The 58,945-nt window shown below is 41.8% G+C and overlaps 2 protein-coding genes across 4 annotated transcripts; one reads left to right on the plus strand and one right to left on the minus strand.

Annotated features, from left to right (window-relative positions):
• Window positions 1-7,962: 7,962 nt before the first annotated feature.
• On the plus strand, window positions 7,963-34,778 carry NUCB2 (nucleobindin 2). 2 transcript variants are annotated; one of them, XM_038138522.1, is made up of 13 exons: window positions 7,963-8,135; window positions 18,263-18,406; window positions 19,359-19,466; window positions 20,143-20,269; window positions 22,662-22,765; window positions 24,372-24,557; window positions 25,173-25,263; window positions 26,835-26,893; window positions 28,030-28,122; window positions 29,130-29,219; window positions 29,756-29,926; window positions 30,225-30,306; window positions 32,007-34,778. In XM_038138522.1, the coding sequence occupies exons 2-13, from the start codon at window positions 18,263-18,265 to the stop codon at window positions 32,108-32,110; spliced, it is 1,359 nt and encodes a 452-aa protein (XP_037994450.1). In that variant the 5' UTR covers window positions 7,963-8,135; the 3' UTR covers window positions 32,111-34,778. The 2 variants fall into 2 exon arrangements, with proteins under 2 accessions (XP_037994450.1, XP_037994449.1); XM_038138521.1 differs by lacking the exon at window positions 7,963-8,135 and having other exon boundaries at window positions 18,224-18,406.
• A 17,098-nt stretch (window positions 34,779-51,876) lies between these two features.
• On the minus strand, window positions 51,877-54,336 carry KCNJ11 (potassium inwardly rectifying channel subfamily J member 11). 2 transcript variants are annotated; one of them, XM_038137771.1, is made up of 2 exons: window positions 54,105-54,336; window positions 51,877-53,500 (listed from the first exon to the last, which is right to left on the minus strand). In XM_038137771.1, exon 2 carries the CDS (start codon window positions 53,482-53,484, stop codon window positions 52,546-52,548), a length of 939 nt encoding a protein of 312 aa, XP_037993699.1. In that variant the 5' UTR covers window positions 53,485-53,500; window positions 54,105-54,336; the 3' UTR covers window positions 51,877-52,545. The 2 variants fall into 2 exon arrangements, with proteins under 2 accessions (XP_037993699.1, XP_037993698.1); XM_038137770.1 differs by lacking the exon at window positions 54,105-54,336 and having other exon boundaries at window positions 51,877-53,897.
• Between the last annotated feature and the right edge of the window lie 4,609 nt (window positions 54,337-58,945).

Genomic DNA, 58,945 nt, shown 5'->3' on the forward strand with positions numbered 1-58,945 from the left:
CTGGCACCATTGCAAACACAGGACTTCAAAGAGAAATACACTGCCTACTAATGGCAAAAGGCAGACAGATGTGTGATGACAGAGGTAAAGCTTGTATTGAAAGCTTTTTTTTTTTAACCCATGTTTAAACTGGATATCCCTCTGTGATCATTAGCACTGGAAATGAATGTTTCAGACTGTTGTAGTAATGGAGGATTTAAAAGAATCTGACAATGATATCTTCACTTGCTTTGAAAATGCTGAAATCATTAAATAACTTGACTGCTGTCTACGACTCTCCAATAGTGGTACACAAATCAGAATATTTTGATGCAAGACATAAGTTCTGGCCCCAAATTTGAGTCCTATGAGGGACCCAGTGCCTGCGGTCATTAATGTGAAGGGAGTTTTGACTTGACCAGATGATAAAACCTTAAGACTGTGAATATCTGAGAAAAATTTGTGCAGTCATTTCAGTGGGTAAAGTTCCTTAAAAGCTCAGAAAATGGTATCAATTTTAAAATAACATGGGAAGCAGTATTTGTTTTCATCTGTGCAAGTAAAGCAATCCAGTCAGCATGCAGACCACATGATTTGTTGGGTAGGCTAGGAAAGAATGACTCTGCAGGAGGACTTGGAGGGTGTCCCTGTGTTCCTTTGGACAAGAAGTTTTGGGAAGAGGCTTAGATGAAGAGATGAAAAGGGACTGTTGTGAGACAGGTCTTCCGGTTCCCTTGTAATGAGACAACTGAGTCTGCCCTATTTCTAAAATGCAATTATACACCTGTAGCCTGTAGAGTCTGATAACACTTCTACAAGGAACAATTGCAGAGCACTTTCAGATAGCCTGATAAAAGCTTTTACTTCATATCTTACACTTTTATTGGAGGAAGATATAAAATATGGAAGGATGTGGGAATCAGGCCAGGAGATGACATCAGCAAAGAAAATAAGGTCCAGAAGAACTGTTAGGAACAGAAGAACAAGGAACAGAAGAACTGTTGTTGTCCTGATCTATTTTATAGCTCAGTCTGTCCCTCATTTCCATCTCCACTATGTTCCACCACTGCAAACACTGCAGCAATTGCAACAAATACCATAAAGAAAGGCAGCATTCGCTACCTTTAATCCAACATCAACACCAGAAAAGTAGGCAGCAATGGCTAACCAGTTCTAGGAAGTTCTTAGCTGCTGGTTCACAGGGCAGCTTTTTCACTTCTAAGTTGTATCACTGAGTTGAAATGTGACTGGCTTTTTATTTCCAGTGTTGTTGCTGCTCCACAATCTGGAAGAATTTCTCTGCTTCACAATCTATGGAAACCTTGGTTTAGTATTTCCCTGTTTCACAGAATAAGTATGAACACTAACCACCATAAAATATTTCATATCAAAACTGCCTTTAAGAAAGAGTGACTGAATAATTACAGAGTGATGATAATTTAGTTGCACAATTGATTTGATGCTGGGCTTCCAAAATTATTTCAAAGGTATTACTTTGCCTTTCATATTTCATTCCTACTTCTGCAAAAACATATTCTTGAAAATAATTAGTCATAGGATTATGTGGCAATCTTGGTCTTCTTCCTCCACAAGGTTTTCTGTTCCCTTTGGTTCAAACTGTCCTTTTCCTGCTTCCCCTCCACTGACCCATGAATTGATCAGGTCAACCACATAACTTTTCATCCAAATTAGATACATTCAGTAAAATAACTAGTTAAGATACAAAAGCAAGTGTCTATATAGAGTCCATCTTTTGAAATAAAACTCAAGCTATGCAACAAGATGTTTTCCTGATCTGAGATATTCCAGGATACATAATGTCTTATGAAAGAGTTTGCATTATGATTTATTTCCATTCCTCTGCAGCACAGAGAAGCCTGTGTTTCCACTTTCTAGACACACAGCTGTGCAGAGACAAGAAAATTACAGACAAAGCTCTTTTAAATATTCTCACCCAGCCTTATTTTTATGAATACTTTAGGACATGAAGAAAAATATTTGCAATGTTGCATTAAACATATATGAATTAACAAAGAATAAAGATCAGTGGTTGATAAAGTACAAAGGGTGACAGAAGCAGAGTAAAACTTTTAATCTGCTTTTATGTTCAACTAGGGTTTATGTAGGTCAATGCAAACCTTGCAAATTCCCCTCTGGCACATCATTTGTAGAAATCTCTCTTTAAAATTTCATCAAAGAAAGGAAAAATTGGGATGATGTCCCTTTCTGTAACAAAGTCGCTGCTTGCCACACATCTTGCTCATAATACTACTTCTGAAGAGAAAGTGTTTCATGTCTGAGATACACTAAAAGTTTCCTGATGGCCAGGGTCCAAAACTACACAGGATGGAGCAGAGTTTACAACCATATCCTCCCATTCTTGTAACATTCAAATTTCCTCAGCAAGTTTTTCAGGAATAAGATAATGTTAGGGTCCACCAGGGACACCAACAATACTTTTTACTAAATATTGCTTTTTTTTTTTTTCAGAGTGAGAAACATAAATATATCCAGTCTATAACTCATTGTTCCAGTGAGCACATAGATATATTTTGGGTGTTTTGTTTTCAATTTCCCAAAACTGTCAATATTGTCAGCTCTGGTCTACAGATGTCCACAAACATGCATGTTTCATTTCAGCACGATGGGATGAAACAGTGGACATAAGGGTGCTACACGCTGGGGACAGTCTAGAAAGGCTGGGGAAATGGCTTCCAGACCAAAATACTCTTACTACCCTCTGACTCAAAGATTCAGTCTTCAGCACTTCATTCCCCATGGAAGTGCAGCAGGGGAAAGTGACTCAGATAGGGAGGGGACTGGGGAGTGAGAGCCACTTTTCCTCAAACAACTCTGTGGGGCAGAAAAATGAAAGGCCATGAATCCTGGTTTGAATCCTCCATTTTCTTATTTTACAGAGGGTATATGTTTAAAAACCTAAAGGCAAAGGCAGACTTTTGACTTGTACAATTCATGACAACATAAAGCAATGGCAGTTTTCATCCACAGCGCTTAAAGAGCAGAACTGTACCTTTCACAACACACAGAGGAAAGGGAAAAGTGCGCCCTGAACTTTAATCTCTTAAAGATACATCAGATTCCATCTCATCTTTCCTCACAAAGCAGTTAATAAGCTTATATTTTAACTCTGATTTGCAATCCAGCCCAAGAGGGGGGATAACTCTTCACAGAGCAGAAGAGAGTTGAGAAATTTCAACATGCAATACCAAGGAAAGACAGGCACCAATGTTCAGCACGTACCACTGAATCTGCCACAGGATTTCACTGCTTGTTCCTTGTTGTGACAAATAGTGACCATTTCTCTTTTCTTCCAGCATGCCACTCTTCATGGGAATAGACCTGCATGTCAAACTTACCTTACAGATGTACAATGGATTTATGCTGCAATGTAACAATTCCTTTCATGACATTCTATTGCTTCCCTAGCAATTCCATTATTCCTAGCACTTGCTGTCTTGATCTCCACTAAGCATTGCACTAAGGATACCTCAGAACCTTGTTACTACACATCCACAATCTGAGCAAAAAGAGGAATAGATTAAAAAAGCCAAGGCTGCCTTTTCTTCAAGGCAGGTCAGTTTACATTACTGACATATCATTTACTGCTTCACCGCCCAGCTACTGAATAGCATGAGATACTCTGCAGATATGGAGCAAAATGTTTTCTTTCTGTGTCACTCCTCTAAGTAATTCCTTAATTCTAAGTCATCAGCAAACTTTCTCACATCATTTTGTACCCCCATTTGGGAATTTTATGATAACATTGAAGCACAGAGGCCAGGTATAAATTCCCAGGAAATACCACTGCTGACTCCTCCTGCCGTTAGTCCAAGGTTTGTAAAAATAATAGTAAATAAACTCACCCAAACCCCTAAACATCACAAGAATAAGCCCCTCATGCTGACTGCCCCTTTTTTCCCATCAATAACTGGATGATAATCACATGCATATAGATATGACTAGAAAGAAGCTGGTATAATTTTAAAAGACAGATATTTTTAAAAATTACTACCACAATCTCATAAATATCTGGTGGATGCTTAGCCTCTGCCAAATATTTAGATGCTACTTGTCTACTTTTTGATGACAGAGGCACTTATAAACTGTAGATAAGTTGAAAAAAAAAAAGTAATAAAATATTGACTGGCATGAGAAATCAAATAAAAACTGCATCAGGAATCAAGTGCTACATTCTCCTTTAATGAGACACCTATATTATTTCCTGTTGCATGTGTGATTTGTGTGATATACAGGCGCTGTACGTCTGTTACCACAAGCCTTTTTGTTCTACTTCTAAAAAATGTTTCCATTACTTGAAATGAGAAGCCAAAAAATGGTTGTGATACACTTCCTGCTGCAACCACAGCAGGAAGTGTACCTACCTCTTACTTCCTGCTTTCTTGCTCTTTGTTATCTCATTTTCAATGCGCCCTCTCTTCAGTTTAAAGTACTAAAACGGATCATAACAACTTAGATGTCTTACCTCCTTCTTACACAAGGTATCACTCCTCTTCTGCCTTCTTTTTGTGACTTTTTCATGTGGCTTCAAGTCTGAAATTATCCTTGTGTCCTGTATCAGTATTAATACTGTCCTCAGCCTTCAGAACAGTTCTCCCTCAATATTACTCTTTACTTCCAAATATATTATGGGTCCTACCTCAGTTCTAAGTATAACTCTCAGTTCCCTTTTATTTTGGTGGGAACACCATGCCTGTTTCTCTGGACACATGTCCTTCTGTGTTTCTAGAGCAAATTTTTCAGGCATGATTTGCTCTGGCGAAGCCAGGTTTGGCCATCACCAATCACCTCCATATTTTCCATGTGCCTTAGCATAAGTTTAAGAATTCCCATTGTCAGAGGGGTCATTGACACAGCCCCAGAAAGGTGGGGATGCACTCACCCAGAGGTTTTCCACCCTTCACTTAAAAGGAGTTTCCAGTCTGACATGAAAAAACCATGTAAGTATTTGGAGAGAGAAAAATAAGTAGCGCAACTAACTAGGCTATGGTACTTATCAGCTTGTGACTGAGAGAGGGTCAAAACAACCCTGAAACAGTCAAAGCTATGATGGAAATCTGCTCCAGTCCAAGCAGCAGGCTTGACAACAGCATGGGGCCTGAGAGAAGAAAAAGAGAAATTATCATCTTCCAGCTGTTGTCTATTTGTTTCTAAAGCTACAAAATCATAGAATAAAAAAAAAAAAACACACACAAACAAAAAACCCAACAAAAACCCCTTACACATTCTTTCAAATCCAAATTGACTCTCCTCCAGCTTAAAACAAATATCCCTTGTCCTGTGACTACCTGCACTTGTAAAAAGTGTCTCTCCAGACTTCCTGTAGGCCCTTTAGGTACTGGAAGCTGCTCTAATGGAGCCTTCTCTTCTCCAGGCTTAACAATCCCAGCCATTTTAGGGGAGACAGCTAGCTGGAAAACAGCTGCAGCTCCAGGAAAACCAACTCACAGCTGCCCTGATCCTCACCGCACCCATCCTCTGCCTGGACATGAACACATGTGCATCACACCAACCCTTTGCACACCTGCACTGCAGTGGCCATGTGTGCTTGTTGAAAATGACATAAATTTTCTAAGCAGTTTTTAATTCATTTTTAAAATCAATTATAATCAGTATATTAGTTATGAGCAGCGTGCTAGTCTTAAATCACTTTTAGCCAGCATGTGACCCTGATATGCCTCATTGAACAATGCCTGGGAGAGAGTGAAAGATTGTTGAAATTGGATACAATCACAGAACCACAAAATAAGCTGAGTTGGAAGGGAACCACAAGGATCACGGAGTCCAACTGCTGGCCCTGCACAGCACCATCCCTAGGAGTCACACCTGTGACTGAGAGCATTGTCCAAATGCTTCTTGAACTCTGCCAGGCTCAGTGCTGTGACCAGAAGAACAGAATTTATAGACTACACAGATGTTTTGCAGAAATCAGAGCATAAAAAAAAAAATCTAACAAAGACTTTCCATATGTGTTGGAAAGTTCCTAATGGAGGAAAAATATACGAAAAAGACTAAAAATATGGACTAATTAGCATGAGCAGTGAGAAATCAATACCCAATAGAGGACAAAATACTAATGAAGGATTTGTCCTGCTGAGCACAAGGCCCATTGCACAGGAGTCTCATTCTCCTGTCCATGCCAAACTCACCTGGATACAGTGGGGGGCTGTGTCACAGGCCTTGCTAAAATTACAGTAAATGGCTCTCACTGCTCTTGCCTTGTCCCACGAGGATGCTCTCCTCCTCCAGGCAAGGCTCATGTTAGTCCCACCACAGCTTGTCCTCGCAGATGATGTCACCTTGTCCTTCTGTGCCTTCAAGCCACCTTCTGGCAGTTGTCTGAGAAGGGCAGGCTCTCCCTGGAAACTTGTGGGAAGGCTCCCGTGCAGGCGCTGCCTCTGGCTCTTCCTGCAAAGCAGGAAGGGGTAAACAGGAGGCCATGAAAGCAGAGAGCAGCTTTGTTCTTCATACGAGCAGAGAGTGAGGGCATGCTTGGTGTGTTGTTGAGAGGACCCCACAGGATGAGGAGGCTCCTGAGGGAAGGTGGGGACAGTCCCTGTGCCCAAGGGACAGCTTTCATGCAAACAGTGAGCCCCAGGAGAGGGGCCCTCAGCCCCCACCAGCCTCCCCCTGCTCCCACACCTGGGCACAAATTAGGAAAGAATGCTAAGTCACCACAAAACTCTGTTTCTACAGTGAACTTCAGTGTAGGAAAACGGGTTTCTAATCTGGAGCAGTATCTCTGTGAGAGAAAGGGAAAGCTCCGGGTAGTGTCACCCCTATTGCTTTAGCAGCTTTGTAACCACAGATGTCACCATAGACAGCTCACATCCCCATTTTATTCTCACCTGCAGAAGCTGCAGTTTCAACCACCACTTTGCCCTCATTATAATTAACCCTCAACCCCGTGGCAGTTTTGAGTTTCTTCCCTTGGCTGAGCAAATCCCTCAATAATTTATCTTTGATTTGTATAGACTATTGCAATAGTTTCTTAAAAAAACAAAACCAAACCTTACCTTGTACATACTTGTCTTGTAAATCAGAATAACAGATATACAATGCACAGTGACAAAAGTTTTGCAATGATTTGTACATGTCAGTACATCTCTTTAAATAGGAGCACAGGCTTACAGTCTTGATATAGCATAAGAGGTTACAAGTAGAATGCTTATTCCAGAAATCACTATTTTACGGGAAGTGCAGTGCATTTGCTGTAACAGCTAGTGCTTATGTGTTCACTAAAAAAAAAAATAAAAAATCTATTTTTGGAGTGCATTTAGTGCTGAATAAATGCTCAATGCCCACAGAAAATAATAGCCAAAAACCCGCCAAGTACCGCACGTCTAAACTGGTGGGAATGGAAATCCACAAATCAAACCCCAGCCTTATACCAAGCATTAACAAATGAGAAGGTCGAATGCGACTTCCTAAACTGTTAAATCCACACGGAGGGGCAAGACTTTTGTCCTTTAAGAGCAAGCAGAAAGCAGGTCTGCACACAGCTAAAGCTCAAATGAGCGAAAAGAATTAGGAACAGGAAGGAGCGGTCCTGGGGTAGGATGCGTGGGAACACATTTTCGAATTCCCACACGGCAGCTCACGACTGGACACGGGGCACTGCCCGGCGCAGCGACCAGCTTTGCAGAGGACGCTGCTAGAGACAAGGAGCGAGCTGTCACCGACGCCCAGGGGCACGGGGCACGGAGTGCAAAGGAGCCCAGAAGAGCCCCAGCAGCCGCCCTCACGGGGGCTGCCGCCCTCACGCCGCTCCCCGCCCCGCCAGTGACGCCAGCGGCGCGCGCGGACCCCGCCCCGCGGCGGCCGCCACGTTCCCCGCTCCGCCGCGCGCGCGTCACGGCGGGGCGGGGCCCGCGCCGCCCAATCGGAGCGCTCCGCGACGGCCGCCGCGGGTCGGCGCCGGCCAATGGGCGCGCGCCGGGGGGCGGGCGCTGTGCCCATGGCAACGGGCGCGGGGCCGCGGCGGGGCTGTCGCACCGAGCCCGGCCGGAGCCGCAGCCGCAGCGCGCCCGCCGGAGCCCCCGCCGTGTGCCCGCCGCCAGCCCGCACCTCGCCCTTGAGAAGCGCCGGCTCCTCTCCTGCCGCAGCGGGACCCGAAGGTAGCGCCGCCCGTCGCAGTGCCCCCGGCGGCGGCGCGGGCGGAGGCCTGGCGGCGGGGCAGCCGCTGTCAGGGTCGCGGCGGGACGCGGGGGTCGCGGCGCGCTCCCGTCGCCCAGGCTGGGGCCGGGGGGTGGCGGTGGAGTCGCGGGGCTCGGGGTGCCGGGCGGGAGCGGGGCGCAGCCGAAGTTTTCCCGCCGGGAAGGCGGCTCCAGCTGTGGGGGGTGTGTGCCCGTGTCCCCCCCGGTCGCCCCCCGTCCGGGCCGCGGCTGTGCGGGAGGTGACGGCGAGCGGCGGAGCGCCGGCGGGAAGGAAAGCGAGCGGCGGCTGCTGCGACAGCGGCAGAAATGTGGAGTGGCTCGTAATTGCACAACCGCAGGGAAAACTTGGGCAGGAGACTGGACGGGTTTCACTAGGGAGGGCACAGCTCTTGAGCGTTCCTGTCTAGAGTCGGAGAACGGTTTGGGTTGGAAGGACCTTGAAGAGCATCTCGTGCCATGAGCAGGGACACCTTCCACTAGAGCGGGCTGCTCTGAGCCCCATCCAACGGGGCCTTGACCCCTGCCAGAAGTGGGGCATGCACAGCTTCATGCACAGTTCTCTTGGCAGCCTGTGCCAGTGCCTCACCACCCTCCCAGGAAAGAAATTTTTTCTAATATCTAAACTAAAGCTGCTCTCTTTCAGTTTGAAGCTATTCCCTGTTACTACATGCTCTTTTAAATAGTCACTCTTCATCTTTCCTGAAGGCTGCTTTTAGGTAGTGAAAAGCCTTCTCTTTTCCAAGCTGAACAATCCCAACTCTCTCAGCCTTTCCTTGTAGGAGAGGTGCTCCATCCTCTGATCAACTTGGTGGCCTCCTCTGGACTGATTCCTTCCTCTGCTGGGCCCCCAGAGCTGAGCACATCTTTCTGTGCTGTTACTCTGGTACCCCTGGAGGAGCTCTGGAAGGTACTCCAGTGCCAGGCTGGCTGCTGCACTCAGATATAATTCCAAAAGTGGATATGGCTGTAGAGAGGTGATGTTTTCTGCTGAAATGAACATGGCTAAGGCTTTCAAAAGAGATTGCATTTGGCAACATTATTTAGTAAGCCTGTAGGAGAAAAAAACTTTCATTGATTGACTTACAAGTATTCGCTATGGGAAGATAATATCCAGTAGTTTCTACATGAAACCATCACAGTATCAACAGTGAGGTGCCTGTGCACCCATGGTATCAAGTTCAGTGTGGAGGTCTGTGGTTTTTTTGTCATTTTGTTTTCTCTCAGTTTCAAGAGAAGTCCTGTAGCTGACTCAATATTGGTGCACTTCTACTCTGAATTCTGAAGTGACTGTCCCTGTCGACCAAACAAAGCAGCACAGGGAAGATTCCTACTGTAGAGACTGGATAGGAGCCACTCAAAGACTTTGAGACCAGATTTTGTTGTAGCTTTTATGGACCTCTGAAGCCCACATTTCTGTGAGCACTTCAGATCCTGTTATGTGTCTCATTGTCATTTACTACACAAGGATCTTGCACAGTCACAGTGCTACATCCACCATGGACCACAGATTACATTCAGTGCCTCCTAACTGTCATCATCTATTTTCCCTTGCTTCTGTAATCCCCGGGATGGTAGCAGTATTTTGTTTCAGAATAAAAAGGATAATTCTATTTGAAAAAATAACATAAGTTTAAACAAATTGTGTTGATGTAGAGCAATGTGAATCTCATTCAGTTCTAACCAAGACAAACAAAGAAAAAGGGGAAATAAAATTATAAATTTAAATTGCCTTTTGGGTCTGCTTAAAACTTACATTAGCAGGTGGATGCAAAGGCATCTGATGTAAGTTTGTTATCACGCTGCCTGAGACACCATTATTTGGTGTCTGAAATTGTATTCAGAAAACCCCACTGGGCAAATGAAACCAAGCAACAACAACAATAATAATTATTTTTTAATAACGCTAAGTTATTAAAAAAAGTCTTCATACCTTGGCTCTGCAGGACTGGTAGTGCTGCTGACATAAACTTTCTGTTCATATAAGCCAAATTAAAGATTTTCTGTCAAAAGCTGTCCCCCCCCCCCCCATTATACATACCTAACTGAAATTGCAGCCATGAAAGTGGAGAGCAATAGTTCTCTCAGGCAGTAAAAGATGTAGAATATATTGACTTAACTGTCAGAGGTGTGGAAATATTGACGCAGGAGTTTCAGAGCTGTGCTGACTAAACAAATGCGCTTTACATAAGAAAGATAAAATCATTCACTGGTAAGTTAGAAGCCGCTATCAGGGCTTCCTGTGACTTGAACTCCTGTGTGGAGGTGTTTGATCCAGTGAGGCATTGTGCTCCCAGTATTGATTGCTCAGTAAGCAGCTAAGATTCCCCTGAAGCTGCTGTCAGATGCGTCGCAGACACGAGCCTTTTGCACAGGGGTGTGCTTTTATGTAGGGAGAGGCATGACCAGGTGCTAGTGCCAAACCAAATGAAATCAGTCAAAAGTCATGTTCCTTTCAGTAGTTTTTGCTCTATGTGTGTGATTTGACAGTTGGGAGAGCAAAAGAAACTGCATTTCATTAGAGCAATTTAAATCAAATTCAGTTGTAAATATTGTTCTTCATCATAGGTAATTCAGGAGAAGTGTAGAGCCTTTTCATGACTGCATTTCTCCTGCTAATCTTTATAAAAGTAGAATGTGATGTTGACATGTGTTTTTGTTTCTAAGCAAGTAGAAATCAATGGGAATTAGCAAATTGTGAACATAAATCCCCTTAGACATTGGTCTTTAAGTGCCTAAATATTTTTAAATCTGGCTCCACATCATTAGATCTAGATTTATTCTGGATAACTACTTTGTATTTTTTTTTCAAAGGGGGAAAAAGGTACCATGCCCTCCTAGGGCATTCAAGGCTTACTTTAGCATCATCACTTGTTGACTAGAGCAAATTACATATTGTTAGAATAATTGAAACACTTTTTGGTTTGAGTTAGAGTTTAAGCTAATTCATTGTTTGCGTGTAGTAGCACATTTGAGATTGCTTTTTACGTCAGCACTGACAGTATTGGCATTTGCATTTATGAAAAATGAATTTATGAGACTCCAGGTGTACTGTTGCATTATGTTCTGTGTGGGAACTGAAATTAGAGTGCAGGAAGCTATAGTTGTAGCAGTAATTTTTTTTAGATTTCTTTTTGAAGCTGATAAGATTTTTAAAAAGCCTACATTGAATTCAGTACAAGTTTTTGCTTGACTATTGGCTTCATAAATCTTTTTCTGAGGCAACCTTGTTGCAAAGAATTAATAAAACCAAGCAAGTTGCTTTGAAAAACAAGGCTAATATTTGAACATTCTTCGTTAGTAAGGTAACTTTGTAGACAGAGGTATTTCCTTTTTTGAAGCAAGGACAGGGAAATTCCTTGGAGGCAGGTAATATTATAAAGATGTATATGGATTTGTGTGTGCACACAGGTCTTTAAATTATGAACCATTAGCATTGCAACAAGAAGAAAAGTCTTCAGACTTAGGACAGAGCTGAGCACGTGTGCATCAGTCATACAATTTGCTTCTATGCCATCTTTCTTTCTGGACATAGTTGTGTTGCTCCGTGATATTATCCTATGCTATGTGTGGTTTGAAGATAAAATTGCTCTTTCCCACTCGAGCATTCATAGTTTGTGTTACTATTGGATGACTCATTTAATAAAACAGCTGAAGTGCATTTTTTAAAAGGAGGTTCTTTCAGCAAATGTTGTACTAGGCACAGTTGAGGCATGCTGTGTTTTCTGGGAAGCTGAAAAAAAGCAGCTGTTCCTTCAGCCAGCTTTTAGTTGTAAAGAGAATTAAGCAGCTCGAGTGTAGTGAAAAGGTAACAAGTACAACTCAAAAGAATTTAAGTCAAGTAAACAGGATGGGAAAAAAAAGATTCAGCTGCCTTTATGTACTTGAATAATACTGTTTAATAAAGAACTATTTCCATGCAAGATTAAAGTGCTTCTTGAAAAAATAAGGAAGGTCTCCTGGTGCAGAGAACTGAGTGGGATGTGCTCTAACAAAAGATTAGGACAGCATGGCCAGTGTGAAACCTGTTGGATATTGGCCAGGAAAAAAAGCAACATCTGAATCATACAGTTAGTGAGCAGCATTGACAGAAGAGAAAAGAAAAATACTTGAAGGGTAATGAAGCTTTAGATATATAATTATATAGCAATAATAGCTGGTTTATAATAGTTAATAGCTTGCACATTAACTTCTCAATGGATCAGTTTTCATTTGGGAAGGGTGCAGGTGTTTCTGTGTTTGGAACATTCACTTGTATGGGGAAAACTATTGCAGCTTGTAGCCATTTCCCTTTGCGTGTCATTTCCTGCTCGTGTCTTCAAGGGGCAAACCCAGTGTGGGGACTGGTGGCCAAGTGGAGAGACCCCCTTACCACAGCCAGAGGTGTATAGCTTAACAGAGTGAGTGCAAACAGGTTTTTCCACTTGCTTCTCAAAATTGCTGCCACATGTCAGCTGTGCTTATGCCAGATTAACTCATTGGACTAAGAGTGTGAGGAAGATGCATTAACTCTTGATTCATGAACTTTCATACCTTGCTTAAGGTATGATAGCTTAGGGTGTCTGTGCAGCAAGTGCTTCTGGAAAAGACTGGGAGGAACTAATACTGGTGTTTCCAAACACAATATGGCAGAAGAATAATCTGTTTCTGCCTAATTTCAAACATTTCATGTAGTTTTTTTAGGGTTCTGTAAGTGGATCAATGAATAGATTTGCAAATAAATTTTAAAGAAATGGAAAAGGCCCATTGAATTAAACATTTCCTGTTTAAACTGTGATACATGGACAGGTTTATTGCTGTTTCAGAGAGGTGAAAACAGATTGAAGATGGTAGGTGACTGGAGCAGATTGATGAGGAAATACTCTACATTTCATTCCAGTACTGAGGGTGGAATATTCTTAGAAAAATAAAAATCAGTAGATATATTTTATCTATTTCTTGGCTTGCTTTTTATTTTTTAAATTCAGCACTGCGTGTGAAGATTGTTTATTTCTCCAGTGTACAGCATAAAAATAGAAAGTCACATTATGGTCATGACTGTAGAGAACATTACTGTTATCCTGCACATCTGCACTGTGTCTCACACAGGTTTAATTACTTCCATATCAGATAGAGCAGGCATATGTGAAATCTGTGAGTGGGTAGGTTTATTGTGTATTGTGTGAGTCCAGATTTATGTTTTCATTGCCAATCACGGTACACATGGGTTTGGCAAGTGCAAATGTGCAATGTGACATTTACAGTGTGGTGCTGTCTTGCATCATAACCATCCCCCTGTGTTTCTACATGTGCAGACACTGCATCCTGATTTTGCTGTATCATTTTGCCTATCTCAGTTTTAGAAACTTTAACATTGGGTGTAACTTCTTTAAAAAATGCTTGTGCTTTGCTGGGAAGGTGATGGAGATACCAGTACCTGCATGATGCTGATTTCTGGGCAATGGGTGCCAAATTAATGAAAAGTAATTTTGGGGTTTGTATTATAACACCTGGCAGCTGTATAAAGTAGGTGTTTAGCAGTTTGTGTTACTGTTGCTAGAACAAACTTTAGAAGTAGCATTTTGAAGTTACCTCTCAAAGCCTGTAGCTCTTTATAATTCAAATGTTTAATCCTGTTTCACTAATGTTGATAGGAATTTGTGATTAATCAAGATTGCTGACAGGCAGCCTGCAGCTTTTATTTTCCAGTTGTATTTTTCTGTTCATGCAAGTACATTGGTGGCTCTGTTTTCTGCTGACTGTGTCATTCTTTTAGCTCTCACTGTGTTTTTTGAAATACTTGGAGAAGTTATTTTTCCTTTTCCCTGAAAGCTTAGGATATTGGCTTTGCTTATAAACTACAGTATTTGTCAATTCTAGAGCACTACTTTTATGATTAGTTCTCTTTATGTACGACAAGTGGGAATGTTTGTTTATCCCTCTTGTAAAGATAAGCTTGATTTCTGATACCAGCAGATTACAGTTATGCTACCTTTACATCTAGGTGGGCTGCCTGTCTTTGACTAGAATCTCTTAATTTCCAGATGACAGTTGTAACATTAGCTCTCTCCATCTGTCTTTGATAAAGTAGTGAGCTGGGCAGATCCATAACAGCTTATATTTCTATTAAAGCTTATAGAAGTAAGAAGACTAGTAATAATAATAATAATATAATCCACATGGCAAGGCAGGGGGGTGTATGCTGTGCATTAGGTACTGCTGTTGGCAGTGGGCAAAGTGACCCTGCTCCTCTTCTGCAGCACCCTCTGTGATTGCTCACGTGGTGGCTCTAGTACAGAAGAAAGCCACATTCCTGACATGGATGCACTCTAAATGCCTGGGAAGGGGTGGGCATCCAGGAATGGGTTTTCAAAAGTCCAGAACTCTTAAAAGCAGCTGGTAGCGGGCTGAGAGTGGAATGAACTTGCTTGGAAGAACAGAAAGGGGAACCCCCACTTTTCTTCTCATCCAGCTTTTTCTCACTCTTCCCTACAGTTGCCGAATTTGAGAATTGTGCTGAGTTTTTCTGGCAGGTGATTAATGTTAGATTTTGCAATGGGCCTGGTTTCTCTCTTTTAGTACACGTCAGAGTAGAAGGTGCCCAGTGACTCAGGTGACACTGGCACACTCTAAAGGCTGACTCATGTCTTAGTCACCTGCTTTTCTTAAGAAAATTTCGATGAGTATAATCTTGGACTAGTAGATACCTAAATACAGTAACTCTGTCTTCACTAGGTAATTGTTTTTTATTCTAATAAATGTATTTCCAATTTACTTGTTACATCATAGTTGGGTTCCTCAAAATAGTGTGGGAATTGCTGTGTTAGGAATAGTTGTCTGTAAAGTCAGCTGTGATGATAGAGATACTGTTTACTTACCCATTTTGGAGATTCCTCTGCTTTTAATTCTTCCCAGTATGTGTGAAATGTTTTGGCTTGTTTTATCAAAAAAGCTACAATAAAAACATCTACTGCACAACCTCAAGCAAAACTGCCTGATGAAGTCTTCTGAGCAGCCTATTACATCAAATAGATATGAAGAACATACTGTGTTATCATCCAGCCTTTCCCATTATGTAAGACAGCATGTAATTACAATGCTTAAAAAAACCACCCCATTGCCCGTGAGCACAAATTCCACGGAATGTCAGCAGAGCCAGTGGGACTTAGTTTGATTAGGCCTTTTGATAGATTAACTCTGCTGACTGCTGCAGCAGTACTTCAGGATGATACAGCTCCAGTTGCCCAGCCCAAATCTGGAGGTGACTAGTGCTCCCTCACATGGGGTTTGGCAGACCAGCATGGTTACTGATATCTCAGTTGTTTCAGCTCAGCATGGACATTTTATCTATCAGTGCTCCTCAGGAGCAAGGAAAAGGTCTGAAAAATCCAAATGTGCCACTCTTCAACCTAAACTGGCAATCCTTGTCTGCACAATTGTTCGTGTTACTAGAAGCTGTAGGTCAGGAGCTTTAAGAGATGTCTTCAAAATGGATCGAAGATCAGGTGTCATTGTTGGAAGTTTTGGCTTTAGCACTTGCCCTAGGGAAAGATTGAGTCAATGCCAGACCTGTGAGAAGCATCTGAGTTTCTGGCTTTCTCTGCTTCCCTGCCATCACCTGATGGGCTTCAGCATGCTCATTTCCTAGCCTCATAATGATTTTCTAAAACACTGTTTACACACCTTGCATAACTAGAGCAGTGTATAATAATATTAAATTATCTTTATTACTATAATTTTGTATATATGAAAATATTTTGGTTGGAAAAATATCCATCTCTCAGGTTCCAGATTTTTAGTATTATCAGAGGGCTACACTGTTTTAAAGTGAATACTTCAAACATACATAACCTTGCAAAAAGTGTTTTGCAAAATGCTGAGAGTGGGTACATATATATATAATTGTTATATACTTGATAAGTATTTTGGGGTTTATTAGGTTTGTTTCACATGCATTTCCTAGACTTGAAGTATGCTTATATCCTTACACTTAGAAATTACTAGACAGCCCCATTCATACTCTGCAAGAACTTCAACGAGGTGGGTTTTTGTTTTACCTGTAGTACCAAGAACGACTCTCAGTCTTGACATCTACATCAAGATTAGGAGACTTGAAGACCTAGTATTTGTTAGTTATTATCATCATCATCATCTCCTGTGATTAAATGCTGTTGAAATTACAAACATAGGCACAGCATTTATACAACAATATTCTGTAATTTAAAACCCCCAACATACTGGAACTTTGGCATTTTTAAAAGCAGTGGTGAATCACTAACCCTTTCACTCCTCAGCTTTGTAAGTCCCTGCAAGCCAAGAGTTTGTGCAGAGGTATAGAAATGAACTTACCAGTTCCAGCAAATCAGTCTGGGTCTGGTTTCTCTGTGTTTGTTTGCTTGTTTTAATGGCATAACCTAGGCAAGGCTAGTCAGATTCCTGAGTCTGACAGTAATGCTGACATCCAATTTCACATGCTCAATGTGGCAGCAGCAATAGCAGGCTATCCCATCTGGTAATGATCAGGTATTACTTATTTTTAAAAATGCAAGTAACAGGTATTTGCAGAGCATAATCCATTTAGGCTCCTTTTGCTGAAAACGTGATTAAGAAAAAACAGTTTGAAAGAATTTACAGAATTTTTTGTAATTCTTGAGCTTTTGACATATAAAATGATAGATAGGTGGATATACTTTTATCTCCAGCTACTTCCTCATCCTCAACAAAATAAATAATATCTCTACACATCTTGAATGCATTTTTTTCTTTTTTTTAATAGGAGTGCTTTTATTTTCCTAGCAGTTGAATAAGGGGGGGATAAAGGATGTCAACAATGCTACATATTAAGTGTATACATTATCAACATTTATTGCCATAGTAAAGGGCAGCTTAACCGAAGCAAAAGCAATGCGTCTCTGTCAAGTACCAGATCATGCAGTCAGGAAAACTGGCACTGACACCATAATTAGTTTGTCCCTCTCTCCTCTTCCCCTAAAAAGAGATTTGTTGGTGGTGGACATAAATACTTTTGACAGAATTCCTCGCATGACTTGCTAAAGCACTTGTACAGAAATTCCTCTTGTAGCAGGTGTACTTTTGATTTATTTGACTGCATGTTTCTTCAATATTATGTCTTTTTCTTTGGCATATCTAAGCTAATTTTAGACAGTCTTCAACTGGCAACTTTCACCTTCTAGGAGGTGATTTATATTACCAATGTAACACTGGAGTTTGCACAAACTTCCAGTAGAATATCCATAGATAGTGGAGTGTCACAATCTGAACTGGCCAGATTGTCCCAAGAAAGAGCCTGACTTGCTGTCAGATGCAGGATTGCCATCATTACTTTCTTAGCTGGATTCCCTGTATTCACTCTTATCTAATTATTCCATTTTACCAGCTTCTGAATGAATTATTTTCAACCAAGTTTGATAGAGGGGAAGAAGACAAAGGTCAAGAACTCAAATTGCTCAGTGTTCATCAAATTATGTGTGAGTTAGCTCCACCTAAGACACTAAAGAAAGGGTGAGGAAAACCATCTTAATAAAGCCCCGGCCTCAGCAACAATTTCAGGTCATGTGAATACCACTTTTTAGGAATCTCTACCCACCTGAAATACGGATATAACATGGATTGTAAAATATTCTTCCTGCAAATAAATTTTGGAGGGGATCTTGGCTCCAAATTAGGCAAAATATTTCAGTGTTGAAACATAAAATCCACTGGCAATGCTACACTGAATGTCCCTAAATGATCTTTAGGAGTTGTCCAATAAATTCAGCAAAGGCATGATCCAAGTAGGAATATCAGTATTAGTTATGTGAGACTTGAACATCCTAAATAGGTGTTGCCATCTGTTATTGATAATACCTCAGCAGGTTACAAACTCCTATTTACATCTTAGGTTTGGCACACAAGTGGAAGCCAATCTGTTTGCCTAAGAATGGCCTTCAAAAATTAAAGCTTTATTACTTGGAGTTTTGTGTTCCTTGAGAGCAGGGCATTGTAAGGAAAGTGGGTTTTTACAGGTATCTATGTAGGAATGTAAAATATTTTGCTCAGTACAGCAGGTTTACATGATGTATGCTAATTTTTGTGACCTGGTCTCATTTCAGATGAAGAGGTTATCTGTCCTGCCCCAGCAGTGTCTTCTGCTGATGACATGTCTCCTAATGGCCTTGGAAGCTGTACCTATAGACATAGATAAGACAAAAGTCAAAGCAGAAGGCCATGTAGAAGGAGAAAAGGTAGAAAATCCAGTAAGTATAAAGAAAGTGATCTCTGATTAAGTGCTTCTCCTAATTGTTAGTAATCTGGATATAGCAAACTCCTTTAGAAGGAAACTGGTATTTCCCAGTATTGTCAGTGTGTGTGCCATCTACTATAGGGATGTCCTGTTTAAATTTACTTTTTTTTTTTTTTTTTTCAATGAGCTGCTAAAGGTGAGGTGGTGCATGGAAGGAATTCCCAGCTTACAACAGGAAGCACATAACTGTTCTGTGGGGGGATAGAATAGAGATGGTATAGAAAGTAATCTTACCCCTAAAGGAGTTGCAGCTGGGCCAATTATCAAAAATGAGGAGAAGGCCTAACTTCAACAGGCCACAGCTGTAACTAATAAGAACAACAGGAGCCATAAAAGAGTGGGTTGGTTTGTTAAGAGAACACGCCCTGAAGCAGGAAGGGAACTGGAGTCAGTCGGTTACCTGGTGAGAGAGGAAGGGTGTGCTCGGAGGAGCTGCTCACCAGAAAACACCGAAAAGGGACGAAACTTTTGTAATAAAGACATGATAATATAAAAATTCCTGTTACATATATGCATATATGACAGCACTGTTCCACTGAGATTTACTTCAAGTGTTTGGGTGATGCCCTAGGAAATGCCACTCACTGATCCCAGTTCAGTGTTTCAGATAGAAAAGTAACAAATGAATTGCACTGTTGTAAAAAAAGCCACACATTAACATGACAGATGCTTGTGTTTTACAAGAATTCCTAATCACCTTTCTCCTCTGCCTTGTCAGTTGCTGAAACAAATGGATCATAAATTGCTATAGGGCAATGATGCAAATCTGAAAACACAAAGATATGTAAGACAGCATAGTGCCTGTGTTGCTAAGATTGGACTGTCAGTTTAATAACTGTATTTAAACCAAACAATTGTTTGTAAGTGTAGTCTTTCCTCAATTTCCCTTTTTTTTTTCCTTGAAGGATACAGGACTTTATTATGATGAATATCTCAGGCAAGTAATAGATGTCTTGGAAACTGATAAGCATTTCAGGGAGAAACTCCAGACTGCTGACATAGAAGAAATAAAGGTTGGTTTGAAAAAAAGAGTTAAATTGAGGTTAATTAAATCCATAATCATGTATGTTGTATTCTTTATTCCTGTGGCTTTTGTGCATTGCCCCTTCAGTATCTGGAAATTTAGGAAGGGATGAGTAGGAAACAGCCTAAAGTGGCAGACTCAAGGAGGAGATCCTGCCTTTTGTGTTTCCTTTAATCCCTCATGTTGCTGTTAGCAGCTTGTGGTATCTTTTCCTTCTGTGCTGTATCTAGGGTCAGCCTTGGAGATTCCTCTCCATTTCCAGGTTCTTGCAATACACATTGGTGGCTGCTGCTGCCTTGTACCTGCCCTCAAGCCTAACAGCCCTCCTTGAGAGGGTGAGGCACTTTATGTGCTCCTCACAGTTCTTCTGAACTCTGTTTAGAATATTTGATCAAGAAATTTGTCACAAATGTTATTAGGCATTGCTCCTTCAAGGTTATGGTCTGGCTCTTTGAAGGAGCAAGATACTTAGAAATTCTCTGTTTCCATAATCATAGGCATAAAAATTTTGAATCTGCTCTTTGAAAAAATGTTGAGATTCTTACAGTGTGGGCTACAGTATTGCCAGAGACTGCCATTAGTCTGCTGTCCTGCAGTTTATGTCTAATGGGAATCCTAAAGGCTTCTTTCTTCCAGTGTTAATGCATGACTTTGTTTTTTGACAGAGTGGAAAGCTAAGCAGAGAGCTGGATTTAGTAAGCCACCATGTGAGAACACGGCTTGATGAACTAAAAAGACAAGAGGTAGCAAGATTAAGAATGTTAATTAAAGCTAAAATGGATTCTGTTCAAGGTAAGACTACAGAATTTATTTAGGTGAGTTAACAGATGGAATTGAGTTAGAGAAATGTCAAAGTCCAGCAGTTGTGCATTGTTTGTTGTCACCAGTAATGACTAAACTGAGAGTAAGTGTCCTTTCTGAGCTGGCCTGGAGCCATTACAGACCTGTCTTTATAGGAAACCGGAGAGAAGAGAAAAGCCATCTCTGTTTTATAAATAACTAAACTTGTTAGTTGGTGGATTTTTCAGATACTTCTACCTCTTATTTTTAACTTATTTTTGTAATGCATCAGTTCATAGATTGCTCACAGAGAACCAGTAACATAGTAAGACTGTGTTTAAGAGAAAACTATGACACAGTATTTCATATTCTTAGGGGGTAGAAAATTGATTTTTTTGGTATTTTATTATTGTAAAGATCTTTGCAAGTTTTTGAGAGGGATCCCAAGGAATTGAATACATAATGCATCAAGTAAAATACTCCTAGAATTAGGATTTGTCTTAGCAGGCTAAGCTAATTTAGATGTGGCAAAAAATTGTTTCTGGGGATGTTGTTCCTATTGCAGACAAGCAGTCCAGTGACATCATGGTGACATTCACAGCTAGGTGACATTCACAGCTAGGTGACAGCAGCTAATGATACCTGGGTGTGTACATTGTTGTTTTAAGTATTGTGAAGTTTAATGGACTGATTACCTCTGCCCCTCTCTACCTTCATAAATCAATAGTAACTAACAGAGCATGCTTTAGAAAAAATTCCTCTCAACACCTCAGATCTTACAGTGTAAATGTGAGATCCTACATTTGGGAGCAGATTATTGCAGTTCAGAATATTCGGATGGGTACTAAGATATAAAAATCCTTTTCAAAGTTTATAGTCAGCTTTGCCCATGAGTGCTTCACATCATATACAAGTATGGCCAGATTAACTGTAAAATACAGCTGCATCTACACACCTGGACAACTTCTTGGAATATGCACAAAGAGCATTAAAATAGCAACAGGCAGAGTGGTTTGATTTCCTTTTATTTGCTCTTGTAATCTTTTCCCTATAACACCACTTAGTATCTTAGTCTTCTGTCTGATCTACAAAAAGAAAAAAAAAAGGGCACACAAACCCCTCCTCTTTTTTTCATCACAGCTGGATCAGGTTTAAAAAACTCCAGACAACTAGACCTGAGATTATATTCAGCATAAATTCAGTCCTCATCCAGATGTGTTTTTAAACATTTTCACCAATATCCTACTTGACTGATCAGTACAGGCCAGAAGAATGTTAGGAGTTCAGTCTCAGATCATACAGTAATGTGGCAAAGAAATAGTGTCAAATAGAATTAATCTTTTCCCTTAAATGTGAAAAATGGAGAAAAATGGGTTTGGGGGCTGGTTTTTTTAGTGTTTGTTGGTTTTTCTTAAGTCTATTACTACACTTCTGAAAATGTTTCAAACACAAACAAAGGCACATATATTTAAACAGAAATTATGATCTCACCAGGGAGGAATGATGGCTGAAATCTGCCCTGGCCAGTGTTTGCTGTTTTGTGTTAATACAAACACGGCATTGACTGTAAAGCAAATAGTTTGTAAAAGAGCAGTATATCCAAAAATGTGTTTTCCAATTTGTTTTTAAACAAATAAAATATTCTTTGCTAAGCCATCTAGTAAAAGCTTGTCACAACTGTTGTACTTAACATGTCAAAGCATAAGAGAGTAGCATTAGTGTTCAGAGACCATGGTAACAGCTAGAGAAGCTGTGGTAGAAATGTGTGTAGTTTTAGTGCATTGTGTGTTGATATTGGTGGGTACCACTCCTGTCACAAGGAAGAGAAAATGTTTCTACCTTTTAGACATAAGACCTGACTCTCCACTGTCTTGCACCTCTCTTTTTTCTACAAATGAAGTTTAAATATCTGCTTATTTGATTTGATACACGTTTACACCATATTGTACATAAATTTTTGGCCAGATGTGTCATTTGCAAAATGTCCAGGGCAGTCCCTGTGCAGGAAAAATGCAGGTTCTTAGCCTAGGTATAGCAAAATGTCAATTATCTCATTTATATAAAAGAGAATAAAATATATTTTTTTAGTTTGTAAAGCTCAAATTGATCATACTTTCTCTTGCTGAAACAGAGCTGTAATCTGTGCATGTAAAATGATTGGGTGCAATGCAGCACTGACCCATCAGAAGGAATGTAGTGCAAATTACCATAAAGTTTATCAACCTGCTCCGGGAAAAGCAACTTTAAAAATGTTACTGTAGTTTCCTCCAACAATGAAAAAATTATTCAGTCCTCAGGGAACCTCAGGTACTTACAAGGCATAAGCTCCCATATGAAAGACTTCTTGATTTTTCTGGATTTCAAATTAAAATTAATGTTTTACATGTATACCTTGTTCTTCCAGACACTGGTATAGACCACCAGGCTCTCCTTAAGCAGTTTGAGCACCTGAACCATCAGAATCCTGACACCTTTGAACCTAAAGACTTGGATATGCTGATCAAAGCAGTGAGTGCCAGATAGGAAATGCTGTGGGAGTTGGGGTTTTAATTTTTATGTTTTTTACCTCTGATAAAGGGAAGTCCTTTCCTATATACCACATTCCATAAATAATATGCAGTTTTTATTTTCAGAGAAAAGTCAGTTGTCTCCATGCACACCTGAAAACTGTTGCCAGTGTGCATGATGCAAGAGTCTATAAATTTTGGGATGTCACCTTAACAAGACTTAACATATGCCAGTACAAGCAACTCTGGGAGTAAACCATACCTTTCTGAGAGCCTTTAAATTAAATATAACTGAGATAGGGGTGCATTTTTCCCAAATGTTTTTTTTCTGATTTCTGTTTCTAAATGATATAGGACTCTAACAGATAGATGTAAATAATCATCCCTAGCCTAGCCATATGAATTTTGGGATCTCCTGTATATACATCAAGCTGCAAAACCACAGCAGAGTAGAATTTGAGATAGCAATATTAGAGGTTGCTTGTACTGGGCATGGCATTCAGTGTCTGTTCAGCAGATTCAGTGTCAGTCACAGGTGTGTGGGGTTTGTTGATGGGGATGCAGTTAAACTGAGCAGGACATGCCTTTTTTCAACTGCTAGAGAAAAATAGACTTCCCGGGGGAAAAATGTCTCAGATATGCTTTAGAGAGCACTGCATGTCTGACATGAGAATTGGAACAATTTTTCATACTTTCAAAACAAATTGAAAGATAAAATCTTCCAAGGGTAAAAAAATTACACAGACATTATCTCCATTTTCTGTAGAATTGTTTTTATAGAGATATTACAGTTTTTCTAAACATTTCTGAACATCTCTTCTGTGAAAATTCTGGTTGGCTTGGAGAAGCATACCCTTAACAGGGCAATTCTTTTTTTATTACATATTTTATTGTTTTGTCTTCTCATTTCTCAACTAAGATACTGACAGGGTGTAATGGATACTTAAGGGGGTCTTAGATTTGGAATTGTTTTTTAAAACATACAGTGAATCTGAAAAGTAAAATGTAAATAATGGAGAGACAGTATCAGGTGTAAACATGTTACTTTGAAAAGCACTACCACAACATCCTTTAATACCTTGGCCTGTATGAAAATGCCCCAGCTTTATACAAGAACTTGTCAGAAATTCTCCTCTCATACCCTTTCTCTCCATTTAAATGTTTGGGGCTTTTTAATTTAATCTATATTAAGCTGCTGCAAACTAATTCCAATTATTAATGAAGGCACTTTTGTCATTAAATTGTAGGATAAACTACAAATGTTCTTATTCTGAAATGATCAAGGAGTTAATGGTACTGTTAGTGTAGGACTTGATTAACTTGAGTTCATTTATTACTCACTGATGAGAAAGGACGCCTTGAAGCCTGCTTACAGCACCACGTAATTGCAAAAATTGTCCAACAGATGAACCATTAGAAATTAACTTCTGTGAAAATGTCCAAGGGAGGAGAGATACTTCTGCATCACTGTCATGTGAAAGGAAGCCCCAGCCAGTCTGCCCTGAATGGCAACATGGCCAGCCTTGCCCACAGATCTGAACAATACAGTGGTTTTAATGTCAGATTATGTTACATAATCATCTGTCTGCATGTATCCCTATTTTTAGGCTACAAGTGACCTGGAAAACTATGATAAGACTCGCCATGAGGAGTTTAAGAAGTACGAGATGATGAAAGAACACGAGAGGAGAGAGTATTTGAAAACACTGGATGAAGAAAAGAGGAAGAGAGAAGAATCCAAATTTGAGGAGATGAAGAAAAAACATGGAGATCACCCTAAAGTTCACCATCCTGTAAGGCCTATTCTTACTTGACTGAGTGTGAGCTTTCCTTTCCAGAGAGTAAAAGCTAATACACAGGAGGGTGTATTTGGTTTGTTCTCATCATTTGCCTCCTCCTACTGACATGGGCACACTGCTGAGAGCATGACAAACCCCACTGTATAAACTCCCATTCTTTCTGTGCAGATGTCTTATTTGCTGCCAGAATTCTTACATAGGCACTGAAATTCATAAGGAAGAAGCCAGAACAGTGTTCAAAAGTGTAGGTATGCCTGGCCTGCAAGGAACTGCATCCCAGTACATTTGCTCTAGGAAAGGCAAAATGATTCAGCTCCCTTCAGCTATTGTTTCTAGATGGGTCTGTGTGGCCATGACTGATTATTACAGGTGCTCCTTTCCACAAAATATGCATTTCCTTTACACTCCCTCTTTCCCTGGGCCTTTCTGTCTAATGAAAGTATTAGACTTGACCAAAAGGGAAGGAAAGAAAATGCCACTGATTCCATTTGCCACATGACTAATCAGCAAATAAAGCAAACCTTTCAGAGAAACCATAATGCAGAGGTAATGCAGGGAAATGACACTAAATTGTCTTTTGAATAGTTTTTCTTTGTAACCAATCTATAGGGAAGCAAAGATCAACTGAAAGAGGTGTGGGAAGAAGCAGATGGACTAGATCCTAATGAATTTGACCCCAAAACATTTTTCAAATTGCACGGTAAGAGGTTTAGTTTTAATTTCATGAACAAGTGAAGTGACTTTGTTACATTCTGCTGAGGACAAGTTTGTCATATGTTAGGATGAAGTCTTACACCTCAAGCAACTTGGTTGAATCTGAATAGTACAGAGGAGAAAATATTTGTTGCTGTTTATAAATGTCATGCAACATTTTAAATGGAGTTTAAAATTTAAAAACAGAGTTTTGTTGAACTACTCCTAAAACCATTCAGCAAAACCCAGTAGGGATTCCTTAGGGAAGTATGGTTACTTAGAGGGCTGTCCAAATCTGTAACTTTTCTTGCATAGTGGGTACTGGGAATAAATCCTCAGAGATTTGTGTAGGGGCAAAACCTGCTTTTTCATCATCTCTGCAGAAATGTACCAGGTGCCCCTAATCTTTGGAGTGGTCATAGAAGGGCCAAGGATCTTCAGAAATTGTAATATTCCCTTGATAAAACAAAACCCCTCTAATCCTGCCTCTAGATTTCTGAGGAATGGGCAGCTAGAAACAACAAGCAGTAGCAGAGAAAAGGTTACATCTCAATGAACACCTTGCTTTACTTCTGATGATGTCACAAAGGAACTTTATGTTCTGATATTGTTAAATGCTTCACCATAAAGTGCCCCTAAGTAGATCCTGCCTGGCACTAGGCTACAAAGGGTTGAATAGCCCACAGAATTTGACTAATCTCAAAGATGATGATTTAGATAAAGAGAAGTGTTCTAGTTTGAGTCTAAACTTCTATCTCAGTTTATAACTTATATAGTAAGCATGTATTATAAAATCATAGAATGGTTTGGGTCCTTAATGATCATCTTTATGGGACCTTAATGATCATCTAGTTATAGTTACTAAATCTTATCTCTTCTTTCTAGAAGGAGATTTTGAAAGATAGCTTTCTGAATTTTTTTGGTAGCTTGTTTGTGCAAAACCTACCAAAACAGAAACAGCTGAAATCACCTGTTGCCTTAGGGCTTAGTATATAGAAAACTTTGAAGCAATTACACAAAAATACTGGATAATAATTTTAAGTGGGTATTTTCTTTTCATTTCACAGGTAGTGTAACAGTAGTCAGAGCACAATTGTAGGATAAAAGATGGATCATTAATTATCAAGTATTCTCCTCTCTACACTTGTCATGAAAAGTCATCTTACACATATCTGCATGTTTATGTAGATTTTCATGTAATTCTTTAAGTTTTTAAGGAGTCATATTGTCAGTTAAAGTTCATCTGCAGAATCTTGTTGCTTGCTCTTGAGTCTAATTACAAATTTAGTGGTTAAATGGGGACAGCTTGTTCTCAGCAATATTTTTTGGCAGTTGCAGTCTGCGCAATCCTGTGGTGACCTATTTCAGTTTGCTAATCTACAAAGTAGAGAGGTTGCTTCAGACTTGTCCAACCAACCAAAAGTGACACTCCAGCCAATGCCTGCTAAAAGCCTAAACAGTAGGAACAACCTCTGTAACCAGCTTCTTGTTAAATGTGTACACTGATCATAACTTAACTCTTGGACATCTATTAGGTGTATGACTTTCTATTTGTATTTTTAAAACTTCTTTTTGTAGATGTCAATAATGATGGTTTCCTGGATGAGCAAGAATTAGAAGCCCTATTTACTAAAGAGGTAAAAAAATTATCTTCTATCAGTAAGGGGTTACAGGGGTGTCTGTTTTTCCCAAGTATATCTGGGGCCTTTGGACTACAAAATAGAGTATTCATGCCAAGTTTCATGCATCCTTAATGTGTCTACAGAAGTGTAAAAAGCAGGCAAAATAAAGTAGTTGAAGTATAGGAGTCAGACATCAGAAATCTAGTGCTCATGTGTTTTTCTGCCTCAGGCTTGCTGGAGATTCTATAACTAATCTGCAGGATAGGTATTACCTGTGTAAATTGCAATGTAGAGAGCTGCTCTCCCTAGATGCAGCCTGATAAAGGTTCTGAAGCTGGGCACCTGTGCTGAATCAATGTTCATCAACAAGTCTGATTAGAAAAAGGGTCACAGTTGTGTGCCTTGGCTCAGGGACAGCACTGTAGAAATGGCTACAGAAATTGGATATATTTTGTGTCTGGCTAGTTTGAAGCACATGTACATCTGATAAAGTAGACAGGCTCTTAGTTTCTTTAAGCCGTGGTTTGTTGTCTGAAAATTTAACTCTGGTACAATAATTTGTCATAATCTCCTTCACTACAATGAAGATACAGTGCAGTCCTTTTTGACAGATGTCTCACTGTTTTATAGTTTTATAGTGTTAAAACTGATCGTCTGGGGCCTTAAAATTACCTGTGGCTGGGCAAGTGAATTCAGTGCCTGAGAAAGCCAAGGAGTAGCACATAAGCATGAACTCTCCAGAAAGACATTGCGCAAGAAGAGAAGTGAACCATTAAATTTGGCACTGAATTTGTCTTGTGATACTCTGAATGCTTATGGGGTCAGCTGCATGCCCTGGTGAAAAAGCCACTCTCTCCCATTCCAGAAACCACGTGGAACCTCTGCCTGCTTTGAATCAAATGTAGGATCAGACTTTGCACACTGAGGTCAACTTGACTGCAACATCCACAGCACTGAATTGTAACAGACCACATGAATTAACTGAAAACTTCATTCTTAGGAAAGAAAGGCTCACTTGTTGCTTAAATACTGTGCTGAAAGAGGAAAATTGCACACACAGAGAACATCTCTCACCACTTTTCCAGATATGCTCTGCCATTTGAATGAGCAGCCTTTTCTTCAAACTAACATGTACTCATTTTAAATTTCAGTTAGAAAAAGTTTATGATCCCAAGAATGAAGAAGATGACATGGTTGAAATGGAAGAAGAAAGGCTGAGAATGAGAGAACATGTAATGAATGAGGTGGGGGCTGATTCCCTTCTGTGCTCAAAAAATTCAGTTCTCCTAACATGAAATGTTGTCCAAGTGCAGCAGAAAGGGATGGCCTGTCACACTGAGAGCTGCTTGTGCTGGGATTATGCCAAGTTACAGTTCTCAAACCCTGTCCCTGTATTCTGATGTAATGCCTGCTGACTAGTTTTCGTTTAAGGAGTTCCAGAGAAGGGATTGTTCTGGAGCCTTGGTTGTTTGCAGATATGGAGATTCAACAGAAATTCCTTGTGAGTTTCGTGTCAAACAAGGAAGACTCTAAGTGTGCTTTGGCACTTGGCAGATGAGTAAGATTTAGGTGTGAGAAGAGGGAGTAGAGCAATGTCTTCTTTCATATCACTCAGCTTTGTCCTTTTAAAGAGGGGCTCGGAGCTCAGCCATCACCTGTGACAGTGAAAACCTTCACTGGGTCTGATGGGTTCTCAGCTCGGGAGACACAGGAGTGGAAAGGGGGTGTTTTGAACCACTGTGTTTTCCACCCATAATATTTCTGTATTCCTTAAACTTGAGGAACAGAACAAGCCTGGTCATCTATTAGTCATAAAGGCAAGCATTTCCTCCCTTCCCCTTAAAGGATTCCAGCACAATTCAGTTGGGTGGGATTTTTGTTTTTCAAAACCTCCCCCTCCAACCGTGGAGATAATTTTGTAACTGTGAGTCAGAGTAGTTACCAGAAAGCTACAAAATATCTTTCTCAAAAAAAAATCATACATTCCACTATTAGTGTTTGGACTGTGAGCACAAGTGTTTCCAATAAAGCCAGTGAATTTTGAAGTAAAATGTCAGGATTTACTTTATAGTTCTATTTTTGTTAGGATACATAAGCTTTTGAGAGGAGTTTACAGAAAATGTTGTGGGCACTCCCTCGAAAATGGGACATAAAAAAAATTAAAAATGGCTATATTTGATTGATGAAATAAAAACATTAGCTTCTCCAAAACCTGTCCTTTAGCTTGAGCCTAATTTTTTGCTTCAAATAGGTTGACATCAACAAGGACCGGCTAGTGACTTTGGAAGAGTTCCTGCGAGCTACAGAGAAAAAGGAATTTTTGGAGCCGGATAGCTGGGAGGTAATGAAAATGTGGTCCAAGTACAACATGCAGCACCATTACCAGCACTTGGAGCAGGAAACCAAACGGCATGTCTGTGACCTTTGGTTTTTTTTCAGCTCTGCTTTGGTATGTGTGTCGTTAAGCCCCTCAGCTGAAGGTAGCATTCAGCTGCCTAAATGTAATGCAGATGTGAATTCCACAAACGGAAAAGGTCTGGCGCCACCCCGGGGATTCGGAAAGAGCTTTTCACACGTGCTTTTCAAATGGAAATGCACATTTTGTTTATGAATCACTTCAAAGGGAAGATAAGAGCTCAGCTGGAAGAAAGAGGATATTTTTCTCCTACATCTAAATCCGTAGTAGAGCTTTGTTGAGAAAATAGCTGAGAAATTACTGTTTTGCTGTTTTCATTGAGTGTACACGGTGTCATGTCTCACTATTTTGTTCTGAGGGTTTTATTAGTGAACCGTGCAAGAATTTCAGTAAGAAAATAATAACCCCACCCCCCATGCTTTCCTAGCTAAGTATTCATGCTTGTATGTATTTTCTTGCAGACACTAGATCAACAGCAGCTCTTCACTGAGGACGAGCTGAAGGAATTTGAAAATCACATTTCCCAGCAGGAAGATGAACTCAGAAAGAAGGCAGAAGAACTTCAGAAACAGAAGGAAGAGCTACAGAGGCAGCACGATCAGCTTCAGGCTCAGAAACAAGAGCTTCAGCAGGTACATGTGTGAGGACAGCATATATCTGTTTTCCTCTTTTCTCTCTCCTAATGGCTCTTCACAATTCCCAGCTCTGGAGATTTACCTTGATTTCTCTTAGGAGTCCCAGCTGAATTCTAAACTAATGGTACCACAGCAAAACATATTCTGGTGTTCCAAATTAAAGCAACTCAGCACTATACCCACTAAGAAAGACCTTACATAACTGCAACATTTGGTTTAGGTGTATTCACTCATGTCACATCAGAAAAGCTGGGAAATTCAAGTTTTTGAACTGCTGTATTTTATTTTTCTCCAGGTTGTAAAACAGATGGAACAAAAGAAACTACAGCAAGGAAGTCCTCCTGCAGGACCAGGTGGAGAACTGAAAATCCAACCCCGTATGTGTCTTCCTGTGCATATACACAAACTTGAAAATAAGATTTGCAATGTAAAAGTCATTACCTCCATATTTTCTGTTAAGTTAATAATTTTAATGCAGCTTTAATGACCTCTGGAGCGATGTTCACTAATCTGTTTTTCAGAGGGAAGTAAGTACTAAGTACTCCTGAAATCTCACTGCTTGTAAGTCCATGAATCCAGAGTCCTAAAAGGAGGCATCCAGTTGGCAGAGAAGGAGAATTGTGTTGTATTAGTCTGAAATACTGAGATCTAGAGCATCCAGGGAAGAACAGGGACATACAAAAGACAAGGTCCTGTGATCTATGGCTGCATTGCAGTCTCAGGCTGCAGAACAAATCAAAGCATTTAAAATCCTTCGTGGCCAATTTACCAGCAACTGGATGTAGCATAACACAAGAAGCTAGCCTTGGGCAGTATGAATGACCAATTGCTTCAACACCCTCAGGAGAAGGCAGTGGCATAATAAATCACTGCATTTCATCACTGGTGGCAGCAAAAGTCAGGTATATATTAGCACTTCTTATCCATAGAAGATTGCCCAAGTTTCCTTTGTGCTTTAAAGGAGCTCTGCTGCCCCAAGCATCCTAAAATAGCCTTTTCTTGAAGGCTGAAACTATGCTGGCTTTATTGGCTTCCATGTTCCTGTGCTGACACGATCAGTGAAGCTCAAGAACTTCTTGACATTAATCTCAAATATAAGTTTCAGATCTACCTAGGCAGCTTTCTGAGTACTAGGAGCTCTTAACTGCTCCTGCAGGGCCAACAGTGGGATTTCAAACCTCAGGAGCTGTGTTCAGTGATGACAGCTTACCTTGTTGGGTACCCTGAAATTCTGCTCACTCAGTTCTGTGAAGGGAAGTGATGAGATTTCAGAACCTATTTCATTCTGCCTTTTATTTGCTTTGAAACTGCCTGGAGGTAACTTCATTTTATGATCCTTCATTCCAAGGGCCTAAATTCCCCTCACCTTCAGTAAAACCAGTGTGTAATTGCAGATGATACATCTTTCAGTACTGGCAATATCGTAGCAGATGCTGTTCTGAACACATTTATTCTTTTATGTTACATCATTCTGTAAAGTCATTTAATTAGGTGTCATGAGAATTCATTACATTAGCCAGAACTGGTCACTACTCATTCACTGAATCAAGGATGTCCAAGTAGGTGCTACTTTAAAATCTGTAGGCCACGGGAGCTACAGATTATTACAAAGAGTAATTTGAGGAAAAAAAAAATCCAGAAACGGAGCTGCATGTTCTGAAATCTTTATCAAACTATGAAAATTAGTATTACTCAAATGTAGGCAAAGAGATGGCATTGTAAGTACTGATGCGGTGAGGAGTAACATAAGGAGCAAGTTGTTAATTATTTCTTTTCCAAGCTTCCCATATTGGAATTAAAGGTCTCAAAAAAAAAACATGATTTATTTTAGAAAGAACAATGTGTTATGTGAGAATATTTCACAGAAAGCAGAACCAACTTGTAATCTAAGAGGCAACACTGACTAATAGTGCAGTCTGTTGGGTCTCAATCCCAAAAACTCTTGATTCCACTTAGAAACCAGAGAATAGAAGGTTTTGTTTGAGTGTCCCTATGCTAGAAACTTTCATTTAGAGAATTTTCCCATTTGGGGCCAATTTACTGGGATGTTACAAAGGGTTCTTTTCTTGTTTTCCAGCTGCTGAACACAAAGCTGCAGATGCACCACAACACCCAGCAGGAGGAGATCAGCCTTTACCACCAGGACACATCCAAGAACCAGCTGTCAGAACTGACCCTTAACCACTTGTGCCTCAACTTTATAGCATCTTTATTATTTGGGGTGGGAGGGGTGGGGGGGACAGGAAATCAGAGTGAAACATGAACTTTCTCCCTCAGACTGTAAAATCATCAGGAAGGTTAGAGATGAAGTATCAGTAAGATTTGATTTTTAAGTTAAATTAATTTTCTCTCAAATGCATTGGTAAGAAACACAAGGGGATCATGTAGAGGCTATAACAGAGATGGAAATTAAGGAAGCCATTAATACTAAAGGTTTTTATGGCCAGGGGACTGAGCTGTTGAACTCTCCCCTCACAAAGAAGGGGGAGATGTCTGCCATTCTGTGTTTAGGCATGAATCAGGATCTTCTCAGAGAGGAAACAGGGAACAGGCCTGGATGTTAAGTTAGGTCTAGTTTGATGTAGAAACTCTTTCCAGAAATGCTGAAAAGCAAAAAGATGGGGAAACAAAGACCATAGATAAAGGCCTATTTCCAGCACTACCAAACCCTTTCTCTTTGAGACCAAATAAAAAAGAAATTTCTTAATCACAAAAAATTTGCACTTTGTAAAATTTAAACACAGCAAAGAATTATGTGGAACAGTGAATATTTTTCATGTTTACAGAAACCTAAGAATTTCACTGAAAGCCTTCAGAAGGAATACTGTGCTTGTGTACTGATCTGAACCGTCCTCCTTGTTGAGATGAATTCTGTGTAGCAGTTGAAAGCTCAACTGGCCCTTGGGACAGCACTTCTGTCCCCATTTCTTTCATCAGATGCCAGCTGATCTCAAAATTTTGCATGTTATTAAGTAAGCTTTTTCTGTTAATGAAAATATTGTGCAAAACAGAACAAGACTCGCTGTCTTTTTCTGTGCAATTGTCCTACCTCCTACAATAAAATCAGATTTTTCAAAGTGCACCATGTGCTTCAGAGAGCTCTTCTCAGACATGAATCTGGGATTTGTTAGAGATCTCACTGTTGACTCTTAACGAGTCTTTCAGCAGTTGGTCTAAGGTTCAGAAGTGTCCTAAGCCAGGGGTGCTGCTTGATTGTATTTTTTTGGTATTGAACCAGGATAGTCCCTTGTATTGCAAGCCAAGATTTTACTAGAGTAAGTTGATTTTCATGTCAGTTTTATTATAATGCTGAAAAGTTCTGCCAGTGTCCCTGCTTCTCATTCATTTCAAACTGAAACTATCCTAAAGTGTAAACCCTGTGTGGATTTCCTTGTTTGCTTGGGTTTTTGTGGTTGTTTTTTTGTTTGTTTTGTTTTTTAAACCCGGATTGTTCTGATTGTATAACGCTGCCTTTGAAAGGATGCACACACCTCTGCCTGCATCCTTTACATTTCCTTCCTGTTCTGTGGCTAACTGCTGACAATGGCATTAAAAGAGATTTTGGGACTTGAGCAAAGAAACAGAAGTATGTCTCTGTTAGAGAAAGATGTTCCTTTCAGAATAAGACTTGAATATTTTAGGCAAACTCAAAAAACCAGAGGGCAATTGCTAACATTTTGTATTGACATTTGGGAAATTTCTCACTCTGAAGAGCTTTGTTTGACGGAAGCCAGGCACATTCCTTCCATGCTCAAGGCTTCTTTCATCAGACCTGGGCATATTCATGTTCTGCACACAATGCAGCAGAACTCACTGCCAGAACAGATTAGCTTACCTTATCTATTTTATCCTGTTGTCATGTTGCATTTTCTTAATTTATACCACTCAATTTGACTTATTTCACCTTTTCTTTTTGTTCTTTATGGAAGTAGATGAAATTTTTAGTTTGCAAAACTGATGTCGCCACTGTTTGTCATTTCTATGCAATTGTAAAACAGTTTCATTTTGTCTTTGTCTGGAGACTAAAATATCTTTCAACAGCCTCATCTGTCTGCAGTGAGGCCCAGACATAGTTATAGCTCCATGAACTTTCTCTGGGCACAGCTCTGGCTTTGGGGTTGCAGCCTGATAATGGGTAACAGGGTGAGGAGGGAAACAAAGAGGGAATTATTCAAATGCCATGGCAAAGGCTAGGGGAAATCTTACTGTGTTTTCCCCATCTCACGTGAAAGTTTACAGAGGACAAGGATGCAGCCACAGATGTTTGTAGAGATTCAAGGACTGGAACCTTTGGTGTGAAGGCATTTCTACCAAACAAATCATTCCTTCAGGCTACTTCTGCCTCCTGAGATGCCATTACATGTCACAATAGCTTTGTAATGTCATGCTCAAGCTTCAGTTTCAGTGCAGCCTCTTACATTTGATTGTAAGGTCCTGACTCTGCTGTTGGCAATTGTCCCCCTTATCCCATTTACTTGGAAACATCCAGAGCTTTGTAAAGAATTGTTGCAACTTGGGAAGTGGAAAGTTATAACCACAGAGAAATAAGGGACTGGAATATCATGGGCACAAGTGCTTATGCCTATATTCTGCTTTTCATTTAGGAGGTGATTACAACAAAACTGTATCTAACTTTATACAGACACCAGTTCCACCACAAAGATGCAGAGATTCAGTTTTGTACTCAGCTGGGGTGTTGGTAGGAGGATGAAGGGGTAAAATTTGGTTAATGTTGTACAAATTCATATCTCTGGTGCAATATATGTAAAAAAAAAAAAAAAAAAAGCCCCACTCTGTACTTTGTATAGATTAGTTTTTAACTGGATTAAACTGAAACTCAGCACAGTGACAGAGGTTTAGTGTTTTATTTTTAGTGGGTGGGCAAGAGCTGGGTTTGTATTCATAGAATCAGAGTGGCCTGGGTTGGAAGGGACCTTAAAGTTCATCTTGTTCCAAGCCCCTGCCATGGGCAAGGACACCTCCCACTATCCCAGGCTGCTCAGAGTTCCATCCAGCCTGGCCTTGAACACTGCCAGGGATGGGGCATGCACAGCTTCTCTGGGCAACCTGTGCCAGTGCCTCACCACCCTCACAACAGAGAATTCTTCTTAATATCTAATATCTAACCTAATATCTAATCTAATCCTGCCCTCTTTAGTTTGAAGCCATTTCCCCTTGTCCTGTCACTACACATCCTTGTAAAAGTCTCTCCCCATCTTTCTCACAGGCTCCCTTCAGGCAGTGAAAGGCCACAATTAGGTCACCCTGAAGCCTCCTTAGGAGTCCCTCCTGTTTGCCCTGCATTTCTTGCCTTCTAGAAAGATGTGAATTTAAAATAAGACGTAAGAGATGTGTTCTTCCCTGGCACCAGCTGCCTCACTGCAGTAGCTATTCACTAATTAGGTACTTGAATGCTCAATTTTCTATATTCATGAAAACACAAACCAAACTAATTAAAATCCTACTGTGCCACAGCATTGCAAACTCCTAACACCACCCCACAGTTCCCTGACTTGTTCACATTCAAAACAGAAATTCCAGAGAAGGTGAAGCACCCATGGGCTTAGTAACATTCTTCTATAGGTTGCATTCTGCACCTAGATTTTGCATTCCTAGTGAGGTGTTGGCCAGTTCAGGATGTGAGAATGGCTGGGACAAGGTTATCTCTTGACATCTACAGGATGTGGTGCCATATCCAGCCACATTAGAATTTTCCATCTCGTGAATTTATCTGGGCTAGGAAAAATATGATGTATGGTAGGGTTTTGTAAAGAAAATAAGCTTTGAATTAGGGCTTGTCCTTTGGTGATTTGTGCAAAAGTAGGCAGCAGATGCCAAGAGCTGTCCCTAAGGTTGGTCCCAGTTGTACCAAGGCTGTGAAATGAAAGCTCCATCTGAAAACAGCAACACTGACTATAGTTAACTCATATTTCTAAAAATGAAATTTTTTTACACAATGAGAAAGGAGTGAATTTGAGTCCTATTATTTATACATCCACAGACAGCAAATATCAAAACCATCTACAGTTACCCTAATGTTACCTAATGCTTTAAAAGCTACACTTGCTGGAATCAGGTTACATTCAGTATTAACAGTTTTTATAATTATACTATGAAAAAAACTGTGCTGAATAACACCCTACCTACTTGCTTGTGTGGTAAAGTTCAATATCAGTGAGGGAAAATAGTTTTTCAGAGATAACTTCGTTTCTAAACCTGGTGTATTTTTCAGTGACAAAGGCAGGGATAGAGCAGCACACCAGAACTGACCTTTCCATTCTTAGCCCCTTTTCCATCAATTGAAGCAGCTGTTAGTCTGAGTGACTGCACAGCAGTGCCCGTGCAAACAATTTCTATTTACTCAAACGTGTATTTCTTCAAACACATAACAGCTCACAGCTGGTCTCTCCCGAGAAACAGCCCACAGAGTCATTTCTCTGCTAAAGAAGGTGCCAGGGCATACAAAGCACAGTTTCCCCTCCAATATCACATTTCACACCCTCTCTCACTATCTTATCACTGCTGTTAATAATGCACTGAGAAGAGGGCTTCCATTTCTGGGCTCCCTGTCACCAGGGACGTGGCAGAAAGCAGGATGGAGGCGCAGGCAGCCCTCCAACTCCTCTGTGCTCATTCCAGGCTATCCCAACCCACAAATGCAGGGCCCCCCGAGGAGGCCATTCCTCACACGGGGCACATTTATCACTGGCCGAGGGCTGTGTACAAATCACTGTACAAATCACAAACAGGACAGGACTGCTGAGGAACGTGCCTTGAGCTGGTTTATTTCCCAGCAGCAGTCTCATTACATGGTTATGACAATGGGAAGATGCCAGCAGTTCACATCCCAGGCAGCAGACCAAGAACTTAATGTTACAACTTACTTTATAAGTTTTTTGACCAATCACACAAAGCAAAAGCATATTGGCAGTGGTTCTATGCAATCACTATAAACACACATACCATTGGTTAAAACAATGCTTGCTTATTTCAAATACAGTACCTGCTTGTGAGCCTTAAGACACAATGCACAGAGCTCCATTATTAAGCTTAGAACTTCCTAATATCTCTCTAGACATACTTTTCTGCAGCTTAAGGAGTTATTCTAGCCAAGCTTTAATATACAGACCTTGTCCTTACTTTTCTACTTACATAATTTTTCTGCTGACCTATCTCATGGCTACTGCTTAGCTCCAATCACAGCTCTGCTGTCTCTGAGCCCTGCCTTTTGCAGCTTTCCCCAAACCCTCTGATTTTATGGATTCCCACAATCAGCCATGGAGCTGAGCTGTTAAAAATAGGTTAGAAACTGTTGTAAAATAGTTGATAGATCGTTAAGCATGTACTGTTTGGTTATTATATTGTAAAAGGGGTTAAAAGGGTAGTCATAAGAAATACGGTACTCAAGAGTATGATAACACACCTAAGTGAAGTGCACCACCCCCCAAGAAAAACGAGCCAGCCTGGACAGAACATTAATGGGCCAATCAAGCGCCTTCAACCTTCATGCAAGTGAAGGATCCAAAAAGAAACTCATTCAAAAAACAGGATAAAAAGGGGCATCTGACCAACTGAATTTGTGCCGCTCCATCGGGACATCGCTGCTCAAGAAGCCCCTGCAGCATCCTCGGCAGGAACGCTCCTGCTCGGCCCGCGGGTCCCCTTGCTTTAGGCCTTTCTTTTTCTTATAATAAATGCTGAAATCACTTTATCATAGGGAGCTTGCTCTCGTCTTTATCAGAGCCCTCAGCAAACTCCTGTGGCCGGAATTTCCAGGGACAGGAAGGCAGAGCTCGCTGCGGCCCCTGAGCATCCCCGGGCGGAGCTCCCGAGCCCGCGGCAGCCCCACGGGCTGTGCAGACCTTGCCGGTGCTTTCGGCAGCGCACAGAAAAGCGCCCCAACATCGGCTACAAGCCGCCAGGATTTCCCAGCTCATCCGCACACCATTCCCTCGCTAGAGGGAGTCTCAAGACAAGCATTGCCGAGCCCTCTCCGGAGCTGATTGAGCAGCAGAGTGGTGGCACAGTAAAATAGGATGTTGGAAAGGGAATGATCCCTCAAAAGCCAAACACCAGCTGCCGTGTTTCAAAAGGGCTTTTGTTTTTCCCTTCTACAGAAGGCACTGCTTGCATTATGCTGTTTCCTTCTGAAAGAGACCCTGAAAGTGCAAATGAGCCCTAAGCTAATGATGTCCGAGTAGACACCTCTGCTCCAGGCTTTATCTCCGAGTGCAGTACACCACAGCTGGGGAACAACACGAGTGTCACCATGACATTTCTGTGAAAATCCTTTGCTAGGACTTTTTCTCCTGAGAAGCTGGGTAGCCTCAGGAAAGAAATGTAAACAATAACCATCTGCTGCTGCGGAATGCAAGGGTGTATCTTTGATTGGTCCATGTGAGGTGTTTCTACTTAATAACCAAAGATCCAGCTGGCTCGACTCTCTGAGAGTCACGAGCTTTTGTTATTCATTCCTTTCCAGCCTTCTGATGAATCCTTTCTCTCTATTCTTTTAGTATAGTTTCAATATAGCATTTTTAATATCACATATATCATAATATAATCAATCAGCCTTCTGTGAAATGGAGTCAAGAGTCTCATCTCTTCCCCATGTTGGGGTTGCTTGCAAATTCTCCACGCATGAGGATTAGTTGGTATTTAAAACCCCAAGACACTGACCATGAAAAGATACTGTTGACAGCTTTAAACCACAGTCCTAGAGTAGGGTCTTACCTATTAGTGAAACAAAAAAGGCAACACCTGTACTTTTTCTGGAGGAAACAAGATTATGCAGGCACCAGCTCATGCTGACTCCTGAGGCTGCTCAAGAAACAGCTTCTTTGGAGGCAGATGCAAGTTGTTAGTTTTTTCCCCTCAGGAGTTCTAAAGGTAAAATTTGCATATATTGAAGCCAGCTTAGGGATGCTGCTTCACTTGGTCTCTGAAGCTCCCAGGGAAGTGTGATCACCAACAAACAGCCAAGAAAACTCATAAAAATCATCCTGGTAAATATGAGAACTCGGATCAAAGAATAAGGAGTTACCATCCAGGCACACCTTACATTTTTGAGCAGTTTCCCTTTATCCCTAGTTTAATTTCTGTGTTCAGTGTCACAGTGCTCACTGTGTGTAAAGCCACAGCTCGATTTCAACTACAATAGCTTCATAATTCTTAGCCTAAAAACCCTCTTTCTATGCATTTTACTTTTTAACAAGAGGAAAGTTAAGTGCTGTAGATATTTGTGTTCACTGAGTATGATAAAATATGAAGGAACTTATGAATAGCATGTGTGATTTCTTAGTCTAACTATCTGTATTTTAACTTTCTACTTGGTTTCAGATGAGAAAAACAACCAGCCAGTTATCCATCCTGATGAGTATTTAGTTCAATCCACAGGTAATGATAGTACCCCCATAATAGTCTTTATTAATTTATCCATTAATTATTTACAGGTCCCAAGCTGCACTTCAGTTGGCTCAGTCTTTGGATTAACAGCTGCTTGTCTTCCTCTTGGGCTAAGCTTTCCTGTACATTAAGCACTACCAACCACATCAGTGGCTGCCAGAATCTAAATTTCCATTCTGACTGTATTACAATTTCTTCACTGAAAACTGTTCCTGCAGATGATTTTGTTCTGAGGCTAATGGGAAGGATGAACAACTGCAGCCAGCACTGGAATACTCCTTTACCATTACTGGGATTTCACCCCAGCTCCCAAAAGCAACACTCACACGCCTTTGCTCCCGTTTGCTTCAAAGCAAAAAGTTTTCCTTTGGTCCCCTGGCAGCTGCAGTTGGGCTGGAGATTGCTAAACCATCTGTGCCTGACGTGGCACTGCAGACCTGGCCCCTGCCAGCTCCTGCACGTTTCATCACAGCTCAGCTCTCAGTCTAGACTGGTCCGAAATGTTTCACATGTCTCTTGGGCTCCTCAGGACAAAGCCAGGGTGGCACCAAGTGTGCACAGAGCATTTTTTTTTAAATTTAAAAACAAAACAAAGCCCCTCAAAAACATATTGCAACGTAGTAGTTATGAAACATGGCAAAAGTTGTGCTGGGACTAGAGGCAGTGCATTCACATTCTGCCAGAACTGACTGGCTGAAGAGATGCAGTTTGACCCAAAAAACAGCAAATGCACATCCTCCTGCTCCTGCCTGATGCACAGCTGGCATCAATAGAACTTCAAAGTGATAACTCCCAACTGCTGGATGATATGGTTTCTGTATTATTAAACTGTGACAAACTTATGCATTCAAACAGAGAACAAACTTTGGAGGCTGCCTGGCTGTAGCTGACTCTCAGTCACATATCTGGCAACACTGGTGGACTAAAGGCTATTTAAATAATTGCAGCTTTTCAACTGAGACATTGTGATTGCACATTTTAAAGCAATAAAGCAATAAAATACCTTAATGCACTATCACAGTCCAGTATCTAAACCTTTGTAAAGTGAAGAACCCACTCACATTTATGAGCTGGGGAAAAAAACAAACAAACTCCAGCTTATTTCAGGCAGGCATTTGCAGTGTGTAAATGCAGCTCACTTCCCACATGGCTCCCCAAGGCTGCCCAGAAGCTGACAGAGCAGGCTGTCCCACTCTTGGAGTAAGTGTGCATCCACAGACAAGGGTCTTTCCTTTTTTTTCCTTACAGCTCCTCAAATGTTGCATTGGTCAAAGGAAGCACAGAAAAGAAGCATTTGGAAGGAGCTGCTCTGAATCACTAGCTTGTGGGCTTTCATCCCAAACCATTACTACTGCAGCTTTTTATCTGAAGTATCCACAAGAAAGGAAGGTACACGTTTTGCTGTGACACGCAAAGCAGTGGTGTGGGAGAAGACAAAGCAATTCTGCTCAAGAACCAGGGGGAACTGAAAGCTTTTCAGTTTCAGGCACACACAGAGGACAATGAGACTCGTGTGCATTGTTGGTCACAGCCAAACCAGGAAAAGCAAAACACACCTTGGGTATTTCTCTAGAGGAACTGAACATCTGCACTGGGTGCAGTCATGAAACCCATCCTTCCCCAGCCCTCTTCTTTTTGCCTGTGCTCTGGGCTTCCAGCACGGGTTTCTCTGCAGGCTGTGGTGCTCAGTGGCTGGGAGAGCAGGACACCCTCAATCAGCACCTTGCTGTGCTCTCTTCTCTTGACAAAACTTTCTATAAATCTGGTGATTTGATTTTTTAGCCCCACCAGAGCTGGATGCAGGGCAATGCTTAATGGACATGCCAGCTGCTGTGAAGGCTCCTCAACTTGCACAGCCCATTCCCTCTTTCCTGAAGGAATTGAACTCTTCAGGCAAAAAGATGATGAGGAGCTGTCAGAAGGATCCTCTGCAGATCCTGAAGTTAAAGACAAAGAACTTTTACTTGCTGCTGGAGACAAAACTGCATCGCAAAGACAACCAAATTCCATTTTCACACCCCCACATACAGCTCATTGCTGATGCTGCACACTCAAAGGGTACTGCAAGGAAATCCTCTCTGTTTGGAAGGCGATTCTCTTATCCTGTGTCCTTTGGGCAGGGTGTTTGTGCTTTTCTCTTTGGTCCCTTGAAAGCATCTGGAGAGGACACAGTGCCTTCAGACTGGCTGCAGGTGTGCCCTGGAGGGAGCTCAGGGCAGCTGCGTCCTGCATGGCCAGCTGTACAAGCACTGACACACCAGAAACAGAGTTGGGACAGGGCTGCACCTAAGGAGCAACTCAAGTACTGCTCCTGATAAGACTCCACAGGGTTTGTCACAAACCATCTTAATAAAGTATTTAGGAAAAAAACCAAATGGAATCCCATACAGACCTGATTGTCCCACTGTGAGACATCTACAGAGCACTGCACTTGCAAGCCAGTGCACAAAAAAAGAGAAAAATGTAGATGTAGATCTAACTCTGACCTGAGAATTAGCTTAAAAAACAGAGCTAGCCTGAGAATTTCCAAGTGTCCATGGCATCTGTATTCCTGTCTACCCTACTGAAAATCAGAGAGAACCTTATCCACTGAGCAATGATCTACTTATCTTTGAAGGTTTCAAGAAATAGCTCTTGGAGTTTGGTAAGTGCTTTCCTGAGGAAGCATATTTTAATAGGATGACACTGACCCTTTATTTTCTCTTAGAGAAAATAAATAGATTATCTGTCCTGTAGCAGGGAAGACACTTGTACTTTGTAATTCCTAAGTTTTTAAATTGTGCTGGCATAGCTGTTTCAGGGACAGGAGAAGGACTGGCAAGGAGGAGCTGGGAACTTCATAAGCTGGGGAAAATAAGTAATTACATGGTACATTTGTTACAGAAGCCTTGTAGTTGGAGGAGTACTAAATATAAATAAATTTATTTTCATAGCTAGAGGACTAAAGGTTAGTTGTGTTTAAGCTGTCAAAAACCTATTATTTTTCATATTTCTTCCTGAAACTGAATTCCTCTTGCTTCCCTATAAATAACCAAATATATAAATACCAAGAGATAAATAATCAAGTTTCTTTGATCCCCTTCCACATCTTTATCTGCTTATCTAGCAGTAGGAAATACTCTGTAGTCTCTCTGTGTGCAGAGAATAAGTGGTTTCTGATCTGAAGAGATTAAAATTCAGCAGTTATTGTAGAAGGATATAATCAATGTCAGACAAGAGCTACTGGGCCACTCAGGCAATTGCTTCTACCTTTATCCTGCGCTTCAGATGACACTACAGCTTTCATATTTGTCAAAAAATAAAGTTGTTTTCAAAGTAATATACAAAGCCTGGAGAAACCTATTAAAAAAAAAAAAAAAAAAGAAAAAAAAGAGACATTTCTAAGGTTCTCAGGCACCTAAAATAAATCTCTGTTGTTCTCTCACTGCAAGGGCAGCACTGAGCACTGTTTGATGCAATTTGTAAGGGCCAGTAATTTTGTTTCAGTTGTACAGAGTCATTTGGACCAGAAGGGTGTAACTCATGAGTCACTGTGCAAGCACAGTTCAGCCCATGAGGCCCTGGCTGCAGCTTTATATCAAATTATTCCATGCAGTGCTCCACAAGATGTGCTCACCTGGCATAGTATTTTTGCTATTGAGAGTCTCTACAAAAGCTCCAACAAACTGGTATCAAACAAAGGCCGAGTTTTACTCAGGCTTTTGCTTTGCTTGAATTGTTTTATTTTAAGTGACTGAAGAATGGTATATTCCCCACTATGAAATGCTGAAAGCGGTTGGGGAAAAAATAAAAGCCACAAATTGAGGTTCTGTTATCTTTAATCCAGCCATTCCACCACCAATTTGCTTTCCATGAGATCACATCTGACAGGAGCAATTTCTCTTTCCTTCTCCCCTCTCAACCGCAAGATGTAATGTCATATTTAGCCTGCTGTAAAATCCTAGAGGCTAGGAAGCAGTGTAGATTTTGCATTTCATACTCGAGGACCATTAACAGCAAACCTTTGCTTGGGTTCTTTCACCAAACGAAAGCTTTACTGCTTAACTAGTTTGTCCTCAAACTATAACCCTTCTCCTTTTTCTGTAGCAAAGGAACAGAAAGGTTTAGTTGGTGGATGATGGGGATTGGGCTGAAAACAGCCTGCTCTAGTCAAGTGTTTAATTGCTATTATGATGATAGGAGTCATACCTTGGTCTTACTCCTGCTGCCAGGAAAAAAAACTTGAAAAACACCCTTTTAAGAAGGAGCAACATTACTCCCTTTTAATGTCCCAGTGTGACACACTTTGTACACACGTATAAGAGCAGTGTCTCACTGAGCCCAGGTACAGAGCGCCCAAACCCCAGCACAAATGGTGTTGTGTTGCTCTGGTGCAACTCCTTCCTCTGCAATAAATCACTCAGGCTCAGTGTCCCAGGAGTCTTTTACTGCAGCAGCTTTTAAAGGAAGACTTCTCCCTTGCTTTAGCGAAGCCTTCTGCTGTCTCTGTGAGATGAGACATTTCTACGCAAACTACAGTCAACAGGACTGTGTGTCATACGCTTTCCACATCAAACATGTTTAGGACAAGCCTATCAACTCACTCTTGCAGGCAAACTGTATTATTTTACAATTATTTGTTACCTCTTAGAAGTTAGTTTAAATTTGGGTTCTAGTTTTGCAAACACTCAAGCTTCTTTTTACTGTGGCTGGATAAAGGAATAAGAGACCCCACAAAGTGATTAAAGGTATTGGAGTCTTACCTAAAGGACATCATGTCTTTAAACAAGTATTTCTGTAACAGAAAAATTGTGGAAATTGTCAAAATTTTTCATCACCCTGCAGCAATGAACGAGCTGTAGCTACAAAGTAAACTCCAAAAACAAACTCACAAAACTGCACCTCTAACTCACTAAGGATCAAGAGAAACCTTTCAACAACTGCTGCTCAGTATTTTTTCATTTATTTAAACTGTTTCAGGAAAATTAATGAAATGTGAGCACCAGCACACCATTTTAGCCTGGCACTCTCTGAACCACACCCAGACTTATTTGAGGCAGTGAGATGACATCTGTTGAATTTAGCACACTTTGGAGCAGCTTCCCTGAGAGCCAATGTGAAAAGCAGCAAGCACTGGATACTGAATAATGAGAGCAATACTCCTAAAAACGTTTGTGGACTGCTGTAACCTGGGAAATACTTTAAAATGTGAGATTGAGGATTTCTCTATGGATATACTAACTCCCTTTACAACAGGTCAGTGTAAGAACATTGCTATTGCAATTCACTGAATTCCTGCCTGCTTTGCGGCAGGGCTGCTAATGAACTGCAGCTATGAAACAGCAAATCAAGGGCGCATAAAGTCTTTACAGTTTTAGGACAAAACTGTAAAGGCCATTCTGGTAATATCACCCCTGAGCACGATCCTCACCTCAGCAGGCAAACATCTGGAATATATATGATAAGTGAGAGGATTCAGCAGCTGCTCGGCCCTATCTTGGCTACAGAATTCCAGGTTTGGGATCAGCAACATGAATGTGGAATGGGAAGAAAGAGGCAGAATCTGTATTATCCATCATCACCACAAGCTGTCTCCAGGTTAATTTAACAGGTTTTAAACCAAGCTGTTTTCTTTTTTTTTTTCCCGCACATGAAAGTCAGCTGAAGGGAGGGGATCTCTGGCAGTCCAGAGAGGTGCAGAGATAAGAGAAGGGTTTTGAGCACACAAGTTTCACACCTGGCCTGCTCAAGGCCGAGTCCAAACCATGTGAACAAGATAGCAGAGAGTCTTATATTTAGAGTTGTCTCTTCAAGTAATTATTTAACATTACAGGACACCAGTGGAACGTAGAAATTACAGTTTTAATAGTAAAACACAAACCACTCAGCCATATTGTGACACATTTATGGAGTGGCTTTGCTGCCAAAACATTTATTCACTTCCCTCTGATAAAAAGAAAATAAACAGTCCTGGTCCATCCAGCCAAGAAGCATTCCCACTTTGGACATAAAAGTGCACTGCTGCACATCCAAAGGCCACTGTGACAAACACTTCAGTTCTGGTGTGTGGAAGGAAGAGAAAATGGGTGAGTTTAGTTATCTGGCTTAAGGAACTATTCCCACTTGAGAACAAAGGTAGAAAATAAGGACTGGATAGGGATAGGTCTGGTTTAATCTTCTATATAACTTGGCAAAAAGAAAAGAGAGGGAAGAATGTAGGCTCGGATGCGAGTTTCAACTGAAGATGAGACTTTTGAGGAAACACAACTTTTAGAATTTGACTTAGCTCCACTTAGAAGAGAAAACAGATGCTTCAGTGAACACAGAGCTCCACAGAGTAGAAACACTTGTGATACCATTGAAATACCTTGAGTGGTAGTATTGTAATTCAAGAGTTCTGACCATGTGTCAAAGGGCTGTGGCACGCTGGGGAACTTTTAATTCTATTTTCCTCCTTAAACAAGAGCACAATAGAAGTGACATGCTTTTCAGGCTACATACAATAATGAGCAAAGAAGGCAGGAAAAAGAGAAAATTAAATTAGTAATAACTTTGGTGTAATTTAAAAAAGGAAACATGAAAGAACAACCTTTCAAGCCAAATAATCAAATATCACTGTCAAAAGCATCCATTTAGTAAAGCAGGTGGCTTCTAAATGTAGAATATCCAGGTAACACTTGATAGAAAAAAATCTGTGAGAAAGTAACAGCTACTTCCTGCAAATTCACTTCTAAAGACAGATGCTGACTTTGGAAAAATATTTGTTTACTGCTTATTATTTAGAAGAGAATTTGCCATAATTTTACACAAAGAAGCTGCTCTCTGGGCACTCTGCTCCACCAAAGTCCAGACAACTTGTAGGAGCATAACTCTGATCTTCCTGCTCATCTCACTGCTTCTTTTCTCCACCTATCCCACGAAAGAAACATCACCTTGCTAACTTTTATTCCTCAGGTTGTAAAGCCAAGGTGGAGCTAACAACTTTATTGAGCCCATTACTACGAGCACACACTCACCAAGACACAGTGAGAACTTATGATCAAAGAAGAGTTCAGGTTGGAAAAGACCCTCAAGAGCAGCAAGTCCAATTGTCAGCCCAGCACTGGCAACTCCAACACCAAACCAGGTCAGTCAGCAACACAACAACACAGCTTTAATATACTCCCAAAGGCAGCCTGTTCAAATGCCTGAGCACCCTTTCAGGGAAGAAATTTTCCCTAATATCCAACCTAAACCACCCCTGGCATAACTTGAGCCTGTTTGCTCTTGTCCTGTCCCTTGCTACTTGGGAAAAGACCAACACCATGACCCCACCACAACCACCTTTCATACACATGGCAAGACCATGACACAAACATCCAGCAAAGTCAAATGCCTTAGCAAAAAAGGTCACAAAATATGCACGAAGGCCATATTCTCTCAAGCTTGAGAAAAGGAAATAAAGCAAGATTTTTACTCACAAGGCAGAAGAACAAGTTCCCAGGAGATGCTAGAGCTGAGAAGCAACATCACTGCTGCAGCAAAGGCCCCGTCAGAGGCTATTTGAGTCAGCTGCCCACCCCATTAACTTAATAGTGCTCGGCCCTAAGAGGGAAATCCTGGTGCTAATGAACTCCCTGGCAATCTTTTTTGGATTTGAAGGTCCAGGACTTAAAAAATGGGAGCTGAAATTCATTGAAGTTAAGGGTTCCTGTTTCTGGCAGTGATGCTCACTGTCAATTTCCCTGCTTCAACTCCCCTCAGGAATAACATTATGGTGATTATAACAACAGTAATTGTATTTACATCCTGTGCCTCCCCTCTCTTGGGCAGAGAGCAAAGGCAAAACGTATAAGCAAGTACTGGCCACTTGAATGAACAGCTAGAGGAGGAAAAGGGTGGCAACCCCACTCCCAGAGAGGGAAGGGAAGAGGGGACAAGTTTCTGTGTGGGGCCACTGCCACGAGGCACCCCTAGACCCCCCAGTTTTGATGGGATTGCCATTTAATGCTGCTCAGCCCTGCAGGGAGGGGCTGGTTAGGAAACCTCACAGGGTGGTGTCATCTGCATTTCAACTCCTGCATAAGGCAGGCACAAAGGTCAACAGGGGCAAGCGGCAGACAGGGGCTGCAGGTTCTGATTTTTGAGAATTCTGTTCAAACAGAAGAGAATTTCACAGAGTCATTGCCCTGTGATAAGTCATTAAAGTCATGCTATAAATTAAAACAGGAGCATAAGCCAGAAGAACATGCAGCACATTCTGCAGGCACCCCACAGAGCTCAGAGCAGGACAGAGCAGCATCTGCAGCCTCTCAAGAATGTCTTCTGCTCTTTTAATAGTTCTCCTTAGTGGGGTGTGGAGGTTTGTATCACGTATCTTTCTCCCCTTGCTGAATCAAAAATAGTGCACTGAGTCACTGGCTGCAGGCAGTCCCTGGCCACGCTGAGCACGTGTCCCCCAGCTCCCCCAGGCCTCCTTGTCCCCTCCAGCAGCACTCCTGCTCCAGGAAGGGCTGCAGCGAGGAGAAAATCCCTCTCTCTGCCACAGCACGTGCTTCCAGCAGCTTGGCAGATGATGTCTGTGGATCCAAAAATACACTGAAATGGGTGGGAAGTTTTCCTGCTGCCTTCCAGGATGCTCAGATCAGGGCTGTTGGGTTGGAGATGTCCACCTTGGGATGGGGCAGCTGGCCCTGAATGAATGAAGTTCCACATGGAACGTGCCCCGCAAAGAGCACTTATCCTGCCTGTTTTCAATGGGAATGCCAGGATGACATTGAGCACAGGGAGAGGGAAAAGGCGTAACCAGGGAGCCTTAAATGCAGTGATTTTGAACCTTAATCTCTTCTCCTTAACCCTCTTCTGAAGAGCTAAAACACTTCCCCTTCCACTCAGGCCTGCAAAATGAACAACAGGGAGCATAAAACATAGTGGTTTACCAAGATCCTGGTCCTAAGAAGAGGCATTTCCATGCTTTGTACAAGTGATCACTGTGAAAATTGCAAGCTGGGCAACTCCACAGAAGTTTTTGGGTTTCTAGTATCTATTTTAAGTTTGTATTTTACTCCCCAAAACATGCTTGTGCTTCGTCCCAAATCAAAACAATCAGTGCTAGCGCACCTACAATAATTACCTTCAGGGGTGACTGAGGTACAAAGAGTGGAAAAGGAAAGAAAACACAGAGAAACAAATTCAGTTTCCCAAGAGCCGTTAATTACTCATTAGTTTGATATCTTTAACTATTAATACATAGCTAACCACAAGGATCAGACCCCCACAAGTCCTCCTAGCACTGCTTCCAGCAGGGCTCTGCTGTGGCTCCTACCTTGCTCAACAAGCAGCAATATTTACCCACTGGGTTGAGCAATGCTGGTCATGCCCAGTCCCAGTCTCACTTTTCAGGGCAGCCTGAATTTTGACATTGACCCTGCTGCTAATCTGTGCTAGCATGGAGACCTTGGCCTTGTTAAAGACTCTCATTCCAGCCTCCCATATCTGCTTTTTAGGGCTCTAATGTCTCATCTCAGCAGCGTCACACCTTTGCTGGTGCTTCAAAATAAAATTGTTTATTACTGCTTGCCATTGTCTTCACACTGTGTAACTTTTGGATATTAACTGTATTTATTTTGTATCTCTGACTCTCTTTTCCCTTAGAATGGCATCTCTTCAGTTCACTTCTAGCTCGTATCTATTTTACAGTGACATGTCCCACTGAAGCACAGTGCTGTAACACTGTACTTATCATGTGCCTTGAGGGACAAAGAGAAAAAGTTGGACCCCGTCATAACCTAATTTTTATACACATGTTTGGATTTCATTAGGAAAAGCAATGTGAACTGAGATGCCCAGTGGCTCACCAGCAGTCACTACAAGTATTAACCAGCTCTGGGATCCTTCCCTCCATCCAAGCAGCTCCACAGACTCCAATTTGAAAGCAGTGAACAGTGTGACCCTGCGAGCACAAACTGACAAGGGCCTCCTGAAGCATCCAAAAGGCAGCTCCGTGCACTCATTTGGTCCTGCCACAGCCAAAGCTAGGCTCCCTGCTTGTATCCATGTCCACACCTCAGCCAGGGCCAGCCCTGAGCAGGGCATGCAGCCTCCAGCTTCCCTCCCAGCCCTCTCTGTGCCGAGGACACGTGGGAGCCACAGCTCTCCCGGCTGCTCAGCAGGATCCAAACTGTGACACCACCTCCCAAAAGAGACGTAGGCTGAGAAAGAAAGTTCAGAAGCCCACTCACTTCTGAGTTCAACCATGGAAAACACAGTGTTTGCTCACTGCTAAGAACGAGGACTTTTCTGTGTAAAGATGATGGCACTGACGCCTTCTTCAGAGCCTTCCCACGGAGAATGGGGGTGGGCAGCAGAAGGAGAGCTCCAAGCACAATTTCAGATACCTGTGCTCCCAAATACTTCATAAATGACAAATTGAAAGGATTCCCAAAAAGACGTAATATCCTTAGTGCAAAATAAATACACTCATCCTTCCTTGCTCTGCCCCCAAAATGCTTCTGAATATTTGAAATGGTGAAAGAGCAGAAGGATTTCGTATCACAACCCCGAGATTCAAAATCACCAGCACTTTGATTCAAATAATTCACTATGGTGATTTTAACAGCACAAATCCCGCCTTCCTCATATTATTGTGATCCGTTTTTGTTTGCAAGACTTCAGAAAAATGAAGCAGATTTTTGAAAAAGAAATGACATAACAGATGCTCCTGACAGCAGCCCAGTGAACAGAAGCTGTTTCTTCCCATCCTTCTCCTCCCATCTCACAGGGAACAAAGAGAATTTTCCACCTCTCAGCTTCACAGATTTCCCCGGGGCAAAAAGAAGCTTGCATCAGTTCCTGAAAATAGTTGCATGGTATTGCTGCTGAAACTGCTTCACATTTAGGTCAAATCTTGAGAAGATTTGCAGCCAGAGCTGAAGTGGTTTTATGAGAGAACCTTGAGGTGCATCTTACACATTGAAGTAAGGCACTAAGGAGACTTAGACTAAGACAGGCCAAAGATTTCAAGTTACTGGAATGCCAACTAATATTTTGTGTACGACTCTTGTGAGAGCAGAGCAGTGATTTTGTGGCAAGTGAAAAAGAACAATGAACTTTCAAAGGAACAAAGGTGCCTGGGAAATGCAGGGAGCTCTACTGTAAGTGCCCTCTGACAGGCAATGGGAGACAGGGGCAGTAAAAAAGGAAAATAATGTGACAAATCAACTCGGTCTTACAGAAGAAATTTAATCATGTAAGGCATTTAATCATGTCCTATTAAAAAGAAACAGGGGGAGGGGTATGATTATAATATAAAATGTGCCCCTCCAAATATAAAATGTGCCCCCCCTTCTTTTTGCTGACTACTTGCTAATGCTAATTTTACTGTCAGTTTGTTGTGAAATTCATTTCACATTTTCAGAGCTGTTCACAGAACAATATAGGTGTATTGGGGATTTGGAAACTGAGCAGGCATTTATTCCTGTAACTGGCAGTCTGGTAATGCTTCATAAAAGCAAAATACATAAACACTAAAAACATAACAAATGTTTTCTCATTTTAACCCAATACTTGATTTCACCAAACGTTGATTGTTCTGTTATAGATGCCTGAAAATATTCCACAGTCACCGTGGAAGTTTTCTTACCCTTTTGATTGAGTTCGTCACACGGTTACACTGCCAGGGCATCAGAAATTTGCCATATTATTGCCAACACAAACAAGTTTAGGTGTCTTTTGTGAACTACAGAACACACATGTCTTGATACTGGATCCTCCTTGAATAATTATGTTTAAAGTAACTTAGTGCCTCTCTGCACAGCCTGTATAACCAGGTGTGGGATCAGTTCTACGATGCTCCTTTAGGTTTTATTTGGACAGGTTATGTTTTTTTACCTGGGTGGCAGTTTGCCCTGTAGCTAATGCTGGTGCCTTGTCCTAATAACCCTGTGTAGAAATAAACTTGCTGCTGTTACCAGGAGCTCCAGAGAGTGGATTTGCAGGAGTGGGCAGAGGGGAATTGCTCCTGTTGTCACCGTGGGACTGAGAGAGTGAACATGGCTCCTTCATGTTTGCTGGCAAATGACAGCTCTTGGACCCAGCTAAGAAGCAAGGCAGGCACCAGCTGCACAGGGAAGCCAGGATGAGATTGGAATGGGAATTGCTTCCTCAGCAGCAGTAATGTTTTTGACACAGCATCCCAGAAGTGAACAAGCTGTCTCATGCAGCCTTCCTTCCCCTAAGCACAAAAACCTTTGTTTCTTTTATGAAAGGGAAAGGAGTAAAAGGTTTTCCCTGCTGCATGCAGATATATTTCCAGCATTCAGCACTGTCCTTTCATTCAAAATATGTAATTCTATTTTTATTCCCTGATTATCTAGCAGAATTCACCGTGACCCAAGGGAGAGGTTGATTCTTGTACTGAATATCCTATTGCCCTGTGGCTTGGAGAGAGGGAACGTTGCTTCTCTTCATTCTGAAATTAAAATGCAGAATTTTCCTATTTCTAACTGATTTCAACTGTATATTACCTGCTACTCCTTTTAAAGGCAAAGCATTGCTTACTCTCAGAAATGTACAGTACAAAAAGGTATTCCTGAATGTTTTATTGTGGAAGTGTAAAGGCTTTTAAAATAAACAAAAGTAAGTATTCAAATACATTTCATACTGCATGTGGTAGGAGTGGCTCCATACAACACAATATGGATGATGCAAATCCAGCAGTTAATTTCTTTGAGACACACAGTATAATATAGAGACACTTCCAGATCTGCTCTTGTGTCATTGCCTGACCCTTTTTTTACCATGTAAATCCAGCCTACTTTATTAATTATTAATATTTTATTTTGCTATATTGATTGTTCAAGTTAGGAAAAAAACCAGTTAAAAACTACTGACTTGCAAACACTGCAAGACCCTATAAAACCTGCAATCTCTGAGGATAAATATACATTTATTTTTTGAGAAAATGTCTCATTACCTGCAGTAGAATCAAGGCAGAATGATCGTGCGATTAAATAGTCTGAATTGAAATTTAAAGCTGCAGACCATGATTTTTCCTACTCCCAGTTCTGCTCGAAATCTCTCACACCCTTAAAAAAATATAATTAGCTTTAGATTTCCCCGCAATAAATAACACCAGAACATACCTTGTGCTACCAACCTGAATTTTAAAAAAAAGTAAGAGGCCACCTCAGTGTTTTGAGTTCATGAGATCTTTCAGACACAAAGCCCTAACAGAGTTTCCCAGTCAGAAGGCATCAGGAAGGCTCTTCGCTTATGGTAAACTTGGGCTTTAGCTTGACAGACCTTTTCCTAATTGTGCCTTTCGGGGACAGTGGCATGGTGTCCATAATGCTCTTGTCCTCCTCCAGCTGCCTGGCAGTGCACGAGGGGGTGGGCACTTTCACCGTGTTGCCAAATTTGGAGTAGTCCACCGAGTATCGCCCGTCTTCCTCCGCCACGATGGGCACAAACCTTTGGCCCCAGAGGATTTCGTCCGCCAGGTAGGAGGTTCTGGCCTGGGTGGTGATGCCGGTGGTCTCCACCACCCCTTCCAAGATGACGATGATCTCCAGGTCCTCGTGGTGGTGCAGGTTCATGGGGGAGATGTCGTAGAGGGGGCTGTTCTTGTCTATCACGTGGTAGATGATGAGCGGGGAGACGAGGAAGATGCTGTTGCCCCCCACGGGGTTCTCCATCTGGATGTCGATCTGGTTGAGGGGCACCACCTCGCCCTCCAGGCTGGCCGTCTTCTTCACCACCTGCATGCGGATGGTGGCACTGATGATCATGCTCTTGCGGAGGTCGCCCACGCGCAGCATGAAGCAGAGCCGGCCCTCGCGCAGGGCGATGACCGCGTGCTTGCTGAAGATGAGGGTCTCGGCCCGCCGGTGGGCCTGCGACGTCTTCATGAAGATGCAGCCCAGCATGATGGCGTTGATCACCAGCCCCACGATGTTCTGCACGATCAGCACCAGGATGGCGGCCGGGCACTCCTCCGTCACCATGCGCCCCCCGAAGCCGATGGTCACCTGCACCTCGATGGAGAAGAGGAAGGCGGAGGTGAAGGAGTGGATGCTGGTCACGCAGGGCACGAAGCCGGCCGCGGACCCCGCCGTCCCCTCCGCGGGCTCCCGCTGCAGCCGGGTGCTGTGGTCCAGGTCCCCGTGCGCGAAGGCGATGAGCCACCAGACCATGCCGAAGAGCAGCCAGCTGCACAGGAAGGACATGGTGAAGATGAGCAGCGTGTGCGGCCACTTGAGGTCCACCAGGGTGGTGAAGACATCCTGCAGGAAGCGCCCCTGCTCGCGGATGTTCTTATGGGCCACATTGCAGGCGCCGTTCTTGCCCACGAAGCGCGCCCGCCTCTCCCGCGCGCGGTACCGGGCGTGATCCGGCACATCCTCGGCCAGCCGGGTCAGCACGTACTCCTCGGGGATGATCCCCTTCCTCGACAGCATGGCTCCGCCGCCGCCGCCGCGCACCGCCCCGGGCCGCCGGGGGGCCGCGCTGCGCCGCGGGGCTGGCTGTGCGCGGCACCGGGTGCGCTGCGCCCGCGGAACAGGGAGCGCCGCGGGCACGGGGGAGCGGCCGCGCCCGGCGCCGAGCGGGGAGCGGGAGCGGGGAGCGGGAGCGGGAGCGGGGAGCGGGGAGCGGGAGCGGGAGCGGGGAGCGGGAGCGGGGAGCGGGGAGCGGGAGCGGGGAGCGGGGAGCGGGAGCGGGAGCGGGAGCGGGGAGCGGGGAGCGGGAGCGGGGAGCGGCGCTGCCGCAGCCGGCCCGGGAGCGCTCCCCGCCGGAGCTGGGGGCGTTTCTTTACCTTTTCACCCTCCTTCCCGTTTTTTTTTTTTTTTAATTTCCCTCCCGAGGAAGGGTTTCGGGCCGCGGTTTGTATGTAAACATTTGATACAGGACGGATTTGCTGCCTTCCATTAGCCGGGGCTCATTTGCGGGATGCCGTGGCTTCATGTCGGGTGATTATTCCGTGAGATGGGGGCGGTGAAAAGGTACTGGCCAATTTTAAAAAGGGAATTTGTAATAGCAGTAATGATGGCATTGATAACAACAACAAAACAACAACAATAACATAACAGTAAAATTAATATAATATAATATAATATAATATAATATAATATAATATAATATAATATAATATAATATAATGTAATGTAATATAATATAATGTAATATAGTATATTATATATAATAGAATGCAATATAATAGAAAGCTATATAATAGAATTTAATAATATAATATAATAATTATATAACAATATTAACTATACTATATTGTCATTTATTATATATATTTACATATAACATATAATATTATATATTATATATTATATATTATATATTATATATTATATATTATTTTATATACAACAATAATTATTATATTATATATTGTTATATAACAATATTAACTATAATAATAGTAAATTAAAAATATATTTATATACTAAAATTCACCTGCATGTCATCTGGTAAGTAGGAAGAAAGCATCCGTGTGATAAACTGCCAGGCAGTGGTTGGAAATTTGCTTGAATAAGCTGAATCCAAAGGGGCTCAACCACTGAAAATTTTGCCAGAGTTATTTAGAACAAACAAGGATTTTTATTTTTTTTAATGCAGAGAGGAGACTGTGAAATGGTGTGAGCTGTGGCTTCTCAGGAAAATGTCTACAGTACAAACATCAGCAAACGTTGCAAAAAAACCCATGGCAACAAAGGGTTAACTCCCATTGACATGAACTTCCAGACAGATATCAAAATCCTCGGAAATGGCAACAAAGGGAGGCAGGAAGCTGGAACCTGTCTGGGACACTGGGATGTCTCTGTGGGTATAAATACATACATGGGCATGCCTATGAAGATGTGCCCTCCTGACAAGATGCATTATGTAAAAACACTCTGATGTGGCTTTGCTGCTGTATAAACAGCAATATTCTCCTTGATGTGTTTATTTCCTCTGGTTTCAATATTTTCTTTCTATTTCAGTTTAGACACCAACATTGTGGAGTTTCTACAGCATCCCAGGATATTCTGGGTAAATTTTTTCTTTAGTACCAGTGGATTTGTGATTATTTATTTTCTAGTTGCACGACACGTGTCCATGGACTTTCCCTTTAGTTTTGGCTCTATGTGCTTTGGTACACACTGTAAACAGCTCCAGCTCTTGGCACTGATTCCCTGGGCAAGGCAATTGTCCAGTTGATGTCTGGGAATCAGCCAGTTGGGGTTGAAAGTAACTTCCACCACCTACAGCTGCTTAAAGCAGCCCACCTAGGGATTTTGGAATAGCAGTTTGAGCTATAGCAGCTTGAGCTATATCCTGAGCTCTCTGAGCAGTTGTTATAGGTCTTGTAATTAGTTGTTTACTATTACTTTGGACTGTTTGTACTTTTTATGTATGAATGGCGGCATGTCCTTGCACACATCGATTCCTTTTGGAGGGGTCAGTTCCCCAGCCTGGTTCACCTTTCTTGCTGCTTTGATAAATAAAGCTAGAATAGCAACGAGGTGCCCTGGCACGTGGCTGCCAGGCCACTGAGCTTAGCCAAAGGTGTTCCCCCTTTCCCTACATCCCTTTGTCTCCTAGACTCTTTTTGTGCCCTTGGTGTGCATGTCACCTGCACCTACACTTTTAGTTTGTTAACTACATGATTTATATGACAATTTAATTTTTAGAAAAGTTTTTTTTTTTTAAGACCCCATTTTTCTTTCTAAACATGAAAAAGAAAACCCATAACCCCAAAGGATGAAGTAAGTTGCACTTTTATTTGTCAGGTGTGTAGTTCTGCAGCTGATGGCAGGTTCTACTTCCAGAATTTTGCAGTGCTCAGACAACAGACAACTCATGGGCAGCATTTTACACCCTTGCAGACATGGACATAGGGGTTCCAGAGGCAGTCCTGACTTTTGCACCGCTTTTCCTGACTCTTTTCTAAGCGTGGACTTTATTCTGTACCTTTTCCTCCAGAGGGCGGTGCCTCCATAAATGTGGAATGGATAAAAGCCTGTGTCAGGGGAGAGGGTTTTGGAGGAAGAGTGAATTGCTGCATGGCCTGGTGCTAGGAACGACATAGGGAGGGGAGATTTATGAACACATTCACCACGCTGCTTTTAGGAATCCTGAGCTCTCTAGAGCAGTGCTTCCTTGTTTCCAGTTCTGCGATGGGATGTCATTTGCCACTTCTTTTCCTTCATCTCTGAGCACTTAGGGGCTGAGATGGGATAGCAAAGCCAGTGGCTTCTGCTGAAGAATTTCTAGAGCTGTCTTTATGGATCAAGTGACAGATACTTGAAAGAAAAAAGTGACAGATCTTCTGAGTGAGCCAACATATTTGTATTAAGAGCTTTTGAAAACAATTGGGCTCACAGGAATGAATAATCCCACTCTGTAGTATTGAATCATGAGGGGTAAGTTCTTCCACCCACAAAATAGGTTTTACACTTCCAAACTCCCCCCCTCCATTTATTCTAATTTTAAAGGCTATCAAACAAGATCTTATGATAACTGTCAAATTAAAATTTAATTGTTGACGTGTTATTGCTCTGCCTTTAGAAGCTGAGTAAAGCTTCAGAGGCTACACAGTGTTAGTCTGACAGAAATGAAGCCTGGTAAATCACCTTGCAGTACAAATAGGTAGGCAGAAGAAAAGAGATCAGAGTTGGTTATGGAAGGCCACAAGGGGAGGAGGCATGAGCAGAGCTGGGAAGAGGACTGATGAAGCAGCCGTGCTGTGTTTCCCGGCCACACTAAGACAAGGGAATAAACCCTGTAAAGTTTTCTGTATAGTGGAAGCATTTGTACACATCAACAAGAGAACCTCTGGTTGCAGCTCCATGGGGAGCGTATCCCCTAACGCCTTTGGGACTCAGACAAGTCCTATCCCTCAGGAAAACTGAAAACCTGGCCTTGGCTTGCACTGTCTTGCAGCCATTGCAGTACAGCCCTTTGCTCAGTGATGCCTCACTGCCATACAAACACATTTGTGAGCCTGGTTAACAGAGACTCCTGGGCTGCCCATCTCATGGCAACGAGGTCTATTGACTTGGGTAATGTCAGTGAGCCTCACACCACAGAATGATGTTCTTGGGAACTGCTTCTGGTCACTGGTGAGACCCTTCATCCTTTAAAGCAGGGGCAGGAACTCCCTGGCCCCACAGAAACAAGACCCGCTGAAATGTGCTGAGGAAATGTCCTGTCCCAGAGGCAGCCAAGAGCCTCCCTGTTCACAGATATTGATTCAGCAGTATGGTACCATTAAAAATTGGTAATTGTTGGATATAAATGAACTCGCCCTACTCTCCTGCAATGCTACTTTGGGAATTACAAGCCCCATTTAAAATGGAAATGTGACACGTGCACTTCTGAGTTCTAATTTCTTACTGCTGCAGGATAAAATACAGCCCCCCATCCTTTCCTCCCTGCATTCCCTTCTGGGTGAGGCTGGCAGAAGCTTGTGGAATAGGAGCAAGCCCAAACTGCAGTGCCAAATCCCAGACACTTCATTAAAAGCACACAAAACCTCACTTCTCAGCATCTCTCCCCTTGCCATTAGAATCCCTAAGTGCTTCCACAGAGGGCTGAAGAGCCTCTGCAGTGTGAGTTGGAGGAGTCCTGCAGAGTGGTGCTCTCCTAAGCCTTTACAGGATGAGATCCTGCCTTAGACCAGTAATGGGAAGGCAGGAGAGAGTGTGCCCAGGAGCTGTGGCAGAAACCTCCTCTGAGCCCTTCTCTCCCACTTCTCTCTTAGCCCTAATGGAAGCCTGGCATTCCAGGGTGAAAACTCACCAATAGTTCTGCAGTCATTCTTTCTTGGACATGGCCCCACAAACAATTCCCTGGAGGAGGAGAAAGCTCCCAACTGGCCTTTTTCTCTCTCCAAGAGTGGTAGGCAATGAGAGAGCTCATGCCTTTCATCTGCATCACTGCATCCCACCTCCTGACTTTTACCACTCCTCATTCTACACTCTCCTCTGGTGCCACTCACCTGCCCTTCATTATTGCCCAAATAACAGCAGGGACGTGCTGCAAATACTCTGCTCTGGAACTGGTAACACAAACAGCAACAACAGTTCTTCATTTTCCTTGGCTCTCTGCTGCAGTGCTAGAAGTAATGCCTTAAAATATCACGTATCCCATGAGAACACTGAGGTGTCTTTTTCTAGAAAATAAAGCTTTTAAAAACAGGTTCCAAACTAATTGAGCAGGCTAAAGAGAGAAAAAAAACAAAACCAAAAAGATAAAGAGCTCTCCTAAACACTAGAAATCCTTCAAATAGGGGAAGTAACAAAACAAAAAAATGCATGTAAAGGCAAATTTACTGTAACAAGAATAAGTGAAAAACTCATTGTAGCCTTTATTGACATTTTAACCCTCCATTAATGAAAAAGTCCCAGAATGACTGTCACAGGGCAGGGATAAGTAGCTGTCTAGCTAAATTAGGATAGTTTCAGTGGTTAAAAGTTATCTGAAGTGTACAGAATTTATTGCTAAAGGGTCACAGTAGATCTAGAGACAGCACGACAGTGGGTGAAACATGTGAAACTAGGAGATGGTGAGTCAAGCTCTCATGGCCCTGAGCTGCACTGAAAGGTTTAATGCTGTTTATTTACCAGACTTGGAGGGATAATTTCCAGATGAACTGGTACA

Source organism: Motacilla alba, chromosome 5, assembly GCF_015832195.1.
Source record: "Motacilla alba alba isolate MOTALB_02 chromosome 5, Motacilla_alba_V1.0_pri, whole genome shotgun sequence".
NCBI lineage: Eukaryota > Metazoa > Chordata > Aves > Passeriformes > Motacillidae > Motacilla > Motacilla alba.

Coding starts and splice junctions, on each gene's coding strand:
- NUCB2 (XM_038138521.1), top strand. CDS start 18,224: ATGATGTATGCTAATTTTTGTGACCTGGTCTCATTTCAGATGAAGAGG. Junction 18,407..19,358: donor GAGAAAAGGTAGAAAATCCA/GTAAGTATAAAG, acceptor TTTTCCTTGAAG/GATACAGGACTTTATTATGA. Junction 26,894..28,029: donor AAGCCCTATTTACTAAAGAG/GTAAAAAAATTA, acceptor TTTAAATTTCAG/TTAGAAAAAGTTTATGATCC.
- KCNJ11 (XM_038137770.1), bottom strand. CDS start 53,748: ATGCTGTCGAGGAAGGGGATCATCCCCGAGGAGTACGTGCTGACCCGG.